This window comes from Amborella trichopoda, chromosome 12 (genome assembly GCF_054954075.1).
Source record: "Amborella trichopoda isolate Santa Cruz 75 chromosome 12, AtrichopodaSantaCruz75HAP2 v2.0, whole genome shotgun sequence".
In the NCBI taxonomy this organism is placed as follows: Eukaryota; Viridiplantae; Streptophyta; class Magnoliopsida; order Amborellales; family Amborellaceae; genus Amborella; species Amborella trichopoda.
In genome coordinates this window covers 34,389,836-34,461,924 of record NC_142347.1, presented here as the reverse complement: position 1 = coordinate 34,461,924, position 72,089 = coordinate 34,389,836, and the positions used below count along the sequence as shown (strand labels likewise).

The 72,089-nt window shown below is 38.2% G+C and overlaps 1 protein-coding gene across 21 annotated transcripts; it reads left to right on the top strand.

Annotated features, from left to right (window-relative positions):
* The first annotated feature begins 14,798 nt into the window (after positions 1-14,798).
* On the top strand, positions 14,799-65,054 carry SURF1 (Surfeit locus 1 cytochrome c oxidase biogenesis protein). Of its 21 annotated transcripts, none has more exons than XM_088854296.1 (7): positions 14,799-14,979; positions 15,261-15,370; positions 22,913-23,169; positions 27,548-27,722; positions 28,410-28,693; positions 41,523-41,605; positions 41,903-42,020. In XM_088854296.1, exons 1-6 carry the CDS (start codon positions 14,847-14,849, stop codon positions 41,590-41,592), a joined length of 1,029 nt encoding a protein of 342 aa, XP_088710422.1. In that variant the 5' UTR covers positions 14,799-14,846; the 3' UTR covers positions 41,593-41,605; positions 41,903-42,020. The 21 variants fall into 21 exon arrangements, 9 of the variants coding, with proteins under 9 accessions (XP_088710422.1, XP_020520926.1, XP_088710421.1 ...); XR_016046290.1 differs by lacking the exon at positions 41,903-42,020 and adding an exon at positions 58,072-58,379 and having other exon boundaries at positions 14,800-14,979; positions 15,258-15,370; positions 27,555-27,722; XR_016046284.1 differs by lacking the exon at positions 41,903-42,020 and adding an exon at positions 58,072-58,379 and having other exon boundaries at positions 14,800-14,979; positions 15,258-15,370; positions 27,548-27,748.
* The last annotated feature ends 7,035 nt before the right edge of the window (positions 65,055-72,089 follow it).

Genomic DNA, 72,089 nt, shown 5'->3' with positions numbered 1-72,089 from the left:
TGATGTTGTTGGAGCAAGGAATGATTACCCTTCCTGAGGCAAAGTGGCCAGATGAGGCTATACTTGCGATCAACAAGAGGTATTGCGTATACCGACGGATGTTGGGGCATCCAGTCCAAGATTGCTTCACCCTTAAGGACCACATCGAAGCACTGATTCAGAAAGCTCAAATACAATTAGATAGACTCAAGAAGGGATTTGAGACCGTTGAAGCCTCTCACATGGTCACAGTCCAGGAAGAAGAACAAGTTCGAAGGCTTCGTTTTGATGAGTTGTCGTTCGACCTTCTCCCCGCCATATTCTCCATGATGGTCAAGGAAGGAATGATCTCCCCTCGCCCATCGATACAACCAAGGCACATGTCCAAGGGACTTAGAATCTTTGGTGCCCATACCATCAGATAATAGGCCATGACATATCTCAGTGTTTTGGCTTTCGAGCTCTTGTACAAGAAAAGATGGAAAGCGGACGAATAGCAGTGAACGTCCCTGTCCTGGGCCATGAATAATCCACTCAAGAACCTGGCCCGGTGGTACAAGAAGTCATTCAAGAATAGACCCAGCATGAAGATCCACCTCCTCAGTCCCTTGACTCCGAGGAGCCTTCCACTTCACAGCCTTGGCAAACTTATCGGGGCAAAGTAGAATGAAGCCCATAAAGAGGGAGGCAATTCACCAGGCAAACATGGCAACGAAACCCTACATGCCTCACCAACCTGCTCCTGTAAGGAAGAAAGGAAAAGGTAGACGGGCCTCGAGAGCTGCTCGCCGAAGGAGAAGAATGCCCCAACCCCCTATCGAAGAAGTGTTCCTCCCACCAGTCCCTCCTTTGCCAACCTTGCAAGACTTTCTCCCCAAGTTGATATCGTTACCTGATGATAGCTATAATCGGAGTTTACAAGCCGGTCAAGAAGTCATGCCAAGGGTAACATTTACCCAAATCTCCCTTCAATCGTCCAATAAGGGTGAAGACTTAAAAAGCACCCCTCAATGGTCCACGCAGGGTAAAGACCTTAAAGATCCTCGCACACATTTGACAAGGGTTTTGACGTAAAAAGATCCTCGATCATGTCTAATGAGAGTGAAGACGTTAAAAGCATCTTTGAGTCCAATACAAGTGATGACCTCAAGAGCTATCTAGCTCGGTCCAACTTGAGTGATGACCCTAAAAGCTCTCCCTCCTCTTCTATCCCCGACTCTTTAAACCCTTCTTCTCTCTCCTTTTCTCTCGGAACTTACTCTTGAGTGCGACTTTGAGGCCCCCGACGAAGAGCTTAAGAGCTACAATACCAGTAAGCGGCACCGCAAGCAAGTGAAGAAGATGGTGGCACAAGCAGCTGGTTTTTTAACCGTTGTTGATGCTCTATCATCCAGCTCCAAGAAGAAACCCCTTCCCACTCTTGAAGACCTGATTTAGCGATACCAGAACCCGAGGCCCAGAAAGCCTCGATGGCCTCCTGAGCCTGACCCGGAACAACTATGGACAGATACAAAAGGGTAGAGTTACACTTCTTCTGAATCATGCCATGTAGTGCAAGTCGCTGAAAGGATGGTCAATGTCAGCCATATTGACTTAAGGTCAGGGAGGAAACCTCAACCACTAATATAAAAACCAAAGCAACCATGACTCTTGAAATACCCAGGTCCGCCACTAATGTCATACTCAAACACCCCATCTAATCCACCGCCCCTCCTCAAATACCTGGGACCACCCTTAGTTCCATACCCAAACTCGTCTCCAACTTTCCTTATAAATCCTCGACCCCCTCAAGTTACATCGTCCCTCGTTCTACCTACACCTACCCCCGCTACGCAATCTAGCCAGCTTGTACCCGTTCCAATCATCCAATATGGCCAACCTACACCCATCCCAGCAGTGTAGTCAAGCCAACCTATACCCCTTCTGACCATCCAATATGATCAACCGATACCAAGACCAGCTATGCAATCAAGCCAGCCCACACCCACAAATAGCCCTCCATTATCCAAACCTGCTTCACCACCTCTAGTACCACCAAGACCAGTGGCAAACCCACGAGTCCATGAGCCGAACAATGACAAAGTAAAGTATGATGTGGTTGTACATCTGAGGAGACACGTTACCCTATTGAGTGTCTATTTACCGTATGCCCTCATACAAGCTTTCTCCCATCCCGAAGTATATGAGACCAAAGTTGGGAGGATTGAAGTGGTCCCATTAATCTTTAACAACTATATGGTCATCACTTTCTCTGACGATGACCTTCAGTTGGGATGGAAGTTTCACAATCGACCCCTCTTCATGACTGACAAGTTGCATGCCCATCCCATCAGTCGAATCATGATTGATGGAGGATCTGTAGTAAGCCTCATCCCGAGAAGGATTCTCACTCGCATAGGGTGGACTTGATGATCTGACACCGATGAACCTCACGGTTCAGGGGTTCAATTAGTCAGGGGAGAAGCCAGCCGGCATGATCCGTCTCCATTTCAAAATCGGTGACTTGAACGAGTATGCTCAGTTCCATGTGATCGAGACAGACACCTCGTATAATATCTTGCTCGGTCACCTCTGGATGCATGACCAAGGGGTGGTCCCGTCCACGCTTCACCAATGCTTCAAGTATAGTTGGGAAGGGAGATTGTACACTGTCTATGCTGATAAAAGACCTTTCCCCATCGCTGAAACTCATTATACGGATGCAAAATACTACTTTGCCTATCTTGAACCACCTCAAGAGCCAGTGACACATGTAGAAGCTCATCTCATAAGGAAGGTGGCTAGGTCTTCTCATAATGATGCAGAGGATGTGGGAATAACGCTCCTCAACATGTTCTAAGAGGAGGAGAGAAATGGCAAGGTACTCCCTCTGACTTCCATCCACGCAAATGTCCCAAACTCTCCCTTGGAGATACCACTCGAATACCATGAGGGGCAATTTTTATCCCCCATTCCCCCAACTTCAGAGTCACACCTAGTGACAACCGAGCAGGAACCCACTGCAAAGTATGAGGAAGTCATGGACATTGACACTCTGTCACCAAGGGTCACTCACACGTCGGATTATCAAAAAGTCTTGCATATCCCCATTCCCCTCTTGAGGCAAAAGCATCACGCTAGACTATTGAGACTAACCAAGCCAACCACAAGGTCTCACGCTTCCCAACCTCTTTTAGAGGGGAGGATAACACTTACCTTACTCAAAGGTCAACTTACGTGTGCACTTCCCAAAGGTCTAGCACATTCCAGACTGCCTGGCAAGAGGAGATTTGATTCATCAGGTTACGAATGCCGCTCCCTCATCACCAGCCCAAGCTTCTAATAACACCCTGCCTCCTCAATTCGACCATTTGGATCAAGCCACTATTGCTGATCTAAAGAAGCAAGCTTAGGACCTTCTTGGTCAATTGGAGGTCATTAGAAAAGGGAAGGCTAAGGTAGAAGAGACTCCCTTGAGATTTACAGCTTCGAAGCCAGTGTATCAATCGCTTGGTCAACCAGTTTAGCTTTGAGTGGAAGTGTACAACCCTCGATCCAATGGTCTTGCCGAAGTCTTCAACAAGACCCTCTGTGACATCTTGCAGAAATCAGTCTCAAAGATAGAGAAACTGACATGAGAAGCTTCCTAAAGTCTTGTGGGCTTACCGCACCCCTACATGGAATGCTACTGACTCTACTCCCTACTCCTTAGTTTATGGGAGCGAACTGTCTTACCCCTCGAAGTTCAACTCCCTTCACTTCGTATTGCCATACACCATGGCATAATCAAAGATGAGCAGATTAGGCTTCGTTATCAAGAGTTGGACGCACTTTCTAAGAAGAGGATTGAAGCCTAGCAAAGTTTGGAAATCCATCGAGGCCAGATGAGATAAGCTTTCGACAAGATAGTCAGAGTACGCTCATTTACCTGCGATGAATTGGTCTTAGCAGGGTGAAGACCCATCATCATGCATGGGTGACACAAATGCAAGTTTCAATCGAAATGGGAGGGTCCATTTGTGGTTAAGAAAGCCTTCCCCAATGGAGCCTATGTACTGGCTCGTCCTAACGGAGAGGAAGCCATGCCTCCCATCAACGGTCGCTACCTGAAGAAGTATTACCCATGACTTACGGTCTCGGAGGCACAACCTTAAATATGCCCTCAGGTCTTGGTGTATGACCTTAAAACACACTACCATTACGGTCTCGAAAGCACGACATTAAAACATGCTCTTAGGTCTTGGTGTACAACCTTAAAATACACTACCATTACGGTCTCGAAGGCACGACCTTAAAACATGCCCTCAGGTCTTGGTGTATGACCCTAAAATACACTACTGTTACGATCCTGGTGGCTTGACCCTAAAGGTACCTCCCCAAAAGACGGACATGAAAAAAATCCGAAAAGGCATCATGGGCAAGAATATCAAAAGAAAATAAAAAATAATAATAATAAAGAAACGGAAAAATGACAGGGCACGATAACACCATCAGCTATTGTGAGTAAAAGATGTCAAAAAATAATAATAATAATAATTGAGCACGGTGAAAACCCGAAAGCGCATCATGAGTAAATATGAGAAAATGGCAGACATGGTGTAAGAACCATGGGCAAAAGTGCCACAAAAAAATCTCACAGGGTTTTGCAAAAACCAAAAATGGTGCACACCCTAAGGGCTTGAATGAAAACCAGAAAAGGCGTTTAAGTCGAAGACACGTGAGGGGCGAACATGTCCACAAGAGAGGCTCTCAACGGCTCACCACTCTCAAAGAGACAACGACCAAGGAAAAATCTATGCAAACCAAAATGAGAAAGGTGAATTAAAACATGAGAAAAAAGTGGTATTTCATTCCATGTATTTTGTCAAGGTCTGCATACAAGCAAGGGTAAGAAGCAGTAAAGAGGGTCGAACAGAAGAACGCCCTTGAAAATGATCAATAGCCTCACTGATCTTCACACTCCCCACCTCAAAATGCCCAATAGCCTTCTATGCACGTTTCTTAAGGTCGGTCATTACTTGAGCAACCTGTGCTACGAAAGTGGTTCCCGCCTTAATGGTGCGATTGAGTCCTGTCAGCTTATCAGATAGAACATGGCTCTCTGCTCTCCACCGTTTCACCTCTCTCTCCAGCTCGTCATGCTCATTGGTCATCTTCAGTATCTCCGCCTTCAAAGCCCTCATCTTAGTCAAGTGGGTTGTCCCTTGCTTATTGAAGTCGAAGTTTTGAGCAACCAGAGTACTCTTCCTTTGGATGCATGCATGTACTTGCCCGCAATGTTGCGCTAATGAAGCCTCCAACGAGGCCAGTTGAGCTCCCTGTAGCTCATTCGCCTCCAACTCTTCCCTCAAGGCCTCTAATCGCCAACTCTTCAACTCACACAAAAGACTGTCAAAGTACGTGAAAACTTCCTTCTCACAGCCAAGAGTGCTCAAGGTAGTAGCACAACCTTGAAGATTGACAATCTCATAACTGAGCTCCGCAAGGGGCCGCCCCTTCAATGATTGGAGACTCGAGCGCAACATGATAATGACCATGGCCAATTTTGCATTAAAAGGAAGACCGACCATCGATGAGCTAGGGGCTGAAGTTACTTCGGTCAGAGGAACGACGACAAGAGCAACAACCACCTCTAAGTGCGCGTCATGAAGGCCACACTCAAAGACCTTCAACTTCTAAAGCCAAGAAGACTAGGGTCTCAGCTACATCAGTGGTGTCAAACGAGAAGCAACCAGGGGCTACCCGAGCGTTGTATCGACACCGAGGCCCTCCTTTGGAGTACCATCCATGCCACCATCAATGGTCCCGTCGACCGCACAAACCGTTTCCATCGCTGGGGAAGGGTTGCTCTCTCTCAAACAAAAGCCCAAGTCGAAGCTAACCTATCAAGAAGGAGTAGGCACGACAGTTGTTGTCTCATGCATCGGGATCGCAATCGGGGGAAGGATTTCTAAAACAAAATCAGCGTATCCCGCGGTGGCGATGGTTGTGTCGTCAATCTTAGGCGAGGCCAGACGAGGAGGGCTAGTTGTAGGCTGGGGCCCAGAAGCTGACTTTGTCAATCAAGCACTCTTTCGACGAGCGTAAGGTTCTTGCACAAGCTCGGATTCAGAAACATCCCAGGTCATTGTCTTCTTTCTCTTCTTCTTCTCCTTTGAGGTGGCTCAGGCCTTTCTTAAACATGGCCATAGCGAAAATAGGTGTCAGGTGTTGAATGGGGACCACTACTTATAAGGGCATTATAATCCTGAACACAACGCCCTTCTCGACCACAAACTTTACGGCCCTATTTCCATTCAAAAATCAAGCAGAGGTCATCAAACAGAGTTTATGTCCTCTCTTTAAGTGCAAGCACATGTGGTGACTCCTCATTCACCGCCATTGCTCGTGGGACCCCAAGCTGCTTCCAGTCTCAGGGGTACTCCAATTCAATGGGCTTCAAGAAGGCAGGCGTCACAAAATTCCTACCTTGCTTGGTATCATGTCGCCAGGTGCTATTCTACCCCTTCCAAGGATGATCAACTTGCCAATAGCGGTTGTTGATAATTCTCCACCAACACTAGTAAGCCTCTGTAGCCTGCCGCATTCTGCCATAATGGGGAACGACAAGTTTGTTCACCTCCGTAAGGTCAAGGCAAGCTGCCAAGGCTGTTCTTGCATGTACTGCCTTTCAGCACTTCTAGCAAGTCCCCAAGTCATCCTTCTTCTTCTTTGAGCACTCTTTCCAGTACCGCTTCTCAAACATAATAGGGAATGGACACCCCTGGTCTAGCCCATGTTGCCGTGCAAAGCAGTGAGGGTAGTACGCCTCAAGTTTTGAGCCAAATGGTGTTCGACTGAGTAGAATGCACCCCCTTATGCTTAATAGAAACATCAGCTCGGGGATACCAATGGAAGCACCATCGAGCTCATGGCCCAGTTGATGGACAAAAGCGTGGTCAGTATGACCACCCATGGGAAATGAGTTTTGGCGGGTAAAGAAAGAATTCCCTCGAAAGAGGCTTCTTGCATGACCGAGGGTATGAAATTTGGCCTTCTAACCATCGATCTTCACAAGCTAGGTGCACATGGTACCAAATAAGGTGGCACTAGTTCTGTAAGTGCTCGAGAAGTAGGCTGAAAGCCAACTGAACAGGTAATGGACCGGGAATGTTGTCCTAAAATTCCCTGAGAATTACCTGAGATTCCTTGTCCATTACCTTGGACCATCTCCCCCTTTATATGGCTTGCCCCGTGAAATCGACCCAAGGCCAGAATAGATGCTACATAGCAACGGCTGTGCCAAGGCATACTGGCGTCCTTGCCCCATGTCATAGGTTGCGATGAAACAACTTGATCGGACCACAATGCTGGACCCGGGAAGGGCAAACTTACATAGAAAAAGAGCCAAGTATGCAGCAAGATAAATGTCGTCTCTGATAGATCGGCATATGAATGTCGCATAAATGATTTTCACACTATCTTTGCACTTACTGCCAAGAGCAGTATTCGGGCTCGACCAAATCTACGCACTCGCCATAGAAGAATATGATCCAGTGAGAAAAGCTCACTTGGCAATCGTTGGTCTACGAGCTGAGCAACTGATAAATCTCAAATATCTCCTGGAGGTTGGGAGGAGGTGTTTCACCCCCCAATGGTTCCCCTCCAAAGATGACTGAGTTGTATCGGACAAACTTGTCATACGTAGCCCCCATCATTGGAGGCCTCCAACAAAGTGCAGATCCAATAAGAAGTGGTCGCCCTCACCATGACCAAAAAGCCATGAATTGTTGATATGGCTCCATGTCTCTAAAAGGGCCTCATAGTGTTTGGACAACGGTCGAAGTATCTTGTAGAACTTTGTACTGCTGCTAACAAGGAAGCAAGCTTGAGGTCATCTTCATAGACCTAGAGCACCTCAAGGGTCCAAGGGCTATACCCCTTCACAAACTGATGTTCCCTTGCATTCAGAGTCCATCTGGACACCAAATTAATCCCTTCGTCTTGGCCATCCACTTCTCAAGGCTGGGAAGATCCTCGTTGGAAGCCAAATCTCCGTGCAAGAAATGGACTATCGGGATTCCCTCCTCCCGAACTATCAATTCCCCATCTTCAATCTCTCGGACATGAAAACGAGCATTGTCACTTGCAAAAGTGATCCTCAAAGGCCATTGCAAAGCGCGGGCAGGCTTTGTAAGCCATATAGGCTCCCCTCTCACAAGACTGACACCTGTGAAAGAGTCAGTCCCAAGCTCGCATAACCTAGGAAGGTTCCTGCTCGAAGGCACATCATGTGAATAAGCAAGAGAAAGGACAAAGTCCCAAATAGGTTAGCGATACACAAAAAAGCCTGTAGAAAAAGCAAAAGAGGGAAGACACAGGGCTTGACGAACATTTAGCAACACCTCCCTTATAAACCAGACATTTGACAAAAAAAGGTGTCCGACCAATCCAAGGCACCCCGAGGGATGCTCAGGGAACTGAACTGTGGGACGTACCCAAGCCAGACGAACCCCAACAAAGCTTCCTTCCATTCAGGTGAAATCCATGCAGAAGAGCTCAAAAAGCATTAAAAATAGTTAAAAGGCATTAAAAATGTTCAAAAAGTGTTAAAATTTTTCGAACACGAGAAAAAATGCCCAAAAAGCATTTAAGGCGCTTAAAAAATGCTTAAAATACTTTAGGAGCACTTAAAATTCTTAAAAGGCACTTAAAATGCTCAAAAAGTGCCAAAAATACTTAAAAAGCACAAAAAATGCTTAAAAAGCACTAAAAGTGCTAATTAAGTGTTAAAATTGCTAAAGAGAATGCTAAAGTGATTAATGAGCATAGAAAATGCTTGGCTGCTAAAAGAGAGGCATTAATGTACTAAAATAAGCATATAAAGTGTTAGGGAAGCATGGGAAGAATAAAAGAAGCATGGGATGGAGTGGGCTTGCCAAATTCCCGAGTACCAGATGCCCCTGCCATCGAACCTCTCTGCGCAATAAGAAAATCCCTTTAAAAGCCCCCTAAAAACTCCACTTTCTCTCACTACAATTTTAAAAAGAGCGAGAATGACAAAAAATGAGAACCCTTCCACTCCTACATGCCCCCATCAAAAAGGTTTTTTTTTAACCTTTTCCCCACAACCCCTCAGAGTGTCTGTATTCCAACCTAGTCCTTGACTAAATTTTGGGTCATTTCAAGGAAAAAAGAATGACACTTTGGGAAGGATTAAGCAAATGGGTCATTTCAAGGAAAAAGAATGACACTTTGGGAAGGATTAAGCAAACGGATGCATTTGCTCTTAGAAGGTCATTTTTAAATCAAAATTTGAGTAAGGGCAAAATGGTCAACAGGGGTCAAATGACGTTAGAACCGAGCGAAACCAGAGCCAAGACGTGCAAAAAAATTTTGTCCAGCAGGAAGGGTCCATTTATCACCTAAACCGAGCCTCTGGGTCGGGCCGCAGGCCTCAATTAGGGCCCGACGGACCTCTCTCTCTCTCCTCCCTCTCGCAGTTGGGCCTACCTGGGCCTTTGGCTCAAACACGAGCCCCCCTCTTTCTCTCCTCCGCGCCCGTGCATGTTCCTCCCCCCTTTGCCAGTGGGCTGGGCCAGCCGGGCCTTCGCCCAAAACCGAGCCCGACTCCTATCCTCTCTCATGCCCGTGTTCACGCGTGCGCTACCCTCTGACCCTCCTTTGCACAAGGGCCGAGTCAGGCTCCTGCCTTGAGTCCGAACCCACACGACCTACCTCTCCCCCTCTCACGCACGTGCATGTGCACGCGTGCTACTCTCTCTCACGTGCGCCTGACTCCATCTCGCACTCTCACATGCACGCACAGGCACCACTCTCTCATGTGTGCTGACTTCCTCTCTCTTCCGCTCGCACACATGCGCACCCCATTCTTGCACGCATGCTCTCACCCTTTTCACGTGTGAGATTGCGCACGGTTCTCCCCCACCTGTGTGCAACCCTGGCTCTCCCTCACGCGCATGTGCTCCCCCCACTCACGCACACCGAAATCTCTCCCCTCTCCTTTTGCTCTCTTCGCACCTCCTCACGCACTTTTCCCCCACGTGTGCCACCATCTTTCATACACGCGTGCAACCCTCCATGTGCGCACACATTAAACACCCTCTTTCTCTCCCGCCTTCGCACCCTCGCACTTGCACTTGCACGCCCAGTCTCACCCGTGCATGCATCTCACCTCTCACACATGTACATCTCTCCTTGTGTAACAACCGTCCCATGCTCCCTCCATTCATCTATCACAAAACTCACCGCACCCCATTTCCGAGTGAGTCGTACCCTACATTACCGACCCTTCATCTCGCATAAGAACTCACCCCATTCCTCAATGAAATGAGTTGAATCATCCCATGCTCACCCCAATCATCTCACAAAAACTCAGTTCATTCCACCCTTCATGGTCACCATGAGACCATCGCCCACATACAACTTCATTATTCCCTCACCCTTTACAGACCCCCATAATCCCCAATAAACCCTCACCATGTTTTGGGCCTCGGAATGAGCGCCACCACCTCGATTACCCATCTTCACCCCTAACGAGCCCTGTCAAAGGCGTCTTTGAGAGCTCCAAAGATACAACCTTCAAGGCCACCATCCACCTCCATCGTCACCCATTACCCACACCAGTTCCATTTATATATATTATAGTAGTAATAAATAAACATGAGCGGACATGGTCATGAAACCATGGGTAAAATTTTTTAAAGAAAAACGGACATAGTGAAAACCCAAAAGAGCACCATGAGTAAAAATCACAGACGAGCATGGTCATGAAACTATGAGTAAGAGTGTTTTGAAAGAAAAAGAACCGGGCATAGTGAAAACCCGAAAAGGGCACCACGAGTTAAAAAACAAAGGGAAAGAAGGCAGACGTAATCGTGAGGTCACGGGTAAAAGAGCCCGATAAAAGAAAGAAGCTGGTGAAAACCGTTCTACGGCGCCGCTTCCCCTCTATTCAAGTGAAAACCCAAAAGGGCATCTGAAGCAATAAGCGGGATGATGCAGCGCTCGCCTCCACAGGCAGCTTCAGCCGGCATTCCAAACAAGAAAACCCCGTAGTTTGGGAGTCAACACCCTCCAAAAGAGGGTACCCTACTACTGGAACCAAAAAGGAGCTTAAGAAAATTTCAACATCCTGGGTCAATCCATGAGAAGACCCCAAAAGTTAGAAGAATCAACAAGATGGCAAGTCAGAGCCCCATGCTAAAAGACCTCATTCTCAAGAAGCAATAAAGTTGTGCCGACAAGCCAAAGATGCTCCAAAAAAGCCATTGACTGACCAATACCTCCACTGACATCAAGGATAACAATCTCCCTAAGGTTCCCAATTGCCGATGGTTTAAAATTTTCAAGATGACCAACAAAAAGCCCCTGATTAAACCCGGTGAGACTGGGGGCTTCAAGCCCCAGTGAGACCGTCTCGTCAAAATCCCCACTTATCAATGGTTTAGACTTTTCAGAATGGCCAACAAAAAGCCCCTGATTGGATTCGGTAGACTGGGGCCCAAACAGGTACCCCGCTTGTCAAACAAACTCCAAACCCTGGCGTAGCAGTTCATACGCCCCATTTAAAGGGCCCTCGACTATTTATCCGAAGCACAAACGCCTCTTGAAGTGGGAAGAAAGCCCTTAAGCAAGGCCTCCACCAGAAGACTAAAAAGAAAGCCTGACCAATTGGGAAGAAAGCCCCTAAGCTGATTCTGACCAATTGGGTCTACAAGCCTTTAAGTAGGCCCCCAGTTGTTGGAACTAGAAAGAAGAACTACTGAAGTGGGAAGAAAGCCCTTAAGCAAGGCCCCCACCAGGACCTCATGTCTCTTCTCCCCCTAAAGTCTTGACGACCTTGGATCTACAAGCCCTTAAACAAGGCCCTCAATTGTCGAAACCCCTCGGTCATCCCCCAGGGAAGAAGCTTGTCACAATTCCTCCTTTGTTGGTTGTGTTATTGTTAGTGGTTGAGAAGAAAAAAAGAAAGCCGAAGGACCAATTTTGATTATGAATGTTGTCCTTCTCGCTTCTCTCGAAGCACAACATACGCGGGGGGACAAGTTGTTGTATGGTATTTTTCGACCCTTGTATCCTTGGTGTGAATAAAGAGGAAGCTAATTGCGACCTAGACCCGTGGGTACCAAAATATCTACGGACTACGGAAGCACTGTTAAAATACATCCTAATCTGGGGCAATTTTTTGAAGGGGGATGGATGGGTCTCAAAAAGCATGTGGGGGTAGCACTTGACTCCCTAAGAACACCTTCCAAGTTTCATCGCGATCTGACGAAGTTAAGATGGATCAAATGCAAAACCAGTTTTCAAATTCGGCCCTTAACATACTAACAAAGAATCTTATAACTACAACCCTATCACCGGGGCCTCAAATGAGCACCAAACTACTCCCGTTGGATTTAAAAGGTCCAAAAACCCCACAGATAGCAAATTTCTGCTCATTCGGACGCTTCTGGACCATCCTGCGGCCAACTTTACAAAAAAGGGTAGGTTACACATTATTCTGGTGCACCCACGGTGAACCAGTTTGCATTTATGGAAACTATGTTTTATGATTTCGGGATCACCTTCAAAAGCCATAGCTTCTCCATTTTAAGTCGGATCGAGCCCAAATTTCAGAGGGTTCTTCGTCTCATTGACCCTACGTTTTGACATATGGCAGGACCCGAGGCAGAGGAAATCATAGAGAGAAGTTGTCCAAGGAAACTCATGTATTGCGTATTTTTGCAAGAAGGAGATCCCTTCAATCAAATGGTCATATTACAAAGTCCCGACCTTGGATCGCGTGAAAACGGGTCCCTTGCGACCGTGACGTCGAGGACTTCGATCCAAAGTGAACATCATATGTGATAAATGATAAAAAATGTTGTATTTTGAGGTTGCAAGAAAGGATATTTTTTGGCGACCGGAATCCATATTCCGAAAACTTCCCCAATTCGGAAAGTGGTGGTCCGGTCACCAAATCGAGCCATTCTTGTCACAAAAATGATCATGGCGGCTTCCCTGTGGTTATACGATAGAAAGATCGAACCCAAAACGTTCAGGAATGGACAAAATCTAAGATTTAAGATCACAAATTTCCCATCTCTTGCTGGATTTTGTTAAGAGCTCAATACTTCGATTCGAGGATCAAGTAATATGTAAAAACGATTTCCTCGTTGAGACCATCACTTTCGCAGCATTTTTTTGTCGGAAAGGCCCAAAATGAGCCCCGAATGACCACCATAGCCGATGGCCCATTTTTGGGGAACGTATTGCCATTTCCAAGATTGTGGGTAGGGGCAAAATCTTGAAAAATGGGGATCACTTTTGGCATCATTTTGCCCCAAAAATGGCATTTAAATTTAAATCATGAAAAATGTAATTTTTAGCAATTTAGTAATTTTTAAAACGACCTTGCTTTGAAACTTAAAAATCCGAAGTTTAACATTTATAATAAAAAAACCTGGACCCCTTCTTACATTGGATCTTCAAAAACTAAAGTTCTCAAAACCAGATTGTAAAAATTTGAAGTCCTCTATGCATCTAGTAAGCCAACAGGCTTGCAGGAGGCTAGAGAGAACTTTGGATTTTCAAATTCCAAAATTATCTAAACATCAAATTGTAAAAAATTGAAGTTTTATTGTCATAAAACAAGCGTCCACGTTTGTTGAAGGCCATTGAGAACTTCAATGGAGAACTTCAGATTTTATAGAATCCTAAGTATTGGCAAGTTTGAAAAAAACAGAAAAAGATAAAAATGGGAATAAATATAATATTTAAATTTTGAGGAGGATTTTTAATGAGATTGTATATAATGAAACCACCTTTATTACAATGATGTCACAATTATTTATAACTATCCGATATGAAATTTGATAGCTTGGATGTGTCATAAAGTTAGAAAATTTTTTTTTTGAACTTTGAGCGTGGTCTATGGAATAAATGCAACCGTTCAATTTCATATTAGATAGTCAAGATTAATTGCGACTACTTTGTACTAAAGATAAATGGTCTCATTGTATATTTTTTTTTTTCAAGATTGTATACAATAAGACCATTTATTTTTGGTACAAGGAGGTTATAATTACTTATAACCCTCCAACGTAAAATCTGATGGCTTTGGTGTGTCACAAAGTTCGACAAAATTTATTTTGAACTTTGAAATTTGTCAACAAAATAAATGTAGCCACCTATTTTCACATCTAATAGTCAAGATTGATTACGACTACCTTATATAAAAAATAAATAGTATCGTTGTATACTTCTCCAAAACTTTAAAAAGACAATATTATGGGCTTGTTTGAATGCATAGGTCATTATTTCACTTTTACACACATAGAGTACCTAAAAAAAGGGAAATGTTTATATACTTTCTCTACAATATAGAAGTTCTATTATTCTTTTACCAACCAGCCATCCAATTTTGATCAACAGAGCCATTCACCGTTTGATATTAGATCCGACGTCTTAAAGTATTTTATTTTTAGTTTTTTTTTATATAAATTATATGTATGTGCCATCTTCTCATGGGGCACCTATAAAAAATGTTAAAAATAATTTTTTGATAAAATATAATAATTAAAATATTTTTTGAAACTTTCAAAGATATTTTAGTCATCTTATTTTATTGAAAAGATATTTTTTTATACTTTTTGTTAGTTCGAGTTTAATAGAGGAATGTATATCCATAATTTAGCGTTAAAATAAATTATAAAAAAAATTAAAAATAAAATAATGTAGAGACGTGACATTGTGATTAAGACAATCTTAGCCCTCCATCGAAAATGGACGGTAAGATAAGGGGAGGATAGAACTTCAGGAAGCCTTGAAAGCTGGGCCCCTAAAAAATAAATGTATAAGCAATAAAAGGCAAACCACGTGACAATAACTTCCTCTCTCTATCCATGGCGTCCGCAATTTACAGGCTGCTGAAACCCAGATCCCCTCGTTTCTCTCTTTACCCAAAACCTTCTCTCACCTCTGCCTTCATCTCCACTTCCCAACTTTCTTTGTCATCATCTTCCACTCAAACACAAGGTGAGAGAAAGCCACCCATTTCTTATTCCTGCCTTACTTCCTCAGAATAGGATTGCTTTGATTAGTGGGGGCTATTTGATATTCATATTACACATTTCTTAACTTGGGTTTTTGCGATCCTTCGCGTCCCTTTGTCCTTGAGCTTTAGGTTGCATATTGAGATTGTGATTTTTAATTTTTTTTTTGTTATAATGAAGCCAGTTCAAATGTCTCACAAATTTTTTTCGGTGTTATATTTTTTATTCATTTTTTTCCTTGTTTTGTATTTTATTGGTTAGAAGGGATCAATGGAGAAAGTGAGAGAAAGAGATGGTCGAGTTTGTTTCTTTTCTTACCTGGGGCTATCACTTTTGGCCTTGGAACTTGGCAGCTCTTCAGGCGCCAAGAGAAGGTCAGTAGTTCCCAACCTCTCTCTCTTTCTCTCACACACATACACACATGTGGCTTTCTTTTATTTTTCAATTTATCTTTTTGTTGAGATCCTATCTACTGTTGCATATGTCAACTGGGGCATGCAAAGTCATTGTATAAATTTATATGTTTTCTTTTATTGTTTGAATTAACATTCAAAAGAAGAGGCCTATTGGTGCCATTCATTTGTTGGTATACAAACATTAAGATTGGGAGTAGTAATAGTTTGTCTAGCTCTAAATATGATGGCAATGTGGTCCTATTTTTTTTCTTTTTTCTCCCTGATTTTTGTTTTCTGATGAGATTATATCCACGTTCAGTTTCTTTTCTCTTGGACATGATGATGAGTTTTTAGTTGCAATGTCGGACCTCCCATCTCTGGAAATGGTTAGTTGCAATATTGTGAGGTGGTTCGTTTTAGTTATGTTTGAAGGGTCTATAGTGTAGTGTCAGTGAATTGTAGTGTTCCAGGAGGCCTACACTCGAGAGAATTTCTGGGAAGAATTATATGAGGTAATTTCCAATAAATTTTTTTATGATGTATCAGGGGGTGGCGTTTAGTTTGTTCAGGGGGGTTTATGAGAAGTGAGGACAAACGGATTAGGAGTATGGAAGGTTTCCAGCAATTCGTTAATAGACATAATCTGGGAGACCATTATCTAGAGCTGATAGTTTGTTCACATTCATAGTGCTTTTTGAGTGCTTTCTGATTTCTGCGGGCCAGGAGACCATTTTTAATTATCTAGCTTGAAAGTTTTCCCAAAACTGACATTTAACCAATGGCCTATCGTGCTATATACAGTTTCTTTTCGGGTAGATTCGGTCTTTCACCCTTTCTGTCCAAGCTGGCATGGATGCAGGTAAGTCTTTGCCAAGATTGATTACCGAATGGTGGTCTTCTTTTAAGGTAGAGGGGTGGGCTGGGAATAAACTCTGTAAGAAATTGCAGCTACTTAAAGCAAATTTAAAGAGACGGAATGGGGAGAGTTTGGCAGCATCCAAAGCAAGGTTGAGAAGCTAATGGCTGAAATAGCCTAGATAGTTAGGCTGATGGACAAAATGCAGCTAGTGCCATATGAATGCAAAAAAAGAAATCAAGCCAGGATTTCAATAGAGGACTCCTTGTGATTAATGTAATGGCTTCCAAGAATAAATGGCTTTAAGAAGGTGATCATACTAAAAAATTATTCCATGCGCAGCTCTTGGAGTTGAGAGAGGAAGTTCAATCATTAAGGGGTGAGAATCAAACCCTTAAGTCGGACAATGACAGCTTGACTACGGCTCTGTTCGAAGTTTTTTGAGAAAAGGGCGTTTTTTAGAAGCCTTCTTCCATATGGCCCTGTTCAAAGTTATCAAGAGAGTGAGAATAGAGTGGTTTGAGAGGTCATTTGAAGAGGAAGCCATACAAAAAAAAAGTAAAATAAACAAAATCTTGTTTTCAGCCTCGGCAGAGTTCTGGGTTTCAATTAGCCTTTTTCTAGTGTATTTTGGATTTGCTTAAACCTGAAGTAATGCAAATGTTTCAGGATTTCTTTGAAAGGGAAAAGATCAGTAAGGCAATGAATTCTACATGTATTGCCAAAATCCCAAAAAGGGTACGGGTGGAAGATGTGAAGGATATCAGCCATTCAACCTATTATGCAGTGCGGATAAGCTATCAGCAGATGTGCTAGCCAGTAGATTGCAGGTGTTGCATGAAGTTATTTCATCTCCACAGGCAGCATTCTGATAAATCCTTGATTGAGCACTTCGAGCTCATCAATGCTTGCATGCGAGGCACAAAGCTAGGGTGCTGAGGATGATCTATAAATTTGATTTAGAAAGAACATGATAGAGTGGGCTTATCTCGACAAAACTATGCAACTTATGGGAATCAGCCAGAGATTGAGAAGTTAGATGAGGGATGTTCATCTGATATCTACTTCTTGGTCTTTATTAATGGATCTCCTGAACGCTACTTAGAAGCTCAAGAGGCCAGAGGCCAGAGGCAGAGCTATTTTTTGTCTCCAATCGTGTTAACAATCATACTAGAGTCTTTTAGTGGTATCTTGGAGCAAACATATGCTGCTGGAAAGTTTTTTGGATTTAGATCCTTTACTTATGGACCGATTGTAACCCATCTGAAGTATGCAGATTATACACTTCTATTTTTTGATGCATCAAAGCAAAGATGAAGAATTTGTGTTTGCTACTGAGACTGTTTGAAGTTGCTTAAGGTATAAGTGTCAATATGTTTGAAACAAAATTAATAGGGAGATCCCTATTAGATAGCCAATTATAACAACTAGCAATCTATTCTGGATGTGGAGTTGACATAATGCATAAGAGATACCTTGGGTTGCTCTGTTCTTGTGGGAAACCAACATGGAATCAGTGAGAGATGTAGCAAGGAACTGGCTGTTTGGAAGACAAAATATTTGTCCACAGCAGGACGGCTAACACTCATATAGTCATCTGCCAACCTGATAAATGTCCCTATTCACCCAGTTCATTTGCGAATAACATTGAGAAAAGGATGCGACAATTTCCATTGGGTGGATCATTGAACAAAAGAATGATGCACCTTGTTAGATGGAATGAGATATGTATTCCAAAGAGCAAATGGGGCCTGGGAGTTAGGAGAAACCAAGGAACAAATAAGGCACTGTTTTCTGAATGGTGGTGGAGGATGGGGACCCAAACAAACCACCTATGGGTACAGGTGGCAGTGAGTAAATATGACAAGGGTGATGGAGATTGCTTTGTGAAGATGCAGTCCAATAGGAACACTTTATAAGGTGCATGCAAGGGAATTAATAATTGCTGGCAGGAGTTTATGCAGAATATTAAAAATTAAGGTTAGGAATGAGAGGAAGGCAAGGTTCTGGTTGGACCCCTAGCTTGACAGCAAATTATTAGAGGAGGAATAGCCCGGCCTCTTCACGATTGCCTTGAATCCAAATGCAAAATTGTATGAAATAGTACAAGATAGGTTTTGAGTTTCATACTTCATGAACCACATTCCTAAAAACGTAATTGAAGGAAGATAATGTAGATGCGTTGTTTACTTCGCTTTCAAAGTTGCAGCAATTTTTCTTTAATCCCAAAAAAGAGGATTCTATTCCTTGGATGCTGACAGCAAGGGGGATTTCATGTAAAACCAATGTACAGAATACTCAATTGAGGTTTACTACTGTGGATAGCAAGTTGTGGCATATTCCTGCTCCCAAAAAATATAGTGCCTCACTTTGCTAGCCACAATCGATAAGGTGGTAACAGTTGATCACTTAAGGAAGAAAGGTATGGTTATCCCTAAATTTTGTGTAATATGCAAACAAGGGCCGGAAATTGTAAACCATCTATTCTTACACTGTCCACGACAAGCCCTATATGGTCTTATGCCTTAAACATATAACCTTAGCTGGGCATTACCAGCCTCATTTGAGGCAGTATTGCTGTAGTGGTATTCACTGCCATTTCCAAAAGCAGGTGTTATCCTGTGGGGGCTGACTTGACTTACAGTATTGTGGCTGACATGGATCAAGCACAATGATAAACGCTTCTATGGTCGAAACCAAGAACAGGATAGAAGAGAGAGCAAGTTAATGCCTTGGTTACAGCAAGGATGAAAACCAAAACCACAATTTGTGATTAGACTACCAACAATTTCAAGAATGGAAATTGTGAATGGCATATGCAAGAGAGAAGGAAAGTCTAGTTGCTATAGCTGACTGCCACGACCCAATAGGTCGGTCAGGCTAAATTTTGACGGAAGTTAGAATTACAAAAGGCAACCTAGGCGGGTGTCAGGAGGGTTTTGAGAGATGACCGTGGCAGAACATTGCTAACTTACTTTGGCCCCATTGCATTGGTACAATTCGGTAGAGGCTGAGGCTTGGGCTCTGTTAGTGGGTCTTTGAAAGTGAACTCCTGATTGGAGTAGAGTCATTTGTGAAGGGGATTTTGCCTTTTCTATTTGCTAGGATGAGTGGAAAGGAGAATGCCCTAGGGGACTAGTTGATATATTTGAAGAAATTGCTGATCTTTCGACTAGGACACATAAAGTTCCAACATACTAGGAGGGAGTCTAATGAGTTGGCAGACTCTTTGGTTAAAGTGGGGGTTTCGAAGTCTCCTATCCTGAAGACCGGTGTTAAAAAACACAGAGGCGGCCACCTAGAAACAACTTTGGGGGAGGGGGGGGCAGATTGTTTGGTGGGCATCTGTTTGTGTGAGTGCGCGCGAGAGAGTATATGGGCCTGTGTATGAGAGAGAGGTCCCACATCGAACTACATCGAACACTTGGAGGACATGTTCTTCTTTTTCTTCTTTTATATTGTAGAGAGAGAGAGAATATGAGTTCGTGAGAGAGAGGGGGCCTCACATTGAACACTTGGATGTCATCTTCTTCTTTTTCTTCTTCTTATATGTAGAGAGCGAGCATATGGGTCCATGTGTATGTTTGTGTATGGCTGTGTGTGAGACACAAGCTTCACATCGAACAATTGGAGGTCATCTTCTTTTTCCTCTTCTTCTTATTCGTAGAGACAGAGCAAATGGGCTTGTAAGCGAGAGAGTAGGGCCTTGGGTGCTTAGTCATTTTTTTAGGCCTTAACTATATTTTTTAAAGGGGATTTACACTTTTTTTTTTGTGAACTAGGAGCATAGGGTTTTTTTTTTTTTTGGGGGGGGAGGGGGGGGGGGGGCTTAGATATGCCCCCCCCCCAAAAAACGTTTCCCCCCATTTTCAGGGCGAGAATTACTTGGCCTCCCCGCCGCCTAGAATTTTCGAACTATGCTGATATGCAAATTTTGTTAATAGTGAACAATTTTGTTAATAGACACAAGATGCAAATCATAGATTGAGTTGAAGTTTATGCTCATTATTGATCCGAGGTGATGTCAATCTTGTGCATAAATATCTTTTTAGTATGGATAATTGTGAAGGAGTTTTTGAGTATACATGACATATAAAGTCGGAAAATTTTCTAAATCAATGATATTTAAATGTTCCACATGGGGACATAAGCGGTAGGGGATATAATAGAGAAAAACTGGAAAACATCAAATTGGTGGAGGATTTGGCTCGAAAAAGGTCCCTTCTTCAACTGTCCATGTGAGCTAATGAGTTAATGAAGGTAATTTGTTTTTTTGTGGTGAAGCATCCTAAGCTTTTCTTTTCTCTTTGGAATTATTTTTTGGGGTGCTATTGGAGGTATTAGAAGACTGTGAGGTGATTAGTCGATGTTATTATAGCATATGGAGAGTTGGAGACTATTACTAATACATATCCTATTAGACTTTTTAACTTTTTTAAATTTGTATGATTTGAATTGTGAAATTTTGAACAAGTTTATTCTTAACATGCGATATGTCATATATTTATATATAAAAAGGTTTGTTACAATAATACAAATGCTATAAATTGATGTCATATATTTATATATAAAAAGGTTTGTTACAATAATACATATGCTATAAATTACAAAATTGACACAAATATATACATATATGTGCATTTGGGCAGCACATATATGTATATATCTAAAGAATTTCTACTACAGGGCGCCTTAGGTTCTGGGCACCCGCATAGGCATTTGGTGTGGGTGCTAGGCTGGCCGCTTAGCGTTTTTTGAAACCTTGGTCTTCATAGGTCTTGAAACACTCCTAAATCACTACAAATCCAGTTTGAGCGTGGATTCATGAATTTGGAGCTCCAAAACAATGCAGATCTGATTATCTTTAAAGAATTGTAATGAAATCCAGAAAATGGAATACAAGATTGAATATTTTAGGGCTCAAATCAATTTTCTTTTTTTAGATTCATGATTGTGGTGGTCGAGATGGTAGACCTGTAGAGTTTTGCTTCCAAGATGGATCTTGGAATGGTGGACTTACTACAATAGGTGCATCCTTGGACGTACCTAAACCCGTCTTTTGGGCTTTGTTAATTTCTCTTTGTTGTGTCTTGTGTATTTTGGATATTGGAAATTTAGCTTGCACATCTTTATGGAATCCAAGTAAATGGCACTTATCCTTGCAAAGGAAGGGGAGGAATTGATTTCCTTACACGCACATATGGCCTCTCTTCATAGACTTGGTGATTTTATCATTGATATACCTGTCCTATTCCCATTTTCTCTTCTCTATTTGACGGATAGGTTTTGATTTGTATGTACTCTTTTGACTGATCCCTCATTAGTACATTGCTATTTATTAAAAAGGAAAAGAAAAGGACTGCGCATTGGATTTTTTTTGACCAAATTTTGGTTTTCTATGCAAAAGGAATGATGGGTAAATTTTGCTAAGGGGATAAAGTCATAATTTTAACATTTATTTTCTGGAAGAAATTGACTCTTTGTATTAAGTGTCTATGTATAGATTACATGAATGGAGTCAAATCCCAAAGAAACCAGGCATGAGTGCAGTTATTACGAAAACTAAATCCCTCTTAGTCAAAACTAAGAGGAATTAATTACAAAATTTTGGCTGGATACCCCCCTTTAGCTAAGGCATCTGCTGCTGCATTTGCCTTGCGCCATATATGCTTAAACGAAACTTGCAATGGTCCTCAACTCGAAGATTTGGTCAAAAACTGGCTCAGTTTCTAGGGGCATGGATATGATTTTGCTTCCCAAATAATAATGTTCTTTAAATCCTTTTCAACTAAGAAGTGAATGACCCCAATTGGTATCAAGCCGTTTAGGCCCACGAGGGGAGACTGTACCTTGGCTATCATGGAGCTTGTTGTACCAATCGAGTGGAATTGGTTTTAAAATTACAACCTATATCCCCTAATTCTTGTATCACCTAGAGAGCAGCCATCAAAGTTGACTTTGATGACCCCTAGACTCGGATGGCATCTTGTGCTTCATCTTGGGATAGACAATACTCTAGATGTTAGAATGTGCCTCCAATTGCTTGGAAAATCCTCCAGTGAGAAATCCTGGATTCTTCACAACTACAGAATTAAAAAACCTGATGCGGTCCCTTATTGTTTCTATTCGAGCTTTTTGACTCTCAAAAATAGTGCTCGTGTACTCCATCTTGAGGGCCCATATTGTGGTTAGATCTGAGGCTTGCCATAGGAAGAGTCCTAAAGAAGGGTAAGGGCGGGATAAAATTGCCGTGAAGAGCTGTTGCATGGAGTGTTGTGTTTCTCAAACCCAATGGGAGTTTTAAATCATGGAAGACCAACTTTGGTTTTTCACATTCTTACTATATTGATTTCTTTCCTCTAGTTGTGTATGTGTGTGGGTGGTTGTGTTTGTCTGTGTGAGTATACATTCGCAACCACATGCACTCATACGCTGCTAATTATATTTTTCAGTTCTTTTTATTTTCCTGTTTTTTATTTTTTCTACTCCATAGTGTGATGAGATAATGTGCTTCATTTTATTTTAGAATACTTGGTTTTTAGTTGTATTTTAAGTTTGACATGGTTTCCTGTCCTTTAAACGGGCGAACCAGTGGGTGTGGAAATTGTATGCAGACGTTTTGGCGTTTCGAATTTATGCTTATTTTATATATTCTTGCGAAACAGATAGAAATGTTAGAGTACAGGAGGGGGAGGTTGGCTTTGGAGCCTCTCACGTGGACTAGCATCTCATCTCAATTCAATGGCTCTAGATCAGATGGAGAAATGGATTCTTTGGAATTCAGGAGGGTCTTATGTGAAGGTGTTTTCGATGAGAGTAAATCGGTTTATATAGGTCCTCGCTCTAGGAGCATTTCTGGAGTAACAGAAAATGGCTATTATGTGGTGACACCTCTAATGCCCGTTAAGAACAAGTCCGACAGGTAACTGCTGTGGTGTTTTAGGCATTCATATACATACTTTGATGAATTTTTATAGTTATGAAGTATATTCTTATACACAGCAACACATGCCTGTATGTCAATGTTTGTGGTTATATTGAATCTTTTAATCATCATTTTCTGTTATAGTTAGGGCTCAGTTTGGATGTCAAAGAAAAAAATATGCACATTGAAAAAAAATGCAGTTTTTTTCCTCCTCAATTGAGAAACATTATCGTTTTATTTTATTATGTTGGTAGACTGTTTGGATGTCTGTTAAAATATGAGAAGAAAATTTTATTTGCCAGATATATCTGTTTGGATGCGTTGCAATACATTCTAAATTCGTATTTTTTCTTTATTTTTCTCATTACATAAAAAAGTTTTGACCAACCTTACATAGCATGCATTTTGTATGCCTTTGACTCTGGACATGGAATCACATGCCTTTAGGCATTATAAAACAGTGAAATAATATGCTTGAGATCTCATGGTTTCAACATGTAAGACTTCGGAATTACATGTTTTAATTGTGATCAACCTTTTCTTTTATTGTACTATAAAAACCTTCCAAATATATTTTCACATAACTTCGAATAAATATCAAATTTGGAAACCAATTTCAAAAACTGAAAAAAAGTTGGGAGAAACCCCTGAAAAAAATATATTAGGCTATTGGAGGAGATTGAAGAGGTATATTAATTCAATCATTATTTTTATTAGTCTACTATTGTGGTTACGTTGTGTAATTTTTATTGTTTAAAAATTATTATTTTTTGGATTTTATACTACATTTTTTGTGATAGTTGGATTGTGTTTCTTTACAACTAATGTAGTCATATTTTAAATTTGTATATAGTTTTTGCTAAAACATGTTTACACACATGGGAGATAAAAAAAAAAATACACTCATATAACAAATGACTCGGGCTTAAATAGTTTAAACTAGCATGGCAAGTCTATGCACGAAAGTACTGATAGGCAATTTGAAAAACATCTCTTTCAGGGGCGATATAAGGGTTGTTAAATGTTAAATTTGATTTTCGAGGTGTGTTGTTATTTAGAAATAAATTTTGTAAATACCAACAGACAAAAATGAATTTTGTAAAGTTCAATTCTGAATTTTGGAAAAGTATAAAAATCAATGGTTTATAATTTTTTTCTAAGGAATATTATTTCGATTTTTTAAAATTTTTCTTTTTATTTTTTTTGCGTATTCTTGAACTCCATAGAGTAGCTGAAAATGGCAGAAAAGTAACTTGAAATATGAAATTTTAAAGAAATTGATAAGAAATCCCAAACCCAATTTACACAATTTCAGTCTCTCTAGATCTGTAGTTTATTCCGATAAATGTACAACATAGAGAGAATGAGAAGAACCCTGAAAAGAACCCAGAAAGCACGAGCAGGGAGAAGTTCAATATTATTATTAGAGCGAGAGTAACTGGGCAAAAGAGGTGAGACGTCCTTTACAAACCTTCCTCTGCAAATGTTTTGAGGTTGTAAAACATCTCCCTATGCATACTCAGAAAACCACTCCATTAAATTTAGATAGACAAACTCTATGTTACAGAGAAAAATTCCACTCCCAAGACCCGAAGAATCACGGTTCCTACAGATATCGAGCAAAACCCTAAACTTCTAGAGAGAGGAAGAGAAGGGAATCTAGGAGTATAACCGCTCGAAATGCTGGGGAGAGCTCCGTGAAATTACAGGTGCGGCTTTCTAGAGAAAGAAAGATGGAAAGGTTCATTTTTTAGAGAGAAAAAGTCGAACTCCTACTGGGAGAAGGAAAGAGCTGAAGATGAGAGAAGGAAAGAGCTGATGATGAGAGAAGGAAAGAGCTGCGAGATGTGCTTGAGAGTGGGAGTGAGGCTTTTGTAAATACAACTCAGAGCGGGCGGGAAGGTTTAGGGGAAAGGCACGAAGACGGAAGCAAAAAAAAATCAGCATAGTTGAAGTTGAGAGAAGGAAAGAGCTGTGAGACGTGCTGGAGAGTGGGAGAGAGTCTTTTGTAAGTGCGACTCAGAGCGGGAAGGTTTGGGGAAAAGGTGTGAAGATAGAAGCGAAAAAAAATTTGAGCGTAACTCAAAATTTTTTTGCTCACATTTTTGGGCAATTTTTTTGGGCAAATTTGGCTTAGCGTCATAATCTGTTTTGTTGGGGAATAAAATCTAATGGGGTTATCCAAACGGTTACCAGTTGCTATCTCAATATTTTTTTCTTGTCATTTGAAAATATTACAATTTTGGATACATCCAAACTGGCCCTAGTGTATATTAGCATTTTGTATGTAGAGGCTCATGGAATCGATGTTTGTCTACTGCTGTTGATTTGGGATTTTTTATGATTGGTGGTATCTGATGGTGAAAATTTTACATAATCGAGACATGAAAGTTCCATTGGAGCATCATGGAGCACATACAACACCAGTAGATTTTGAGTACAAATGAAAGTGAATTAAACATGCTTGTCTATTTAATAATGAAAAACCTTAATTGTTTTTCCATCAAACACACTCTTTTCCTTCTTTCCTCTTAAATTGTAACTTGACACATTCCATATATCACATTGCACTTTATGGTGCCCTCTGCTGCCATCAGCACCAAGTAATTGTAGTCTCTCCTAAAGTTCGTTAGCTCTTCCTTTCTCAATATTTGCAGTTGGCTGTTTATGTCCATTGCCCATTGGTGGAGAATGCAACTCTAACATTATCAAGGGTTTGTTTGGATGACAACTATATTGGGATAATTCGACAATATGGGCAACTGCAACCTTAAGAAAGGAAATGATTGAGTTGACCTTTCAGCTTGCTTTCCGGACCTTCCGAGCAAATAGTTTGAGCCACAAGAAAAAAAAACCAGAATTCGAGAGCAGTTGGAATGAGCTCCAGTCTCATTGCAAATGAAAACCAATTTTTTTTTTGCCCCCTTTTCCACAGTCCTCTCCATATTTCTCTTTTTGCTTCTCAAAGTCCTCTATTCGCCTCTCAAATTCCTCTTAGTCTAGCTCCGCCCATTCACAAGGACTCGTTTCTATGTCCAAACATCACATGCCAGCAGATGTGGTCACCATCATTGGTACTCAAGATATAGTGTCTGGAGAAGTAGATAGATAGGACTAGTAGTTGCTCGATGAGGACCTAGCTTTATTGCAAGCCAAAAACCTCACTAAACAACATGTGATTTTCAACAATCGTTGATTAAGTGATACCCTAATTCCCAGCCCAATCTACTCTCCTCTTTCATTTGTCATGTCGGCCCTTTCTCGCAGCTTTCCTCGTGCCAATGATTAGGTGGTAGTCAATCACTGTACACTCCTTTAGCAACTCACAACTATCCAACTGTTCCATTTCAGAAAAGAAAATAAGCAGAAGGAAGAAATAAAGCCCCACCAAGGAGGTGCCTATGATTCGGGATCTTGCACTCATTTTTGTTAAGCCCAGATTTTTTTCACCAGATTGTGGGTGGATTGTTTAATGGCACCTAAGATAGAATCCCTCAATGAGCGAAGTTATTGCTCAGAAATTGTTGCCGCCATTGCCTATGCAATAATAATGACTGTAGTAATCTCAGGATCTCTAGATTGATGGAATTTATTTGATCGATATGACAAGCTTAACCAGCCGCACATACCTCAAAAATCTATGACTGAGAGATGACTGGAATTTCTTCTGAGAACTTAACCAAGTTTTCACTATCAAACCACCAGAAAATAAAAAAAACAAAAAGCAAAAAAAGAAAAAGAAAGAAATTTTCACGTATCTAATTATATGTTTATGATTGAGATGGCCACTTGTGGACCTTAAACTTGCTAACTGTGGTTTGATCTTGATTTTCCATGGTAGCTTCTGGTTGATGAACTATTGTAATTGGGTGCTTTATGCTGAGATGTGGTACCTGTGGTTTGATCTTAATTTTCCATGGTATCAAGTGAAATTATTGAATTATATAGTTAGTAGATGCAATGTTTTGGGTGAATTAGTAGCTGCAGAGTTATTCTTTTATTTTCTGCACTGTGGTTTCATTAGTCTGGATACCATGATTTATCATTGTAAGTTAAGATCTAGAGTTGATTTTGTTATGTTAGAACTGTTTTGGCAGAAACTTTGTTATTGGTTTTGGCATCACATAATCATTACAGAGGTAAACCTGTTTGTTATGTAAAGCACAACCCACTCTAGAATGAGAGAGGTTTGGTGTTTCTCGTACATGTGTGACAAAATATATATGCGAATTCTGGATTAACTCTTGTAAGAGATTGAAAAAGTGCATTGAGTATAAATCAAATAAATCAATCTATTAATCGAGTAGTACCTTCCATACTAATTTGTCAAGCTTCTTTTGCTTTTGTGAAGTCTATTGAGAAAGCATCTTGTCAGTGTGCAGCTACCTATTCTGGTTAATAGAGGATGGGTTCCTCGCAGCTGGCGAAACAAATTTGTTGAAGCTGCAGAGGAAGCCAAGCAGCCTTCACATACGACACTATCTGGGATAGAGGAGAGCAAAGGAAGCTTTTGGTCAAAGTTTTGGCCTAAAAAATCTGAAGTTGTTGAGGTCATTGCAAGACATCTTATTTTGCAGTATGGTTATTTATCTTTACCTTTTTAGAATATTAAAAAGATAATTAAGATTGCCCGAAGTCAGTCACTATCAATGGATATTTAATACCTTTTCTTTCAGTTTTTCTTTAATAAACATTTTCTGTTCTTAGCGTTGTTGAAGCCCAATATTTGTATGTTACTCTGAACAAATTTGGAGATTCAGCTAATATATCCCAGTTTTAAAATAAAAAACCATTTTATTTTAAATAACAAATTTAGCTAACCTTCAATTTAGCCAAAACTTGGAGATTCGATCCATTGTTTCCAAACCACAGATGAAATGATTTGGCTGAATTTCTGGCATCCATTCCATTTTCATTTTATAGTTAAAAGACTGTTATTTTTTTAGTGAATAAAATCTTGTGGAACTCATAATGACGACCATCGGGTGGGTAATCTGGCCTGTTCGGGCCATGGGCCCTTAAATTTGAGATTTTGGACGCCCGAACAGGCCAGATTACCCACCCGACGGTCCTCAGGCCAAATTTAGTGGCCCCGGAGGCTAGGCCTTCCGACCCATTGCCTTCCTTAATTTTAAATGCAGTTTTTGGCATTAAAACATTGTGGGTTTCTTGCTAATTGCTGGTAAAGCTTTGCTAAGGACGACAAGTTCTTAAATCATTTAGTTTTTCTCTTGCAGGTTCAAGAACCTAAAGTTGATGCGGTAAAAGTTATAGGGGTTGTGCGTGGAAGTGAGAAACCAAGCATTTTTGTTCCCGAAAATGATCCTGGTTCTGGTCAGTGGTTCTATGTTGATGTCCCGGCAATTGCTCGTGCTTGTGGGATTCCCGAGAACACAGTTTATGTGGAAGATATCAACGAAAACGTGAATCCGAGTTATCCATATCCAGTACCCAAGGGTGTCAATTCTTTGATCCATCATTCTGTCATGCCCCAGGACCATCTGAACTATACCTTGACCTGGTATGTTCTTCTCTTGCCATTGGTAGTTTTTCCTTTTTCTTTCTTTGGAAAGAAGTTCACTGGCTTAAAATTTTTTTGTGCAAAGACAGTAGGCCAATAGACAATTATTAGAAACTATTAGGAGTGCCTAATGCCAAAGGGGAGTCCCTTTAGCCCATATTAGCCAAATTAATGGCCAAGGATTTCTGATGCAGCTATACCCATGCAAATCCTCTATCCCCCAACGTCCAGGCAAGTCCTCTTGGCCACAAAATAATAGTCATACTTATACAATCTTTTAAAACTGAGGGCAATGCATAAGGCTTTGTACCCTTGTGAACTTGATAACAACCAATGAGCTTAGGAAACTTTAAAGGAACTCCACAACAGCCTTTAGAAGTATCTATCTGTAACAATGTTTAAAAACTTGGAACTCAATGTCCAACTTAAACCGAGTCAGCTTGCCGAGTCTAATGGTTAACTGGGGAAACTATACAAATTTCTCAAACTTTCATGGTGAATAGAAATTCTTTTATTTTTTCGGGTAATTCAGTGGGTAAAGGATCCCCTACCCATGGTAAGAATGGAACTCAAGATGTCATGTTGTTGCAACCACCAACTTGACCACCTGTGCCTTGAGTCCATTCCTATTGAAATAAAATTTCTTGTTGAAGGAATAGCTTCTTTGTATTGGATGTACGGATTTCATGTATTAAACTTAAACCACCTTTTAAAACTGAGGGCAATGCGTAAGGCTTTGTACCCTTGTCAACTTGATAACAACCAATGAGCTTAGAAAACTTGAAAGGGACCCCTCAACAGCCTGTAGAAGTATCTATCTGTAACAATGTTTAAAAACTTGAAATTCAATGTCCAACTTGGTCGGTGCAAAAACCGATTCAGCTTGCCGAGCCTAATGGTTAACCCGGGAAGCTATACAAATTTGTCAAACTTTCATTGTGAATAGAATTTCTTTTTAATTTTTTTGGGTAGTTCAGTGGGTAAAGGATCTCGTACTTATGCTAAGAATGGAACTCAAGACATCATGTTGTTGTACCCACCAGCTTGACCACCTATGTTTTGAGTCCATTCCTAGTGAAATAAAATTTCTATTTGAAGGAATAGCTTCTTTGTATTGGGATGTACAGATTTCATGTATTAGTGGGTGATAAAAAATTGTGGTATGTATAAATTTAATTTGTAATAAATTGTATCAAATTACTCCTGAGGATAGAAGTCTTGTGGTATGTACGATGTAATTTGTAAGAAATTGTATCAAATTGCTCTTGAGGATAGAAGTCCTGTAATCAATCAGAAAATTTGGTCTTGAGGTACCATCTTTGGTAAGGGAGTCCACAAGTGCATTTGCCTCTCACGATGAACATTTGAAGTACCACTTGTAGTGATCGAGAAATCTCGAGAATCTGGTAGAAGATTGATTATGATCTCCAAAGACGGGGGAAGTACCTCTTTTGCCCAATTTGTAATTCTGAGAACCCCTTCGAACAATAATGAGGAACCCCAGGTTTTTTTGAAGAGTTTCACTCAGACCAGCAAAGCCCCAGGCTTAGTGAGAGTAGAATTTGTGAACCCAATCGGACCTTGGTAAGTCTATATAGTTTCAGCCTATTTGCATATCCACTTTGCAAGTGGTTGAATAAGTGATCCTGGTCTCCTCATTGCTGTTGCACACACTAAGTAGGTAATGGTTGCCTCTCCTTTGAATTTGATCAAGAGTGAGGGCATGGTTGGAAGGAAATAAGCAGCCATGTGCAGGCCTGGACATTGGATGGTGCTGGTGTGAGCCAGGTTCTCATGGGAATGATGAGGCTGTAGCCGTTGGGGTTAAGGGCATCATAGAAAGAGGATATTGCAAACGTACCTGAGAGAGCAAGGTAGCTTCCCACTACCCCTTTCCAGGCATTTGAGGTTTGGCCGTTTGGGCATTGACTGATCCTTTAGATAGCATTGAGCATACTTGAGTCACTTTTTGAGCTCCTGTTGCCACAAGTGGCCTTCTTGGATGGCATAGCGCCACCACCACTTGTCAAAGTGTGCCTTTTTCCTGATGCCCAGGCCTCCCGCTTTTTTGGGTTTGCAGACAGTATTCCATCCAACAAGATGGAGTTTATGGGCTCCTCCAGCTCCACTCCAGAGGAAGCCCCTCTTGAGCTGTTTGAGCCTGTTAGCAATGGCATCTGGTATCCTAAATAACGACATCTGAAGCACAAGAATGTTTGGATGGTGGATTTGATAGAGTGATCCTACCTCCAAGATAGGAATCTACACTTCCACGCAGCCAGTCTGCATTTGAGCCTCTCAACTACATTGTCCTATTGGGATGTTTTAGGTTTACCTGTGCACAAAGGGAGGTGTAAACTTTTGTTAGGTATTGTATTCATGCCACAACCCATTTTTTTGGCCATCTCTTGGGCTCTGCTGAGGGTGACCTTACCCCCGTGAATTTAGCTTGCCTTTTTTTTGTGTATGGTGAACTCAAAACACATGAGGAATAACCCAAGATTGTCTACTTGCTGAGGGTTGCATCGCAAAAGATGAGTGGGGAAATAAAGGGTCCCCTCCGATATATGGAGAAGCCCTGGACCTATTTTGTTTATACAAATTGGTGATGGACCCACTGAAGATTTATGCCATTATAGGAAAGTAGAAGGAGCACATAGGTTCTCCTTGGCAGAGCTCCCTCAAAGAACAAGAAAATCCCTTAATGCGTGTTTGTTTGGCTCAAAGATATCTTCTGGAAAGCTGAATGTTTTTAAATCTTCTGGAAAGTTGAATGTTTTGTTCTGAAAGGTTTAAATAAGTTCTGGGTACTGTGTTTGATAACTTACTGGAACGTTACAAAAGTTTGGGGTTTTATGTTTGATTATCTGTTGAAATGTTGAAGAAGTTCTTATTATCTGCTGAAATGTTGAAGAAGTTCTGGGTAGCTTTGTTTGATTCACCCTAAAACTTTTGAATTGGAAACCTGTCAACCCAGCTTGAACCGTTTATTCATTTTTAAAGTGATATGGGGAAGATTGATGAAGGAAATTTATGACATTTCTAATCGCCTAATTGCATTCCAAAGTTCATATTATTATTATTACCATTATTATCAACTTTGTTTCATATTTTGAAATACCACCATAACAAAAGACTTAATATTGTTTCTTCATAATATGTCTCAAAACTTGTAATTGAAAACCAAGTCACAAGTTTCCTAATTTAAGGACTTAAAATAGAAATCAATATATTTTCGTGACAATTGTGGGTATACAATTTGTTGAGTCTTTTTACAATTATGCAGTGGAATAGATGTTTAAATCTCATAAGTAGGTAGTTGATGCCTTTCTTCCTTATCCAAATAGAAACTCTCTCTCTCTCTCTCTCTCTCTCTCACACACACACACACACAAACACACACACACATGCACACTTATATCTTTTGGTGGTCGTGGCAATTATGGATATGTTTTCATGTATTCTATTGGACTGTGCTATTGTTTGCCCAATAATTTGGCAAATTTCCACAGAAGCCTAATAATTTGGTAAATAATAGTATAGGAGCCAACCACCAAATAGTAGTAAAGGAACCAACCACCACGACATTACTTGGGTACGTCAAACCAATAAGCCATCCAATAATTTGCACACAACTTAGTGATATACATTCACCACTCATGCATCCATATCCCCTCTAAAAAAAATCTCATTCAACAATAACCTGTAATAGCTTGAGCACAACATACAAACCCACATTCATAGTTCCTGCATCCATATACAACCAGTAAGAAACCAGCCCATTCAACAATAACCTGTAATAGCTTGAACACACCACTCATGCATCCATATCCCAACCTAAAAAAAAAATTTCCATTCAACAATAACCTGTAATAGCTTGAGCAAAACATACAAACACACATTCACAATTCATGCATCCATATACAGCTAGTAAGAAACCAGCTATTCAACAATAACCTGTAATAGCTTGAACACAACTTAGTGACATGCATCCATATACAACCTTGAAGAAACCAGCATTGGTGCTTGTCCCATATTGTTCCCAATTTTAAAAAGAAAAAAGACAACAATTACAACTATTGAGTTAGCCCATCCCAGCCAAAACTTGGTTGTCTCATGAGTTGTTTTACTTCCATGTACATTGAACCAAACTGTTTGAACTTACTCTTCAGCCATTCCAAGTCATAAAAGTTCCCAGAATTGCTTACCATGTACTGTATCATCCGGTTCCATGCGTCTTTCTTGAGGCCCTCCCTTTCTTGACCTCTTTCAACAAGAGATCAATGAATTGGGCCTCCTCTATAGGGTTCCACTGGCTCATATTGTGGTGGTAATCTTTGGCAGTTATAATAAAGCCTCGATCCTTTCTTTAGTAGGTCAACTGGTATTAAGGTGATGCATATCAACCAACACTGGTTGAACTAAAGCAGGAAGCCAAACAACACCCTTCAAATCTCAAGCCACAATCATGCCTTAGAACTATAAATTATAAAAAAGTACTATGTGCATTGACAGAACAATGCACTCCTCAATAAGGACAGCCATATACAATGAGTAAGAAACATCTATGATATATCCTGATCATAGTTGAGTTGCTTGCAATGCTTGACAAAATCACCTTACCAAACAACAATAACCTGTAATAGCTCAAGCGAAACCTGCAACCACACATTCACAATTCATGCATCCATATACAACCGTATACGAAACCAGCCCATTCAAAACTATCTTGTAATAGCTTGAACACAACTTAATGACATACATTCACCACTCATGGATCTATATCCCAACCTCAAAACAATATCTCATTCAATAATAACCTGTAATAGCTTGTGCGAAACATACAACCACACATTCACAATTCATGCATCCAAATACATCAATATACAAAACCAGCCCATTCAACATTAACATGTAATAGCTTGAGCAATGGAATGAACACAACTTATTGACATACATTCACCACTCATGCATCCATATACAATCAGTGAGAAACCAGCCCATTCAAAATTAACCTATAATAGCTTGAACACAACTTCGTGACATACATTCACTACTCATGTATCGATATCTCAACCTTTAAAAAAACATATCATTCAACATTAACCTGTAATAGTGGATAACATCCTTGGAATGGTTCCAAAGTTCGCTAATATGTTCTCATCTTAAATCTTAAAAAGAAAAAGGCAGCAATTAGAACTATAATGAAAGCAAAGATTTTGCACATGTTATAGTTATCGTGATTAACTACTGCATTGGAGCTTGGCCCAAATTGGTCCCTGTTGTAGCCATGGAAATGTTGCTGGGTAATGCAATCACATGTGCTTGATCTTTGTGGCATATTACGAAGTTTATTAGCTGCTTCTGCTTCCTCCCTTGTTCCGAAACCTTTGAACTCCGGGTTTTTTAAATATTTAACTTGATTATCGCCCTCAGCTCAAGAGTCATATACCCCCTGGCTGCCTGCCCTTAAAGACGATGTAGTAATTTTTGCGGCCCATTTCCTAGATAGATGAATAGACAAGAGTGACAAACGAAATATGAAACTGCATATACTTGAATTGCATGATATAGCCTATTGATATTAAAGCATCAAACCATCTGAAAAAGCCATAAACCCATCTAAAAACCACATATACTTAAATATATGGATAACTCATATAAATGTAGTTAAAATATCTGCCATTTGCATATCTCATAGAATAGTGGAGATGTCTGAAAATTGTAATACATAGTGGAAACATGCACATAAACTTGAATAGAGATGGTTTTGAAGTGGGAAAGCTGCCATAACATACAGTTCATATAAAAAAAGAACATACATGGTCAAATAACTGAATTCCAAAACTATAGAAACATACAGGGTCAAATAATTGCATTTCGGCAAAGCTTCACTATTACAAATCTATAGAAACAAAGAAACCTAGCGATTCACATTTGCTTGCCACAGCAGAGATGCAATTGCATTTCGAAGTTCAATGCCGTCATCATGATCGTTTTGTCCTTGAGTTGCTTGTGTATACTCATGTTCTGACCCTTTTGCATGTTCTCTCTCGGAATCTCATTTCTCGTCTAGTATTCGATCCTCGTGAGAACATGATGTTCGTATGCAAAATCGACGTCGCGATAAGAATGCTAACTTGTGTGCTAAACGGGTACCGCATTTGGTTCCTCAAAATAGGAAATCTAGCCTTCCACAGCTCGAATGTCCTTCCACCATGTTCTTTAGAGTTAAATGTGTGTCGTTTGTTGAACAACTCCTTATTTTGAGGAGATTGGGGTCCATTGCGAATTCACTCAAATGGTAACAGACTCTCTGATAGGATCCCAAGAAGCCATGTATTGTAGGGTAGCCCCCATCCATGAGGTAATAATTTACGATTCCATATTTGGGAAATGAGCGAGATAATGTGAAAAGAGAATAACATTGTTTCAATGGGCAATAAACATATCTTCACCTTCAGGAAGGGCCAACTGACCATCTTGCCTACTAATCGCATTATACAAGACTTTAGAGTCTGACGAAGAACCCTCCCATCCAGCAAGTACGTACTAGACCCGCATGTCAAACCCAACTGCAGCCATAACATTTTGGCTTAGGAAACCTTCCTATTTTGAAAGCGTTTATGCAAGATACTCCTACGCGCCAGGATATACGTCTCGCCAATAGCTCCTACACAATCCTGTTAGAAATCCAATGACAAGTACTATTATAGGAAGCATTCTATATATTTGTACCTACTTATAAATGACTCAATATTAGATTACCTTGAAATATGGATGAAATCTCTCCTTGTCATTTGCAATGTGCGTAAGCGTTTCATTGTTTGCAGGTTGTAGGAACAGGATTCCACTTGATTGACTGTCAATAATACTTTGTGGAAATAGAAACTTGTAGTTTGACTAGAGTGTTGGAAGCGTTCTTGGATCACCCTATTGCGCTGATCATGTTTTAGGGTGCTTAAGAATACTGCTACTTGTTCCTCAACCAACAAGTGTCCGTTTTGGCTGCAATTGGGTTTGACATGTGATTCTAGTACGTACTTGCTGGATGGGAATGTTATGTGTCAGACTTTAAAGTCTTGTATAATGCGATTAGTAGGCAAGATGGTCGGTTGGCCCTTCTTAAAGGTGAGGTTATGTTTATTGAAACAATGTTATTCTCTTTCCACATTAACTTACATTTCCCAAATATGGAAGAGGAAAATATTACCTCGTAGATGGGGGTACCCTACAACAAAGGTACATAGTATGCTAGTGTGAGCAAGCCCTTAAAAGACACTGATTAGAAGACGATGGATTTGGAAGCACATGCTTAAAGGGTAAGCAAACCATCGTTGCATGTCCCTCTTGTCACAATCAATTTGAGGCATGACATTCGGGGGGGTTGGGGGGGGGGGTGGGGGGGGTGGCAATTTGTGGGTGTATTTAGGTATCAAAACCCCTGATCGGATGTCAAACCAATTTTATTAAACAATAGAGTACATAACTGGACTACACTGTAGCTGTCTTACCCTGACAACATGGGATCAAAACCCAGGGACAGCATCAGAATCCCGTATTACCCGACATACCATTGAAAGGTAAGGGGTACAATGGTATCCAAGTGGCTAACTATGGAAGCATAGTGTTGACTAGTCAAATATGTAGATGGTACTAATATACACTGGAACTGCTAGAATCTTCAGTAGACCATCAAAATGGTCTCAAACCGAGGTCAAATTTGGAGGATGCTCTCCTGAGCAAAAACATGAGTTTGGGATCCCGACGCGACACTGAACTCTCACACAGATGGCCGATAAGGAAACAATCATACCCCGACCTGATGGGCTTGTAAGGTCTCCAAAATGGGGGGCAAAGTTTAATATAAGAAGTTCTTAAGATGCGCTCCAAAAATTAGGATATTCTGATATCGGATGCATGAGATATGGTGTTTGTAAGTTGGAGTTCACTTAACAGTGATCTATTCACGAGCGATTTACAAAGCAACCCATGGCAAATGGTCGCCAATGAAGCTGAAATTTGGTAGAATAGTGGATTGACCCCTAAAAGCTTGTACTCAAAATTTCAGGTCAATATGATGCTGTTTTGATACCATTTTCAAAGTGATCTATGAAAGGCTCATTGATGACTATTCATGCCATTGCTGGTGGAATCGTGTTCCGCAAAAAATGGAAACGTGATTCCTTTATTTTAGAATCAACCTTCGCCTAGGGAAACGCCGAATCGAGATTTTGAAACAGAATCGCTTTTGTCATAGGCGATTCGGGTAACTATAGTTTTAACCCCGTGTAGCATTTTGGCTTCTGTGAAGGACACGCTCCCATCCCAAGCTCATATCCTTAGAGCCAAAGCAGGAGACTCAAATTCGTCATCTCCTACAGTGATCTCTTCGCTTCATCGCTTTAATTTACGTTTTGGAGTGTGATTAAGGCATCCTGTTAGCAACATATATGCCGGGGGTCTAAGAGGATCTGCCATATCCAGAACCTGGGGATTTGTTAAACCCTCATTTGTAATATTTGATATATATTCAGGCTGTTGCCTCTTTTGTGTTGCTTTCTCTGGTTGTTTGGAGTCATATATCAACACAAACACACACGTGGCATTAAAGGCATGCGTACATCAAACTCCCCATCTCCTTGTAACTGTCAGTCATTCTCTAGAAAGATCTACAAGTAGTCTGCATATTAAAGTATCCTCTTCACATCCTGACCATGTTCGACTTATATTGCTCAGGTGGTGACTAACAAGTCCAACATGGTCGCATATCACATCATATATATGACTGCTTTTTATAATCGCATAGGTCACACATATCTTTTCTTTGTTAACTTTTCTCTATGGACAAAGATTAAGCATGTAACCCTTCTTGACAGAAGTGTTGTTGGACTCGCCATCATGCATCCTAAGTCGTTCCAAGATTTTCCTAATGTAAATATCTCAAGACAAACAAAGGAGTATCTTTATAATGATCATGTTTGATCTCAACCTAAAGCACATAATGCACCTTGCACATGTTCTTCAAAACCAAATTGGAGGACAACCTCTCTTAAGTAAGATCGATTATCTGTTTGTCATCTTTCGCCATTTGGATGTTGCTGACTTAGAATGGCATAATCATGAAACTCCCACTATTCTTGACAATAAAATCCTTGTCAAGGAATGTCGTCTTAACATCTATTTGATTGAGTTTCAGAGATAAATGCGCTACAATGGCAAGTCTAAGGTGAAATGAGAACATCCTCAACAACGGGGAATCCGAGACATTACAATTCACGCCCTCAATTAGGTGAAGCCTTTCGCCACCTATTGGGCATTGTGCTTATCATTTAGTTCCATTGGTCTTTCTCTTTCTTTTAAATACCTACTTGTTCTTGTTGGCCTTTACCACTTGGAGTAAGATTACGAGTTCCTAGACTCGCTTGTTCTCGATGGAACCAATCTCTTTGCTCACTGTTGCAATCTAATTGCCTGTAACCGATTATCTTAGTGCTTCCTGAAGTGAACCCGGTTCATCCTCATCAATAGATATGTATGTCAAACTTTCCTCTTCAATCTCATAATGCCTCTAAGGAATTTTGCCATGTGCACTCCTGTAAGGCTCATGGATGAATTGTGACAGAATCCCATTGTCCTCTATGACCATGTGAATACTGCCAGTATCATCCTCTAGTGGAGGATTCTCCTCACTATTCTCTTGTCTTAGACCCAATCATCTTGTAGAGGTCTAAAGTCATGCTAGACTACCTCCTACTTGGGAACTTCGACTCATGAAGTCCACATTACATGATTCAACTTTCCTCAGGCCACCCTCTTCAGAGGTGGAACATATGACATACTAATTATAGTTCTCAAAGACATCTAGTGAGGGCACATGCTATGGACATCTAATCCAGCTTATTGATCAGCTGAGATGACAAGAACAACTTACATCAAAGGACTCAAATGGGATGGTTTGAGCTTTCTACTGGTCTATAGCTTGTAAGGGGCTTTAGGCACAGATTTTGAAGGCTATTCAAGATTTATAAAGCAGTCAATAGAGCATCTCCCTAGAAATTCTCAGCGACATCTGTATATGCCATCATGGACCTCATCTTGTTCATTAGGGTATGGTTCCTTCTTCTCTACATCACAATATTGCTTGGGGGTAAAGTACATTATTTCATGCGAACAAATCCCATGATCCTTATAGAACATTACAAAAGTTCATAGATGTACTTGCGCTTTCTGTCAGTTCTAAACTCAACCTTCAACTTAAAACTCTTGAAGCAATAAATTGTCTCAGATTTGTGAGATTGAGTTTACAAAACCATAGTGTGATTAGTCATACTGGGATCTGTCATGGGCCTTCATGTCGAAGAGACACGTGAATGAATGATATATAGTTTTTTCGATATTTGTTCCTTGGAAAAGGATGGAGGTCAGCAATCACATCCTTTGATGCCCTAGTAGTCTATGTCCATGAATATAAAAAGGAAATAACAGGAAATTACATGGATTTCGAGGTTTATTCTCACTGCTATTCGCACATGTCTCATTGGATTTAGGTACTCTCTTGATCTTCAAGTTTCAAGACAATCGAATATCCAAAATAGCTCAAAGCAAAAATTTCGCATAGCGAGAAGGGACCAGTGGTAGTAATGAGTAACAAATCATATTTGGAAGCTAGACTCCCCAAGTGTGTTTGCATCGCTGATGCAAAAATCCCACTAGTTTGTGTAATATGATAATGGTCACTACCCATAGTGACTTCCAAAATCAGATTGCCTACATTCTTCGAATATGTAAACACATTATATGAAACAAATCCAAACATTCGGGGCAAAAAGGGGTCCAGAGAGCTTGATAAGCAAGTGGGACCCTACTGGTTGCATTCTGTGTCTCGGGCTACCCCCTGAAACTTGTATTATATGTCCAATCATGGCGCTTGAATGCTAGGTTATGCCATCTAGAAAACTCGTGTCTAAATAGTAAAATTCCATCCTACCTTGAGGCTGCAACTATCCCTCTGTAAGGCTGAGGCCACACTTGTTCTATGCGGCTACTCAACAGACCATGAGTCTACATCTGCTCTATTTAGTGGGATCTTTGTGGCTGTACAATTAGGGCCTCACTTGGTTCATGCAATCACGTATGTATGACTTCAGAATGCAGGGGCATACTCACATGCCTTTTATGCATCCCTGGTCGCACCTAGCAACTGTATGGCTTTAGGACAAGTGTGGCTACACATATAACTAGCACACCTACAATTGCACATAGCAGTGTGCGGCGTCAGGCCAGAATCCACACAATGCTACAAATACATGTTCACAAAACTACAGGCGTGGAATCCTCACATGCGAATGCACGGCTCTCGCATATACGGGTGCTGCCCAAGTGGTGTGCAACCACCTCTTGGGTGCACCCTTGGTACCACATTGTGTGTCCGCCATTTGGGACCGACCTTGTGCTGCCTGGTGGTCCTCCAACCCTCATTTACAGCTTGCATGGACCCCGTAGGACCTCTGCACTGGTTCAGCACACTGGATCAGTGCACATGGATGCGCTACGCTCGCCCAACGCGCATCTAGTGCTCCACTGTGGTCCTGCCAGGGTCCACTGTGGGTGCACCACGAGCTTGTGTGCTTCTAGCACTAGTCCAGCAACTCATGCTGGCCCCCCCAATGATCATGTGCGCTTCTCGTGCGTGTCTAGCAATTGCTGCAACAAGACAACCCATCTTTTTTTTCCCCTTGCTCAAGCAGACCACATGGGCCGTCAGATCTAAGAGGTGAACCTCTATCAAGGGGCTCTGATATCAATGTTCGACTTAGTGGGCGAGTCGCCAAACAGCAGAAATGCAAACAAATATACGCATAACCCCATGGATCTGATAGAGGTTACATACATTTTCCGACGCTGATTGCCCTTACGATTGGTGTGGATGAGTGGATGTCTCCTTTTCTCCATGCGCTCAGTTACTTAAGGTTGAAAGTTTGTTGCCTGTATCCTTAGGTCTGCTTTATGATTACTAAAACTAGAAGACAAATCCGGAGCCTTTTATGGACGGCTCGAGAGTTCCTGAATTGCTAATGGGGTTTACATTTTCCTAGGGTTTCTAGACAGAAAAAACTAGAAGAGAGAGGAAGAGGGGCCATGGGTCTAGAGAGTGGAGACCCTTTTCTGAGAGGCATGTCGTTTCCCATCCTTTAATAGTTCTCTCTCTCTCTCTTAACCTCTATATACAGAAATATCTAATGAAGTAATCTTATCCAAAAATGGAGTCATCTTTCCTATTTTAGAAAAGATTCCTTCCAATCAATTTTATCCCCAGTTGAGAATTGATGTCTCATATGATTCCCTTTCCTTAATTTGATGATATGGATATCCTCCTCTCTATTAACCGCTAAAAATACTGAAAATACCATGGAGATCCTTGTACCCAAAAGTTGGCAGAATACAAATCCAACAAAACATAAATATGTATACACTAGCTCGTATCTTCTACTAATTCACATCTTATCACATGCCAAAAAAATTCATCTCCTTGTACCCATTGTTCTGCAGTGAGATTATCAACTGAGGACTGAATATGTTCGTGTGTTTGATTGACATTTGTTGACATTGTTCAAAGGAGGAAAACAATTTCTGCTTCACTTTCTAAACGTATCTTATTTAGCTGGCACATGGGATGGCTTTGATATGTGAGCAAAGGATTACTTGTTGATTTTGCTGTGGCAGTGACCTCCATATGAACTGCTCTCTCTCTTTCTGCCTGCTCTCTTTGTTCAAGGATGAGTAGGGTTTTTAACTTTTGCATTGTGGGTGCACTTTAACTTTATAGGTATTCGCTCTCAGCTGCTGTGACTTTCATGGCTGCAAAGGGGATATTGCCAAAAAAGAATCGGAGATAGCAAAGTATTGGGTGTGAGTTATTTATCTCAATTTCTTGGGTTTTTCTTTTTCTTTCATTTCCTTGTTCATTTCTTTTGGGGCAGCGTCAAATATTTAACAACATCCATTCTTTCTCAAATCAAGAACTAGACTTCTAACATCAAAGCTGCTGGCACACCGTTTTTTAAGGAAAAGTATACCATTACTGTGTTAGGCTTATTGTGCTGTGGTGTATGGTAATACTCCTTTGTTGTTGACTTGGGCGTGTTTTTGGTATTTGGAAATATTTTGGGGCATGTTTGGAATCTAAAGTAGTGGTTGATGGACCAGGAGGCTCATGTTGTATAAGTTTTAGGAGGATGTTTCAAGGGTTCCTTGGGAGTATTTTGTACCTAGTGAGAGGTACATGAATAAAGTGAAGGAGGTAGAAAGTTTGCTCTGTAGTAAATTATGTGAAATGATTTTTTGCTGAGGTGGGAGAATTCATTTTTTCCCTTGTGTAAACCCCAAGCTTGAAGTATTTACAGGAACCACTATTATTCAGGAAAAATATACAAAGAGACCATTTACTTTTGGTATCAATAGGTCATAATTGCTCGTCTATCAGATTTCAAAACGGATGGTTGACTGTTCATTGACTAGGTTCAAAGTTTAAAGACATTTTTTTCAAATTTTATGACACATCCCAAGTTGTCAAATTTAAAATAGGATGGCTAGAGTTTTTTGTAACCTTGTAACAAAGATAAATGTCTCATAGTAGACAATCCCTATTATTGATGCACAGCTGGCCAATCTCAAAAAACAAATGTTCTGAAATCTTACTCTTACCAGAAAAAGAAAAAAGGTGATTGTCCAATTTTTGGATAGTAAGATCTACTAGTTGAAGAACTCAATATTCATTTCTTTTTCAAATAATTATATGGTGATTCATCGGCGGATACTAAAATTTTAGGGAAAATTGCAGATATCCCCTGAACTTGAACTTTCTTAGCAACCTTCCCCCAACCAACGTTTTTATCCCAAAAGTTAATATATCCCAAATATATATATTTTTTTAACCCAAAAACATAATTTTCTAGCAAATACCGTAGTCAAAAGTCATAGTTATTTGAACCAAAATGCCCTTGTTCGTATAAGCTCGTGTCACATCCCCGTAGCATGTGCAATAATGACCAAAGGTTAACTGTCGGATCGATACATAATAAAACCATTGCCGGACACCTATGCGTAGCTGTCGGACCGCATGAACAATATGCTGGACTGCAGTAAAAATTGTGATAAAAAAGTTGTTTGTGGGGAGTATGTTTTAGGGTAAAAATTGTGATAAAAAAGTTGGTTGTGGGGAGGTTGCTAAGAAAGTTCAAGCTGGGGGTATATGCAATTTTCCCAAAATTTTATATAAACAAATCCTTCGCTCTTTTACTTGAGATAGTAAGCATATAGTATATGCTCCACAGGAGCATTAAATATGCACTAGTGAGTCATTTATTAGCAGAAAATTGTTTCATGCAGCGGGGATTGCATTTCTGCATATGTGGTCCTCGAGGTATAAAGCATCCATCTTAAAGATAGATGCAAATAGGTAGTCTATTTAAAAACAATTGAAACTAACAGTCCAAATATTTTCTTAATAGAATTTTTATTTTTAATTTTTAAAATTAATTTATTTTTTCATATTCATGATCTTCATGTTAGAAATTACTTGTCCTTAAAAATTAAGTAAAAAATCCATCTCAAAAAGTTATTTTTAAGAGGTGACTCATTTCTACATGGACTCATAGAAACTGTCTTGGCCCTTTTTTTTTTAGTTTTATTAGTGTTAACTTAAACTGTCATTAATAAGGAGAAAATACTCAAAAGTTTGAGAACAGGACGAGAGGGAAGAGGGAGAGATTAAGGGGGAAGCTTAGAGCATCTGCCTCGTCATTTTTCTCTTGATTGACATGACAAAAGATAACCTCTTTGCCAGTAGTGCCTGACTGAATTTCATCTAATAGCGATGTCCATTGCCAAGGAGTCGAATGTGGATGGGTGCACCAATTGATCACATTAGCGGTGTCATCCTCAACAATAAGATTTAGATGGTTGTGATTGAGTCTGAGCACACCTTCCTTAACCGTTCAAAGTTCAGCTTCATTAATGTCACAAAAAGGTAAATGACCATTGTAAGTGAAAATAGTCTCTCTAAGGTTATTTCTCGAGATACCACCGAAGTTAGCCGCACGAGGCAGAAGTCTGACACTACCATCAAAATTCAATTTAAGCCAACCTATTGGGGGTGGAGGCTAGCAGGCTGGCTTAATAACCTTTTTAGGACTAAGCATCAGAAGTTCAGAGAATTGAGAATAGAAAACCTCTTTGGGATGGCAGCTAAGATTCAAGAGAGTCTGAGCCCATTGAATCATCCCTTATAGGATCTGTTGCTCGATGTACTCAGCATCTTGTGATTTCCCTACAAAGATTTTGGAGTTCCTCTTCTTCCAAAGGAACCATAGAGTAGCAGCAACAAGAGCAGCCCAATTCCAGAATGGACTGACAAAACGGCAATGGAGAAAGAGATGGCTACAGTCCTCAACATCCATTTTACAGAAAATGCAAGCATTGATCAGTATCTTGTTCCTCTTCCTTAATTGATCCCCAGTTAAAACTCTTTCTTGCTCCAAAATCGATAAGAATGCCCTAACTCTCTTGGGAGTCTTGACAGACTACACTTTAGTGAGGTGGTTTCAATTGTTGAAAATTCTATTGTTACTCACCTCTTTATAAAGTTATTTGACAAAGAAGGAGCCATCTGAAGTGATCTCCCAAATGAGTCTGTCCTTTCTTCCAGGGAATACCACAAAGGTATCAAGCATTTGTAACAATGATAGAAACTGTTGCTCAGTATTGTGATCAATTCTTCTGTTCCTCAAAGCAATGTTACAAAAACAGCTGGTGCCCTCTCCTTCCACCACTTTCGAAATTGTCACTTGTTTCGACACCATCAATTTGAAAACTTCTGGGAAAGTAAACTTCAGAGGTTCATATCCAATCCATTTCATGAACCATAATTTCTTAGAGTGTACATCCCCCACTTTTATTCTAACGTAGGTCAAGAAAATGTTCCTCACTTAATCGATGCCTTTCCAAATTGGGGATGAAGATCTGCCAACTGCTAATCTCTTGGGGAAAAGTCCTGTTTGGTCCACTCCATATTTTGCAAGGATGATCCTTTGCCATTCCATTTTTGGTTTAGAATTCATCCTCCACCACCACTTAGTAAGCAGAGCATCACTGAAATGCTTCAATCTCTGGATCCCAGACCCCCTTCATGTTTAGGTCGACATACCTTCTCCCACTTAACCAAATTATATTTGTGCTTCTCCGAGGTACCACTCCACAAAAAGATTCTCACAAGAAGTTCCAATTTCTTAAGCATTGAAGTAGGAGCTCGGTAAAGAGAGGAAATAGACTGAACTACTGAAGTATTATCTATCGTTGAATTGGTAATCCTCCCCCCAAAAGAAAGATACCTACCATCTATCCAGTTTATATTTTGCTCTCAGAATAATGGGGTCCCAAGTAGATATGGGCAGTCTACCATCTGCAAGTGGAACCCCTAGGAACCTTGAAGGTAGATCTTCTATTCCGCATCCTAGCCAAGCAGCCCAAATTCTCAGGTCCTTTGGTTTGCAATTGATCCCCCATTAATTTGGACTTTGAAAGGTTAATCTTAGGTCCCGATAGTCCCACTCTACATGATCATATGCCTTCTCAAAGTCCAATTTGCACTGAATACCAGAATTAGCTAGGCTTCTGGTTGAATGGATCACTTCTTGAGATATCAAAATTCCATCTGTGATTTATCTTTCTTTAATAAATGGCAGATTGAGGTTCTTGTATGACTTGGGAAATGACTTTCTTCAGTCTATTAGCAAGAACCTTCGCTAGGATTTTGTACACAAAAGTCAGGAGACTGATTGGCCTTATGTCTTGGAGAGACACCACCTACTGCTTTTAAGGGATATGTGTTATAAAAGGGGAATTAAGGGCGTTATTGACTGTTGCATCTGTATAGAAGTCATCAAAGAAAGTCTTCAAATCCTTTATAATATCCCAAAATTCATTCATAATAGCTTTGGGTGTTTGATCTTTGATCGAATAACTCACTGTGTATATTTGATTTTTGATGTTTGTCTTAAATAACTTTGACATGAAACTTGAGCATTCTCACTTCTCAGAAATGCGTTAATAAAAGTTAGAAAAAATCTTTTTGGTATAGAAATGCCCAAAATACCTTATGGGGTACTTTGGTCATTTTATTTTATTAGAAATGTTGGGGTGCCTCAGTGGAAACATGCCAAATTAGAATTGAAATAGTAGTATTAGATGTGAGATTAGGACTTAAGCTATCTCAATTAGATCAGACGGTTGGAGATACAAGTAACATATGTTTTTGTTGTAGATTGTGACACAAAGTTTTCCCATAAATATTCTTTGATTTCTAACTGTTTTTAACACTTTGCCGGTTCTTTAAGCCAAGCACATATCTTAATCATTCTAAAAATAAAATAAAGATGCATATTTTTTTAGAAGAAAAAAAAAATAAAGATGCATATTCCGTAAGGTTTAGAGAATAGTTTAGGAAATGTCTAGGAAATGGCAGTTACAGTGCAACTGAATTCGGCTTTTGAGGATATAGGATTGTATTATATGGGATTATTTACTTTTACTACAAGGTGGTCATAATCATTTTTGGCCATTAGATATGAGTTCCAATAGATTGAAGTATGTTGCACCATTTGAGAAATTTTGTTCTGAACTTTGTGCCTAATCAATGACCAATCCTCGGCTGCACGATGTCAAATTTAACAGTTAGACAGTGATTGTGAGCTCTTTGTATAAAAAATAAATGGTCTCATTACACATACTTCCTAAAGAAAGCCTCATTCTATACATTTCCTAATGAAATAGACCTTGTTGGCAAGGAGTAACTGCATCGGTGTGTTGGTAACGGCATCGATGTGATGCTTACTATTTCACCATTATGTCTCAACCATTGTTTGCAAAACCATCCGGTTAGATTGGAATCGCCATGGTTCCGACTCCGGTTATAGCCGGTTTAGGGGTACTAGTAGCTTAGGGTATAATCCCAAAAATTTTTCGGCCCAAAACCGGTCGGTTAGAGGTCGAACCGGCAATATTTAGGTGAAACTGGTTGGTTTTTTGCTAACCGGACCGGTTAGACGATATAACATACCCGGTATGGCCATTATTTCAAAATTGAGGCCGTTATTTGTAGCAGGCATTCTTGAATCCAAATTTTCACTTTTTTTTTATCCATTTTCGTGCCTTTTTTTTTTTTTTTTGTCCTTTTTCGTGATTTATTTCTGTAAATCATTATCTATAATCTATAAAACAAGAAATTTGGATTGAAACATCAAAGAAAAGAGAGTTTCTTAGATTGCAATGGCAGATTTTTTCGGTTTTTGAAAATTTCCGCCTTTATTTCAATAATTTTTTCACTACCTAATGGTTCTTGAAGAAATTTGGTGGTTTTGATAGATAATTGAATTATTCATCAGATTTATGTTTCAATTTGTTCAGAAAACCAAATATTATGGGTTGATTTTAGTCTGAAATGCTGATGCTCAAAGAACTTGTATTCAATAAAAAAACACAGATTCTTGGTCTATTTATTTGTCGTTTGTTATTAAATTGAGTTGTGGATTTTTATGATCAATGCTTGATCTCTCAGATAAAATAGGTATGTCTATTTATGATTGATTAAATGTTTTTATATGAATTTTTTCGTTGCACCATATCATGAAAATTTCATAGATCTGAAATTTCTGCCTTTTTTTCAATTAAATTAAAAATACTGAATATTTTTTGATGAGATTTGGTGCATTTGAAAGATGATCGAAGCCTTTACAATGCATATATGTTTATTTGTTTGATTTTACAAACATTGAGGTTCGTTTCTTGTTCGAAATGTTGCTTGATTTTTTGGGTTTTTGAAAAATCGGTTTTTCTAAAAAAAATATGTTGTTTAATAAAATTATGTTTTCTGATGAATATGGGACGTGTTTTCTGTTTTGCTTAATAAGTTTTTAATAGAATTATGATTTTTTAATACAATTACATTTTTTGATGAATATGGGAAGTGTTTTTCTATTTTGCTCAATAATTTGATTCTTTTTGATAAAATTATTTTTTTATGAAATTGATTCTTCTTTTTGATAAGTGCATGATAATGTCCCTTGATTTTTTTTAATTATGTTTTTTTTAAGTGCATGATATAGTTATACTTGTAATGATGGAAATGAAACATTTTGTTTTTTTAAGTTCATGTTAAATTTTTGGTTGTCTTACGCTCAATGAAACACTTCACCATTCTTGGTTCTTCTCTTTTACCTCTTTTTTTTTTTGTCATTTCTATCAAGGTTTTTGGAATGTTATGGAAAGAGCCTTTAAAAGATTAGCCGATTTTTTTAAAATCGACCTGACTAACTCGGGATCGTTCATTGGCCGATCCCGATCTGGCCCGATGAGAGAGAGAGAGAGAGAGAGAGAGAGAGAGAGAGAGAGAGAGAGTTTTACAAAGGTGATCTTGAAGTGAGAGAGAGAGAGAGAGAGAGAGAGAGAGAGAGAGTTTTACAAAGGTGATCTTGAAGTGAGAGAGAGAGAGAGAGAGAGAGTTTTACAAAGGTGATCTTGAAGTGAGAGAGAGAGAGTGTTTTACAAATGTGATTTTAATTTCAAATCATCCCTCACATTTTGAGAAATTGATTTTTCTAAAAAAAATTTATTTTGCTTAGTAAAAGTATGTTTTTTTTATCAATATGAGAAATATTTTTGTATATTGCTTAATAAAAGTATATTTTAAATAAAATTATATTTTTTAATAAAAGTTTATGTTTTTTGATGAGTTTGGGAATTGTTTTTCTATTTTGCTTAACAAAATTATTTTTTTGATAAAATTATAGTTTTTTTAATAAAATTATGTTTTATGAAGAATATGGGAAGTGGTTTTCCATTTTGCTTAGTAAAAATATTTTTTTTTTATAAAATTATGGTTTTTTAATGAAATTATGTTTTATGATAGATGTGGGAAGTTTTTCTATTTTGCTTAATAAAATTACTTTTTATAAAATATTTGTTCGCCTGTTCTTATTTTTTGATAAAATCAATGCGCAACACACTGATATGGATATGGGAGATACATATAAGAACATCTGTGCTTTGATTTTTCGTTTTGTTGCATATCATGAGATTTACTTTTTGTGAAGTATGCCTAATTTAGCTTCATTGAAAAAGTATTGTATGAATTATGTTTTATTTAACTATATGGAAGAAATCCTTTCTATTTTTTGTCTTAATTAGTTGGTGTTTTTATTTGATTTAATAGCATCAAGCTACTTTTGTTATTTGCAAAAAAAATGCCTTGATTCCTAATGTGAGCGATTTTGTATAAAAGAAACTAGAAAGTTTTTCATGTAAGGTTTGGAATGAGTATGTTAATTCTTGGAAGAAGATGTTACATGAAAAAAATATCTTCATAAAATATCCTAAGATATTTTCATGTACAGGACTATAGTATTCAAATATTAATTTATAAAAAGTTGTTTTTAATTTTTTTTTTTGTAAGATAAATATACGTAATAAGATATTATACACTTAATCTGAAATATTTTTATTTTTTTTTTAATTTCTTTGGGAGTTTTTGACCCATTTATTTTTTTAAAATTTACTTGACCGGTTAGTTCGGTTAAACGCCCCGGTTAGGCCAGTTCCGGTTCAAACCGCTCCCAGTCCCATGTCTGGTTAACTGTTTCGGTTCGATTTTGCGAACACTAGTCTCAACCATGACTGGAAAAAATACAAATTTTGGGATTTGTTCAATAGCTTTTAAAAAAGAGAGTATAGAATGCGACCATTTACCTTTGATACAATGTGCTAACATTAATCTTGACCATTGGATGTGAAATTGGGCGGTTGCAATTATTCCATTGACTTAGTTCAAACTTCAAAAGAAATTTTCTTGAACTTTGTGACATATCCAAGCTATCAAATTTCACATCAAATGGTTATGGAATTGTGATCACCTTGTATAAAAAGTAAATGGTATCAATGTATACAATCCCTGTAAGAAAACCTATGGAAGAGTCTTTTTTTTTTTTTTTTTTCTTATGAAAAAGATTATTGAATTTATTAATAATAGAGCAAGATAATACAAAAAGGGTGTGGTTTGTATGGAGCCGAGTTTCTAAACAAAATAAAGCGCACCTTCAATTACTGTCGAGAAATGTGGTTTCAATATTAAAATTTTTTTTAATAGCTTTAAAATATATTTTGATCTTTAATTATAAAATTTAAAGCTTAAAAAAAGTGTAGATTGAGCATATCTATGAAAATTTAAAAATATTGAAAATTGACGGTCCAAAAATGCGTTACAAGATGCATTATTTATAAAACTTGAAATCTATTTTTTTTCATATGTCCATGCAGCTTGATGTCGAGATGATCAATTTAAGGATATTTGGGCATCAAAACAACATCTTCTAGTGAAATTTTTGATGTGGACTCTAATTTGATTGTTTAAAGCTTTGGTTCTATATAAACTTTTTCCATACAAAAATAAGTAAGGGAATATAACTTATCCAGGGAGAAGTGAACACCAAATTTGAAATAGAAAATCCTTTGATTAATTGATCAGCTTTTGAATTGGCTTCTCCAAATCAATCTTTAGCTTCTAAGGCACGACACAGAGTTTCCTTCCCCAAGTAACACTCGCATTTTGAGAGTTTCGTTCCACGAGTAACACATTCTCCGATCTAAACTCAACAAAAAAATCTCGCCTCCTTGTAACGAAGCCTTCAACTTTGCCAGACATGGATCTACAAGGCCCTGAGAAAGATAGCATTATGGCCTTTGAAGAGACCACCCACACCAGCAGGCCCAGGATTTCGCATTAACTGTAAATTGCCCGCACCTTGGAGGAAACCATGTACAACACCTAGCCGATCATGCCGCCGAAATTCAGTGGAAGATCGACCTTTGAAATCCCAAAGCATTCTTTGTGCGCTCCCACCCATTTGAAAAGAGTATCCTGAATTTTATTAATTATAACCTCCACAGATTAACACTTGCTCCTCAAACACTCATATATTCCTGTTCTTCCTCGCAGCCTTTAAACTCTTCCAAATAATCTTGCTATTTTTTAAAAATTAGGCAAATTCAGGTGGTTCATAATATCTTGATGTCTACTTGGTAATTGAATACTAACCCCCATCTTATGTCCAAATATGACAAATAAAAATGCAGAGACGGTCCCCATCATCTTCATCGCTCTCGTACACATGTAAATGTTCACCATTATGCGCCCTCTTTTCTGAAGTTGATCCACTGTTAACTCCTTTTCCAAATTGAGGATCCATAGGAAAGCTCAATTTTTTTGAGGAACTGACCACTTTTGCTACTCTATAACCACACGACCTAACTCTTAAAGAAGCATATATAAAGATTTAACCGTGAGCACTGTCGCGTTCCCATATAATTTCATTCTCCATATATGGTATAAGTAGAACATAGCTTAACTCGTTCCAACCACATTTGGAACTCGGTTATATCTACATCAAATATCCCAAGGCATATGAAAACCATTTGCACCAACTCCCTTACCTTGACAAAACCGATTACTATAAATGCTATAAAGATCGGGAAATTGGATTATAAGAGGCACATCATCAATCCATGGCTCCAAAACATAGTTTTCTCTCCTCTACCCACCATCCACCTAGAAGTCCTTACAAAAACTTCCTTGCAAGTAGGTCTGCCAACGGGCCATGCCTGGTCCGAGGCTTAGTAAGGCCTCGAATTGTTCAGGCCCGGCCCAAAAATACCTCAAAATGCCCAGACCTGCCAAAAGCCCGTTAACAACCCGTTAAGACTATTGGTCTGGGCAGGGCCTATTGTTGGGTGTGTTTTTAGCCACATACAAGGACCGAATGCATTTTGATAATGACATGTTAGCTAAGCTTCATACGAGGCTCAGTGAAGATCAAATGCCCCATGTAATATAAAATGTACTCCCTCATATGAAAGGCTTGATATGCCTAAAGGAATCTTGACTCGTCGATTAGTTTTTAAAAATTATAACTCACGTCTAATAATGCCAAGAGCCCGTCAGCTAAACCTATTTAAGGTTGATGTAAATTGAAGCCATCTCATCTTGAGACAAGTTCTAGAACACATATACTCCTAAGGCCTATGTACATCTTTCTATGTGATATATAGAGGAACAAATACGGCTTAATATTGACATTCACCGTTAGTTATACACATGTGTTATAACTTACGGTCTATGATGAGAGATCATGAAGCCGTTTCTATTTGAGACAGAAGTCCGTAATGCATATATTCCTTGGCATATAAATGTCTCTCCATTGGATACATGAGGAGTTCTGGGTGAGATGTAATATGACTCTTTAAAATATCTATCATATGTTGAAATAATGGGGCTTTAACTGACGGAGCTTAAGGGGAGCCTCGTCATATGTTGATATATTGAGGTGAATTCTTAAAATGTACATGTTAAGGCCTCATGTGCCTTAAAGTCCAACGGTGATATGACTTGGGCAATATTTGGACCTGACTTAACCCATGTCTGTATCCATTGTCGGTTCGAATGTACCTTAACTGACACCCCGAAGCTTGATGCCTTCGGAATTAAGTTGAGACTCTCAAGAAACCATGTTCGAGACATTGTAACCCTCTCCCTGAACTTTCATATTAGTCGGAGGTGGGATAACTCATTGTCTATATAGCTTGATGGTTGGAGCTTTAAAAAGGCCCCATGCCGCATGCGTTTCAGACAAAATAACATTCGACTACTGATATTGTAATTTCTCCTTTAATGTAAGGAATTTTCCAAGAAATCAAGACCATTGGATCCTCATTTCAAAATCTTATCATCTTTAAAAGGTGTGGAAATGTCTTTAAAAGGTGTGGAAATGTTATATACAAATGAAGAAAGCATATATCTAGTTGGATGAGCAGAAAAGTGAACTAACGAGCAGTGAAGAGGGACAGTGTCCTAGTTTTTCTCACCAGACAGCTCGATTGACTTACAAGACTGCACATTCAAAATTCAAAGATGGATGGTTGACTGCATGAGATAAGCATGAATGAAATCTACATATGGTTGATAGTTGACCGCATATGATAAACATTAATTCAAGTTTGTGTATGGTTGAGATTGGGCTCAAAAGATTTACCTGTGGATTCAAATTCGCGTGAAGCCTTGAGTTCGAATTCAAAACGTACATGAGATCCGCTCGCAGATTCAAATTCGTATAAAGGATAAATACAAAAGTGAGAATTCAACGTGAAGGTTAAAAAATGATAAGCATCATCAAGAGATCAACGATGGAGATGAAAAGATGATATTTGGTGGTTATCAAAAGGAGATTGAAGTTTATCACCTAGAGAAGATTATAAAATCCTAGTGAGCAGTCAGGAAAGGGGTTCGCATATCTTTATTTGAGATAGGCACTCCCTGCGAGGACATATCTCATTACCATATGTTGCTCAAATATTGATTGCAGTGCTAAGATAGAGTGAAAAACAAAACAAAAAGAGAAAGAGATTGATTCCATGCTCTGAAATAAAAAAAAGAGAAAGAGAAAGAGATTGAATCCATGCTCTGAAATATCCGCTTGAGGTTCGTTCTCTAAAAAAGAAAGAAGCCATAGGATTAGCATCATTGTCGTAGATTAGGTATACAGGTTGATATCCCATTTGATGTTATCTCCTTTTTTTAATATGTCTGTATATATTTCTTATTAAAAATGAATTTATAGGTTTGGCCCCGAGTGTGATGTTCTTTGGTAAAGAAATTAATTGTAGTCTCTACATGTTTTAAATTATACTGTACTTAAAACATAAATATCCCTTCTTACGACATTCACATTTTTTTAGCATCCACAGGCCAATTAAAAAACCTTTTTTTTATTTTTTTATTAATTTTTATATTTTATTTTATCTCTTTTCAAAAGGGTCGTTACTTGGTGTGATGGTAAAAAGCTCGGATAGCTAGCAAAAGAGCACAGGTTCGAGTCATAAGGGCAACCGCGTTTTATATAAGCCAAAGGTTAGGACTGTTTCCGGTCCACCCCTCCTAGGGCCTTGCTCCCAGGACCCTACTTAGGTGGGGCCAGTATCGGGTTACGACCCTTTTTATCTTTCTTCCAACTTTTTTTTAGAGACATATTCAGTTTTAAGAGAGAGAAAGAGAGATTGGGTATTTTGAGAGAATGAAATATTGAGTTTCTAGAGGGAGAGAGCATGAGTTTTTAGAGAGATAGAGATTGGATTTCTAAAGAAAATGAGTTCTAGAAAAAAAAAGAAATTGGGTTTATATAGAGAGAGACAATGGATTTCTAAGGATAGGAAGGCAAAGTTTCGTTATGTATTTCCAAATATCCCCCTCTGATATATTGAATGAATTTCTTATTAACTTGCAAAGTAGCTTTAACTTGGAGAGAGGGTCTTGGAGACTTCTTATGAGAGAGAGCATGATGAATAAGCCCCAAATTTACATACTGTTCAAGAACTTCTATATACGAGCCTTTTGCATCAGGCTGCAAACACTGGGAATCATTAACGTCAACTCTTCCATGAGCTCTTGTGATAGATGGTCAGCGCCTTTCTTTATTTAGAGAGAGACATGATAAGAGTTGATAAGAAAATCTATAAGTGCACTGACGCCTTTCTTTATTAAAGAGAGAGATAATAGGAGTCGATATAGAAAGAGATAAATGCATTGGCACCTTTTTTTTTATTTAGAGAGAGATAATATGAGTCGATAAAGAAAGGGATAAGTGCATTGGTGCCTTTCTTTATTATGAGAGAGAGCATAGGAGTCGATAAAGAAATGGATAAGTGCACTGTAGCCAAATCAAGAATTTTTGATTTTCAGAATGAAAGAAATTTGATTTAGTTACGTGATTAATGTTGGCGGTTTTTTGAAGGCTCCCATTATGTTAGTTTTTGGAGAATCAATATACATTCATTGACCCAAAATGAGATAATTATACATGGCAAATGAGATCCCTCGATTGTAGGGATTTACAAAAACAATCTAACAAATAATAAAACTGTCTAACACTCCCCCTCAAGTTGGAGGGTGAATATCGAGAATACCCAACTTGTGAATCAAAAAATTGAATTGGTCGTGGTCAAGAGCTTTAGTGAATACATCAGTATGCTGTCATGTTGTTCGAATGTAGGAGGTCCGAAGAACTCCATTTTAAATCTTTTCTCGAATGTAGTGACAATCAAGCTTGATGTGTTTTGTCCGTTCATGAAACACATGATTGACAACAATGTATAATGCAACTTGATTGTCACAATAGAGAACGACATGTGGTGACTGAGGAACTCTTAAGTCATACAGCAGATAGCGTAACCAGGTGATCTCATAGCTGGCAGTTGCCATAGCTAGGTATTTAGCCTCGGCGGAAGACCGACTAACGGTATGTTGCTTCTTGGTTTTCCAAGATATAAGAGAATGACCCAGAAGAGCACAATAACCAGCGGTAGAGCGGTGGGTATCAGGGCAACTTGCGAAGAGGGTTATCTGAGGGAAAAATAAACCTTGTCTCGGTGCTAGTTTTACGTATCGAACAAGGCGTAGGGCTGCTTCATAATACGGCCGTCGCGGTTGACTCATATACTGACTAAGGATATAAACAACATAAATGCTATCTGGTCAAATGAGAGTCAAATAAATGAGATGACCCACAAGTCGACGGTACATGGTGGGGTCAGAAAAGAATATGTCATGATCATGTCGTAGTTTGAGATTTTGCTCTATGGGGAGGTGAACAGGTCGGACACCAAGGAGACCCATTTTTTCAATGATCTCAAGGGTATATTTGTATTGTGAGATACATAAACCTTGTTTAGATCGAGCTACTTCAAGACCAAGAAATATGTGAGAGGGCCAAGATCTTTATTTGGAAGCGGCGATCTAAGAAGGATTTGAGAGACTGTATGGCATGTAAATTAGTGGCTGTAACAATCATATCATCGACATAAACCAAAATTATAAAAAAACCATCACGACGATTTCGAGTAAAGGAATAATCCGCTTTAGATTGGGTAAAGCCAGCATTAAGAAGGGCTGAGGAAAACTTGGCACTCTACTGACATGAGGCCTGCTTGAGGCTATATATTGATTTGTGTAACCGGCAAACCCTTGTCGCCCCCTGTCAAGAAAATCTCGGAGGAAGACTCATGTATATCTCTTCATCCAAGTCACCGTGAAGAAATGTATTTTGCACATCTAATTGGTGCAAAGTCCAGTTACGAACTGAAACATTTGCTAATAAACAACAAACATTGACTAACTTTGCAACTAGTGCAAAGGTCTCATGGTAGTCCAATCCTTCACGTTGGGTGTAGCCCTTAGCAACAAGGCGGGCTTTGTAACTTTCAATGGTACCATCTGATCGGTACTTGACTTTATATACCCACTTACATTCAATAGGAGTTTGCCCAGGAGGTAATGCTGTAAGGGTCTAGATATAATTATTCTCAAGTACCTGAAGGTCACATTGCATTGCTTCTTGCTACTTAGGGTTTCGCACAGCCTGAAAATAGGAGGTAGGCTCCTGAATAGAAGAGATAGCTAAAACAAAATGTTGATGAGAGGGAGACAACTTTTGATAAGAAATGAAATGGGACAGAGGATGATGCGTACCTTTGGTGGAACCAATGTTAGAAGAAGATGTGAAAGCAGCTCCAAGCTTAGCGTGAGAGCAGTGAAAATCTTTCAAATAAGAAGGTGGTTGAGAAGCGCGCTGAGAACGGTGAACGGGTGGTATAAAGATTGGTGGTGGGACAAAAGTGGGTGGGTCATGAGATTGGTCTTGATGAGGATAAATAGGGGAATTACGTAGGGAGGTGATGTGATCCGTAGTGTTTGAGGCATCATGTGAATCAAGGAGTGGGGAGTCATCAGGTATCGGTATTGGTAAAATGACAGAGGAATCGTTGGAAGGGAGTTTTTTATAAGGAAAAATGTTCTCATGAAATATTATATCACGAGAAGTGAAAATAGTATTGGTGGAAAGGTCAAGAAGACGATCGCCCTTTTGAGCATGGGGATAACCAAAGAAAACATATTTGCGTGCACGAGGGTCGAACTTATCCTGATTTGAAGCAATGGTAGAAGTGTAACAGAGGCAACAAAAAACTCACAAATGGGAATAAGATGACTGCTTGTTAAATAATACTTCAAATGATGATTTATTTGATAATAAAGGTGTTGGTAACCGGTTTATTAAATATGTGGCAGTAAGAATACAATCTCCCCAAAACTTAAAAGGAAGATTACTTTGAAAACGCAAAGCACGTGCGATGTTTGCGTTCAGCAACACCATTTTGTTGCACCAACCAGGCAAAGGGACAACTTCTAAGCCCACAAATTTTTTTCTTTGTAGAAATAAGAGAGAGCCAAACAGAGTAGTAGAAAATATCAACCTTTCTATGTTGTCTGTAAGTGCTCCATCCCTCTCTACGAAAGTGTTTCATTCTCTAGAACGGACTTTTGTGTAAAAAACCTATACCCAAGTAGTATAAATCTGAATTGACGCAAAAGTCATCAAGAGTATTACCACAACTAAGATGGCCGCTGCTATTGAGTTAGCAATGAGCCAAGAGAGGATAACTGCACGGTAGGTTTGTGAGCTTAGAGAAGCAAATGTGGAAATTGATAGCATTATCAGAGGGAAGGATTAGCAAAGGAGGGAGAAACCCATTTGCAGGAGAGAGAGACGCACCCATTTACAGTTTTAGAGAAACCCAATTTCAGCTTTCGAGAGAGAAAACTCATCGTCACAGCATATACAGGTGTAGATGACCATAGCGATTAGGATCAAAATCACGAGAGGAACAATGGCTCCCCATATTCCTCTGCAACTAATGGAGCCAAGCTTCACCTTGATACCATGGAGAGCAGAAAGAGCCTAGTTAAAAAGAGGAGGAGGAGAGAGAAAGAGGTGGTGTATGCTCCTAAAGAGAAAGGAAGTGAGGAGAGAGAAAGGAGTTCTTCGTCAAGAGCAGCAAGTGGCGCACATGAGGAAATGAGAGCACAGAGGAAGAGGAAGGTTATGGCTTCAACAAAGGCGGAGGAAGAGGAAGAGGCGGTGGCTGATCTAATACCATGTTAGTTTTTGGAAAATCAATATACATTCATTGATCCAAAAAGAGATAATTATACATACCAAATGAGATCCCTTGATTGTAGGGATTTACAAAAACAATCTAACAAATAATAAAACCGTTTAACACATTATCCTCTCTCTTGATTTAGTTATGTGATTAATGTTTGATTCAGTTATGTGATTAATGTTGGGGGTTTTACGAAGGCTCTCATTTTTTGCAAAGGCAGAGGCACAACCCCATCATCCTTTCTTTTCTCTCTCTAACCCCATTATCCTCTGTCTCTACAGTCTATACCCATATATATAGTCATGAGGCCCAAGCTAATGGCAAAGTTGAGGAGTCTATTATTATTATTTCATCAGAGATAAGATTTGTTGAAGTTTTGGATTCTATCATTGGAGGTGAAGAGTTTCGCAAAGGAAGACAGGTAGTAAGTACTACGCAAAGCAAGGAAGAAGCGACCGGTCATCTTTTGACACCAAACAAAACATTAATTCTTTTTATGGAAAAAGTTTATATAAGGATGCTACCTTATAATGTACAACTACAGATGCCCTAAAAAATCCATCGGAAAGGTAGTTTTAATGTTGAAAAACCTTTTGATTGATCATCTTGACTTCGAGATGTATGACTATGAAAAATAAAAAAATTTTAAGTCTTAGAAATAGTGCATTTTACAACATATTATCTACATCGTCCATTTTCAAGATTTTCATATGTTTATAAATCTACTTGATTTTAGCTATTTTTGAAATTCAAAATTTTATAATTAGTTATAAAAATAGATTTTGAGATAATACTAAAAACATTTTATATCAAAATTATATACCATAATAAAATTTGAAGGTGCACCTTACCTCTACACCTACGGATGCATCCGTATTTATTCCTAAGTTATATTTTAGAGAGAGAGAGAGAGGAAGAGCTAGAGAGAGATATTTGAGTTGCAAAAAAGTGCAGTACCCCAAAAGTAAAAGACAAGCATTTGTGCCATGTATCCATCCCACAAGGGCAGCCACTTTTCTAAATTTTTCCTTTTTATTTATGTATTATTATCATCCTTTTGAATTTCAAAAGAAGAAAATTTTGAAATAGTGAAGAAAAAAAAAAGGGCATGTTAAATGGACCGGGTTGGGCCTTATTTTGGGCCGGGCTTTATTTGGGCCGAGTAGGGGCATTTTTGGGCTTATCGAGCTAGCTTGGCCTGTTGGGAAAAATTCCGGGCCATCCCAGGCCTGAGCGTTAAAAGCCCGTCCCGATAACTAATATTGTCCATACGGGCCTGTCCCAGAGCCCATTTGTGGCTCGTTAATAGGAACAGCCCAGAAGCCCGAGGCCCGGGCCTATCCATTAACGGCCCTACTTGCAACATGAGATCCCTTTCTAAATTGAAGAGTCCTCCCTTCTTCTATTTCCATCTCCAATCAGCATGAAGTCTTTGTCAACATCATATTTTGCTATAAGGATATTCCTCCAAAGTTGCCTCTCCCTTTGAGTACTCTGCCACCATCATTTGGTTAACAGAGCTTTATTCATGATTCACAATCATTTTATACCTAAACGTCCATCTCCTTTTGGTACACAAGCTTTTTACCAAACTCACCAAATGGTATTTCCTCATATTTTCATTTCCACTCAAAAGGAATTTCTTCATCATCTAGTAAAGTTTTTTTTGCTACATTAGAACTTAAAGAGAAATGAGAGATGGGTAGGTTGGATCAAGGTAATCCGTTCCCTCCAAAAAGAGATATTTCGCCTACCAAAGGTCCCACTTAACTATGAACCGCTATACAATCAGATCCCACAATATAGAATCTGATATTGACATGCCCAAATATTTATTTGGGAACCTTTTCACCTGGCAACTTAGTTGCCTCGCTAAACTTTTAGCAATATCATTAGAGCTCAAAATACCCACCCACCATAATTGTTTTCCCTACTTTACAACATTTCAAATGCCTTCTAGGGCAATTAACTTAGTTTTGCTTTGCATTACAAAAAATCAAGGTGCCATCCGCATACTGTAAATGGGAAATTGATAGGTCTTCTCTTGCTACCTTGAACCCCTTTATTAGACCTCGATCCTCCACCCCACTCAACATTATGCTAAAGGCTTAGGCTATGAGAGTGAATACAAAAGGGGGCAATGGTCACCCTGTCTAAGATCTCTACTCGCCTTGAAGAAATCTTTTAGGCGGCCTTTAATATGAATGGAATAAATAGGTGCTAGACAAACAATCCTTGATCCAACTCCTCTATTTAATCCCAAAACCCATAACTCGTATATTTTTTTGTAAAATATTTCAACCTACTCTATCATATGCTTTCTTTATGTCTAATTTCGAAAGAATACTAGTCATTTTCAAAATTTTCCTTGAGTGGCACATTCATGTGCAATCAATATACTATCCATAATAAGACTATCCTGATTAAAGGCTGATTGAGTCCTGCTAATCGCAAAAGGAAGCACCTTCTTCAACTTGATGGCCAAATTTTTTACAATAGTCATGTTAGGCTAGTGACTAGTGAGACGGTTAATCAGTTGAGCATCACTTGGGCTTTCCATGTTAGTTCGTTTGGGGATTAAGGCAATGCAAGTTGAGTTCATGACTTTGCTAATGACTTCCTTTACAAAAAAAAAAAAAACTCCTCTCCATTAAGATAACATCATTTTTAAGCAATTCCAAGAGTTTTTGAAAAACAACAAAGGAAATCCATAGGGACTACGCGCTTTATCACCTAACAATCCAAATATTGATTCTTTTATTTCATTGTTTGAGACATCCATCTCTAATAAATCAACCGATTCTACATAAAGTATTGGCTAATATCCAAACCTGGGCTAGAGTTAACGGCTTTCTCGAAATGATATATCATAGCTTCCTCCTATCCACCCAAATCACCTTCCTGAACATTTTGGTTTTGGACTTCATCATTATTATTAACTAACTCTTCTTGTAGAATGGAAAAGATTATGTATTTAGATTACCTTCTTTAAGCTATTTAACCTTTGATCTTTGTTTCTAATAAATTTCCCTTAGTCTTTAATAGTCACTCAATTTCTTCCTAATCCCCATTCTCTTAGGCTTTTATTCCAATATGGGGCCCAAATATTCTTACTCTACCTCATCTAGCACTTGAAGGTTTTGCAAAGTATCATCCATCAACCTTCTGATATTATAGTGGAAATTTTCTTCCATGCAATGAGCTGGTGTTTACCCTTAAGCAGCTTCTTAAAATTCTATAACTGTGACATCCATAAACAATAGTGTTGGCCCAAGTTTGCTTGATTAATTCAATTACTTCCTTTTTCTACCCAACCAATTTCCATTCTAAAAGGTTGCAGAAGTATTATGATTCCTTTTTCTACCCAACCAATTTCTATTCTAAAAAGTTGCAGAAGTGAAATAATATCCCCCACACACCAAGAATCTGTCCAACTTAAACAATACCAAATTTGATTCACAATTAAAGGTCCATGTAAACTTGGCGCCACTTATTGGAATATCAATTAATTCATCAAACTGAATGAAATCATTAAAATACTGCATACATGCAAAAGAAAAGCTCCAGTCTTAATTTTTTTGTTGAGGAGAAAATGGAACCTGGCCCCTTTTAAATATAACTTAATCGTAGCAACGCGGACGGCCGTTGATGCATGCTCTCGTCCGCACGCAGTGCATTGATATCAATGTTCTACATGTAGATGTCACTTTTTCTTTATAAGAAAAAGAAAAAAAGAAAAAAGAAAAAAAAAAAGAAGTGAAAATAAACAAAAATTATAAAATAGTAGTTATAATAAATAAAGTAGATGGGACAACAACAATAATAGTAGCATCTAGCCGTTTGATTTCATATACAACAACAATAATCGTAGCATCTAGCCGTTTGATTTCGGCCAAAAGCGATTGTGACCTACTCTTGTGAAAGATAAGTAATAGCCTTCATGTATAAAATATCTCTATAAGAAGACCATGTACTTATTGTTCACTTCGAAAAAAAAAGATATTAGCCTTCTCCGGTTTGTATTGGAATACATGAAAAATCTTTAAGAATACAAAGGATAAAAAAACAGTTATTTTACCAGTATATAACATAGCCTTCTATAAAATAGTAAAAAATGAGAATGGGGTTGGGGTCATGGTGATGACACTAATTGCACTTTAATTAAAGTCTAGACTTCTATTCTCACCTAATGTTTTAAAAAAACCACTAATAATTTAAAAAACGGGTAAAGGCTGATCACTCCATTGAATTACCCAAAACATAAAATAAAATAAAAATAAAAAACATTGTACTTGGGAATGCGCTCCCGGTAAATCCTATCTAACCTACAGCTATTTTTCCAAGGTGTAACTTCATCGATCTAGTTAGCAACAAAAAGAGATGAGATTAATAAGCGCTTTGTCTGTGCCAGTAAAACCAACTTCCTAAATTTGAATTGAGACCGTCCAATTTTGGACAATCAGTGTTTACGATTTAATCTAATTTTGCTTTCCTGAAAATACTCATCTCGTGATTCTAAGGTATGTTCTAAACAAAATCTCAAACTTTTCGTATCAAATTAATACTCCTAAGTAATAGTAGTAATAATGATAATAACGATATAATAATAGTAGGTAAATGATATCATGTCACCATGACATTATAATTTAATGAAACCACACTTCTAGAAAACTATATTCGTGGTATTTGTATGATCCAAAATTTTACACACACACTCTCTTCATCTCAATAATCAATGTTTAAAAAAAAATTAATATGCACCTTATATATGGTCGAAATGAGTCGTCTTCAACAATGGTGAATTTCAAGATCTAGGCCTTTATGAAATCAAATCAATTTTTTCTTTTTGAATATTGTTAATCTAATGATAATAAAGTTATTTAAAAAATTTGGAAGGACAAAAGATCCTTCTAAGGCATAGATCTAAGTATCTCACCAAAATAGTGGCCTATGTTAATTGGGTTAAACAATACTTTTTAGGTTGTGTTTTCAATTTTTTTTTGGTGACTGCTCATTAGAATGAAAAGAATATATATTTTAAAATTTGAGCCAAACAAATGACCTTAACATGGTTTTTGAAGATTGTTTTATTATATTACTATACAACAACAACAAAAAAAATAGGAATGAACTAAAAGCCATGTGGTTAGAGTGGCCAGTGCTATAAAATAACATCTTGAATTTCATTTTAATCATGGAAAGAGGATCCTTCAACATAATAATAATAATAATAATAATAATAATAATAATAATAATAATAATAATAATAATAATAATAATAATAATAATAATGATGGTGATGATGGTGATACTAATACTAATACTAATACTAATACTAATAATAATAATAATAATAATAATAATAATAATAATAATAATAATAATAATAATAATAATAATAATAATAATAATAATAATAATAATAATAATAATAATAATAATAATAGTACGACTATTAATAATAATAATACTAATGATGATGATGATGATGATGATGATGATGATGATAATAATAATGATAATAATGATAATAATAATAATAATAATAATAATAATAATAATAATAATAATAATAATAATAATAATAATAATAATAATAATAATAATAATAATAATAATAATAAATTACGTAAATATATGTTTTATTTTCTATTATTACAAAAATACCGAATACTTTTTGTTACAAAAATACCTAATGCTTTCTGTTATTACACGTACATAACAATTTTTTTTTTTTAAAAAAAACGAAACTGTCTATTTTCGATTTTTCAAATATCCAAATTGAAAAAATTTCTGTTTCTGGAAAGCAGAATTTTTAGCTCGTATTTCTCTCATTTCTCTTTATCCAAAGACCTTGAAGAGCCGTAGTGCTTACTCTTTGGTCTCTGACTTTCACTCATAGCTGATTCTGAGTCTCCCTTGTAGGGTGTCTTTCTTGATGGAGTTGGAAGAGCGTTGCTTGTTCGTTATTTGCTCATATCTGATTCATGGGGTTGCTACATTTCTTTTTTTTTTCATGTCACGAGACTTGTGTCCTTTGTACTAAAAAAGATGGATCTTGTATCAAGAGGCAATGCAAGATCAAGTAACAATTTTCTTCATTTGATGAGTTCAATTTTTCCAGTTTTATTGACATAGTTAGGAATTAAAAATAAATAGAAAAGTGGAAAAAATTAAAGAAATGTTTTAATTTTTTCCCTTTATTACTTTTAATCAAAATCCTGCATTCTTCAATGTGGAACTTTGAATGATATACGAAAGGGGTTGGGTCGTGGTGGTAGCATCCTCACACCCAGTTACCAGATCGTGGTATCCATTCCTACCGCTGACATCCCTAATTAACAGCTTCAAAATGTAACTCCCCTCCCTAATCTATTAAAAAATTAACGGCTACAAAATGTAACTCTCTAATCTATTAAAAAAACACCCCTCCGTAATCTATTTAAAAATTAACAACTTCAAAATGTAACTTCCTAATCTATTAAAAAAAACAGGCAGGGGCCTGCCTTTCCTCCATATGTCATTTGGAGAGTGCGGCCTTTCCTCCGTATGTCATTTGGAGAGTGCGGCTTGCCTGCAAACAGAGCCCTTGGAGCAGATTCTTGTTGTTGAAATAATCAACATACATAAAATAATAATAATAATGATGATAATAATTATAATTATAATGACGATGATGATGGCCATTAATAATAGGGAAGAGAAGGCTCCATTCCAAATAAGTCCAGAAAAACAAAAACTAAACCACAGGTTCTGAGCATGACTTTATTTCTAGGAGTATGAGTCAGACCAATGACTCATACTCTTCAGGGAAAGGAGTATGAGTCATTGGTCTGGACTATTGTTTTGCCACCGAAGCTGTAAGGTGAGAAACTTCTGGACTATTGTCTTGCCTCTTCTGTCCACTTGGAGTAACCTCAAAAATCTTTTCAGACATGGGAGTTGCCTGTAAATAAAGTGTATAACCATGTGTCTTTGTGTAACCTTGTGATAGGGACCTCTATAGATGCCAGCAACGATGGTTGGGACTATGGTGATTGATATTTGGGCCTTGCCAAGAAGTGAAGATGGGAGAAGGGCCTTGCCAAGAAGTGAAGGTGGGAGAAAGAAGTGATGCAGGGATATTTGTTTTTCCCGTAAGAAAAAGTACTGGTCAGCGCTTGACGATTTGCATCGCGAAGCTCCGTTGTATATGCTTTGGTCTGATTCGGCCCTTTCGACCGAAGCACATAATTGGTTTATTATTATTATTATTATTATGTTTTATTTTTTGAATTTTTATTTTAAATTTTTTTGTAATTGTAATATTTTTATATATAAATATATACCTTGTTATATTATTTTTTTAAAAATTTCAAAGTTTTCCTCCAACTTGGTCTGAGGCATTGAATTGCTTCGTTTTCCTAACAAAAGGCTCCAAAAGTGAATCTGACAACATCGTTCTAGAACAACCCACTCAATCTTTGGGTGGTAGCGGGTGCTTAATTGCTTTAAACCAGAAATTCAAGTTATTTTCTCTAGGTTTGGTGTACTCTCACCTCAGGGAGAAAAAAACGTGTTTGTTCTCCGATTAAATCTTTCTGTGAGTGCTTCTCTTAAGTTACAATTTACATGAGAATTATCCATGCTTAAAATTCCAGTCATGCACAATCTGCTTAAAACAAATAATAACTATGGCTATTCCAGAAGCATTGGAAAATCATGCTCTAACCCATGAAGGAGTGAGGGGGAAATTGCTGCAACCTTTGAGCTTTCTCAGCAGACAAAATAAATGTTGAAATATGATTTTGAAGGCATTTCACCCATCATGGATGAAATAATCAGAGCTTGTGCTTGATCCTTAAGACTCTCAACTCTTTTTTGGCAAATTAGCATGGAACTTGCTGGTGTTATATCGGTTTTGTTGGTTGGTCATTTAGTCTAGCTCTCATCTCGAAGATCCACCAGTGATATGTTATGAGTTTAGGCAATTTCAGATGGATTATGCGTTTGAACTAATGCAATTTCAGCAAGATTATGTCTATAAATGTATTATGTCACCATACAATGACCTTTTTTCTCGAGGGTTTTTCAAAAGTATTTATGGATATATCAACTGAGTACAAAGACTCAATTTCAATGAACAATCATTGTGTTTTGATTAGTACAAAGATCGTGTTTACAATATTCGGGTGAAGAAAGTTACTAGACTAGTGCAAATTTCATTAGTACACTTTAAAACTTTGATGACAGGGAAAATAATCAAGCCAAGATGGCTCTTATTTTTGAATTTTTCTTATTGAATTTTAAGGATATATTTTTGAAATTTTCTAGGGTTATTTTTTTATGTACTATTCACTTGGTACTATTTACAGGTACTATTTATGGGATATTGTTTATAAGGTTAAAATTGTCATTAAAAATTTTATATATAAATAAGGATTTTTGGGTCATTTTAATTATTGTATTGATATTTAATGTCTTTGACCATTGAACTATAATATATAAAAATTGTATGGGGCCTTGAAGGGAAATATATATATCATTCGCGATTTCCAAACATTGAAAGAGAATTAGGAGATTAGATTTTTCGAATGCTAGCCTGTGAGGAAACCTTAGGTTTCTTACCGTTTGTTTATGTTTGGTTTAAAAATCTTATTGCTTTTGCTTTTCTTCAAATTTTCCGTACATCAAATTTCCATCTTCTAAAGATTGGAGAGCAATCTTCAGTTTGTTTTCTTGGAACAAAAATCTTAAGTAATAATATTTTTAGAATTAAGATATTTAACTATTCTTTTGTGTTACTTTTGGAAACTGTAGTTTTTCTCTTTAAAATCATAACACAAGATTTGTGCCTAGTCTTCTTCAAACGAATTCACTTCCGTATAAAATATTTTCTTCAAAAAAAAGATTTTCTAAAACGAAGGAGTTGTATCAGCTGCCTTCTATTTGATAAAATGTATTACTCAAAATATGTAGACAAACTACCCATAGCCTAACCTTGAAGAGATTTTTTATTTTGAAATTGAAAGGATAGTTTCCCCAACAACTTGTTAGCCCAAGCCTATTTGATGACTAGAAAAGCTTCAGAAATATAAAGCATCGAGATGTTTAGTTAGCCAAAGTTCTCAATCTCTTCACTTTGTTCAATTTTGAAACTCTAAGTCGATGGCTTGTTGAAGCCTCAAAATGGGTCAAGTGATGCCCAACAGTCGGTGTTCGTAAAATCTGCCGATCTAACAAGTAATTGCCAGATTAGATCAGAACTGGCCAGTAGCTGGTTTCGATTTTGGGCAGTTTTGATGATTAATCGATATTTTTAAATTTTACATACAATACTACTTCAAATTTATATCACTTATATTAGGATGGTTTATTGGTTAGTTGTGACGGTTAAGTTGCATGTGATCATGGTTGTTATTGTTGATTCAAAAAAATTATTGCCTACCAGAATCAAACTTGAAACAAGTCTTCTATTATTAGACCCACTAACCAATACACCATTTACTGCGTAGATGATAAAAAGAAGGGCCTATATTATATATAACTTAATTTTTTTCTTCATTTTCTTTTAAAAAAAAAGAGTTTGTCAAGTTGATTTTTTTAACATTATTTTAATATTTTTTATATTATGGTAAAGATTAAATTTTTTTTTGGTTAATGGTACTTTTATATTTTTCCATCTTTTTCAGAAAATTTAAAAACTATCCTTAGGCACAAATCGATTCGCTAAACTCCATTTTTTTTATTAATTTTCAACTTCATTTGAGTGTGTTTGTTTTAATCACATTCTTTATGTACTTTTCATATTTTAATAGAATTTTTTTGGTATCTTTATTATATTTTTTAACACTTTTTTGATCGTACGAGACTTGTCCGGTTAGAGCGGTTGAATTGACCGGTTTATTGGTTAGGCCGGATAAATCGCTTCCAGACCCATGTCTGGTTAACCGTTCCAGTTCGATTTTGTGAACACTGGTTAACACCCTTTGAGCATTTGACAATAAGAATCTAAGTAATTCAAACCCATTATTGATGATACATGGTAGAACTTGATGCGGGTGGAACAATGGTTTAAAAAACGGATCGATGACCCGGATCGGGTACCTCAAAAACCGATCCGGATCGGGAATTGGCTGAATCGGTCGGATTAAAGCTTCAAAAAAATCCGAAAAAATTATTAAAATTCATTATAAATGTTGTTTATTAGGAATCCAATAAAAAATGAGGATCCTACATTATTAACTTTCATTTTTTTTATCAATTTGTGAATATTGAGATGCTCTTTCCCTGTATAAACTTATTTTAACTATTAAATTTGCATCACATAAAAGAAAAATCATAGAATTATCATGGATAAAATATATAATTATATATGGACTATTATAAAGAGTAGACTAATCAATGAAAGAATGGCCATTAAAATCTAGTTTTGGCAAAAAACCCTAATCCGCTAAAAAAACCCAAACTATTACAGCCTAACTAACTATAATCCAAAATTATTTCAACCTCACTAATTATAATATTATATACTGAAGTTATAATTATTGCTTTACATTTTATAAATATTTTATTAGACAAATAATAACAAATTAAAAATAGTTTATAATATTGTCTAATTTAAAATGTATTATTGACAACTGTAAGAAAAATAGTACATTACATGATTTATAATGTAAAAATTCATAAATAAAATAAAATATTTGGTTATCAATGTAAAAATTAATAAAATGCATACAAATTTTAGAAATAACACTTCAATTTTTTAAAAATTTATTTTTTTAGGTTTCTATAATAAATTTAGTAAAAGAGATTGTTAGTAGAAAGATGGAGATTTCAAATAGAATAAACTTTTTATTTTTATTTTCTTTATACCTTTTATATTATTTACAAAAATAATTATACCACTATATACAACAAAAATTAACTGTTATATAAAAAATTAATTTTTTTATTTTTCATTTTTTTATGTCTTTTATATTATTTACAAAAATATTTATATTTATACCAACCACTATATACACAACAAAAATACAACACATGCCCAAGGGAATTCGAATGCAACACATGCCCAAGGGGATTCTACCTTGGGACATCAAGTAAAAAAACAAAAGTCATAACCACTAAGCCATCTAACTACATGCGATTATAAATTGTTGATTAATAGACTATATTTACATTTCATTTTCATTTAATGATATTTGAGAATTATCCCACATCGAAAGATGGGTATTCAACTTTGGTATATAAATACCTATGCAATATGAACTATAATATGTGTGCAAAAATATTAGGGCAACCTCACACGTGCGCTTGGACACACGTGTGCACGCATGATTGTGCGTGGGGCACGCTCGCACGTGCGCTTGGACACACGTGTGCACGTGTGAGTGTGCCTAGGGGCATGCTCGCACGTGCGCTCGGACACACGTGTGCACGTGTGAGTGTGCCTAGGGGCATGCTCGCACGTGCGCTCGGACACACGTGTGCACGTGTGAGTGTGCGTGGGGCACGCTCGCAGGTGCGTGTCATGCGTTACGTGTGTGAACCGGATGGGAACCGACGATTCTACTCTAGAACTGGGCCGTTCCCGATTTTGTGCTGGTGCCGGCACGGGCTGTGCCTGTTCTCGAGTCGAACCGGGCGAGTCCAGTTCGACTCGCCGTTTTTTAAAACACCGGGGGTGATGCTTTAGCTTCTTGATGATGATAATGAAAATAAAAGAGAGTTTTGATTTCTTTTGGGTTACATTTTCATCCTTTTTTTTTTTTGTTTTATAGGGGTATTTTAGGAATTTTTTTTGTAATGGACTTTTTGGAATTTATATAAAGTTGGGGGTTTTTTTAAAGTTGGGGGTTTTTTTAAAGTTGGGCATGAGAAAAATTAGGAGGGAAATATTTGAATTTGAAATCTTACTTGGGAAGTGGTATTATACATGGCTTGGTAAAGTGTATTTTGCATGGCTTAGGAAGGGGTAGGGTTCATTTAATGTGTCTAGCAAAGTTAGGAGAGCTTTTGAATTTCGAAGGCAAACCAATCTATTACAAGGGGAGACCTTACCCTGCTGGAAATAAAAATGTTTTTGTTGTAAATATTAGAAAATCAGAAACTTAGTTCCCATTGGGAGTGTCTTTGGACCCCCATACACGTTATTGAAGCTAGGCTTTGTTAGCTTCAACCTATTGTCTTAGAATCATAGTTAAGTTCTCTTATTTTCTACATGATTTTGAATTATTCATGTATCTTCTCTCTCACATTCCTATATCAAGTGGTAACATAGCAGGAATCCTCTCTTTTGGACCTTGGATTATAGCCAATAGAGGAGGACGTGGAGGTTGAGGAGGTGTTGGTCCAAGGGCAAAATATGAGGACTTGCTAAGGAGATTTAATGAGATGAAGCAATGAGTAGGTCGTCTTGCCTACATTGAGCGAGAGTCGGTCACATAAGTGAGGAATCGAGTTACGAAAGTATAGATCCTTTCCACAACCAAAGGGAGAACCCTTCATAGGAGGATAGGTCGGTTCGTGCCCTAGCTGCATTAGATCAAGAAGTGAGATTGGATGTCCCTGAATTTTTTGGAAAACTTAAGCCGGATGAGTTGTGGAGGCCTTCATTGAGTGGAAAGATTTCTTGAAAGAAGGGAAGGTCAACTTTGTGACTACCCAACTCAAGAGGCATGCTCAAATATGATGGCAGCAAGCGCAAGCCAATCAAGTGCAAAAGGGAAAGATAGCAACTTAGAGAAAAATAAAGTTGTCTCCAGGAGAAATTCGTACCATCTGGTTATGCGCAATAATTTTATCAATGATTCCATCATTTGTAAGAAAATGAGGGTGTCTAGGAATATATAGATGAGTTCTTCCTTCTTATGAGCCGGAATGAAGTCAATAAAAGCGATGACTAGCTCGTTGCAAGGTATGTGAGTGAACTGAAACCTCAAATTCAAAACATACTAGTTATACACCAGATTTTCAGTCTTGATTGAGGCTTTTCAAATGGCCTTATGTTAAGACTAAGCTTGATTATGTAAGGGACATTTTGGAAAAGTTAAGTTAAGGGTAATTTTGGAATGATGTAAATGAATTGTGTAGAGCTCCAAGGTTACAATTCCAAGATTGAGAGAAAAATCCCAAGATTGAGAGAGAGGAAGTCCCAAGATTGAGAGAGAGGAGTCCAAAGCATGCAACTTTGAATTGGGAATGCGTGAAGTTTAAAATTTTCTTCAATAATCTTGTAATTTCGTTCATGCATATAGGTTGTAAGATTTAGAGGCTGTGAGTATTGATCAACTCATGGGTTCCTTGAAAACTCATGAACAAAGATTGCAAAAAAGGACTCAAAACTCTTTGGAACATGCACTACAAACAAAGCTTATAATGAAGGAAGAGAATGAAGAATCTCGTGGAGGAAGAGACCAAAGAGGTTGTGGAAATGGAATGAGAGGATGTGGAAGAGGCAACTTTAACTATGGAAGTGTGAGAGATCAAAACCACCCACAAGCTCAAAGAGGATGAGAAAGAGGTAATTTTTCAAGGCCATACAATCATTCAAAGTATGGAAAATCTACTATTCAATGTTATAATTACAAAAATTATAGTTCCGAGTGTAGATACCGTTTCCAAAATGATGTATTTGAAAAACGCTAATTTTGTTGAAAGAAAAATGATGAAGAAGAACCAACTTTGTTATTAGCTTATAATGATAATAATGATAATCAAGTGGATGCTTGGTATCTTGACACCGGTGCAAGCAATCACGTGTGTGGTAGAGAGGAATTGTTTGTGGAATTGAATGATTTAAGTCATGGGCATTTTGGAGACTTATCCAAAAGACCCTTAAAAGGCAAAGGTAAAATTTTGATAAAAATGAAAAATAGTGATCATCAATTTATTTCCGATGTATATTATGTGCCGGACATGAAAAATAACATTTTGAGTGTGGGGCAATTATTAGAAAAAGGCTATAATATTTTTATGAAGAATTGTAGCCTTTACTTGAGGGACCAAAGAAACAATTTGATTGCCAACGTGATTATGACTAAGAATAAAATGTTTCCAATGAATATCAAAAGTGAAAATGTGAAATGCCTCAAATCTATTTTGAATGATGATTCATGGTTATGGCATTTTCGTTTTGGGCATCTTAATTTTGGTGGTTTGAAATTATTGTCCAAAGAATAAATGGAGAATGGGTTCCCATGGATAAAGCAACCTGATGGAGGATGTGAAGGGTGCATTGTAGGAAAACAACATAAAAAAACCTTCAAGAGTGGAACACCAAGGAAAGCACAAAAACCTCTACAACTCGTGCATACGGATG

Excerpts from the sequence above, each read along its gene's own strand:
- SURF1 (XM_088854295.1), top strand. The coding sequence starts at position 14,847 with ATGGCGTCCGCAATTTACAGGCTGCTGAAACCCAGATCCCCTCGTTTC. Across the intron at positions 14,980-15,257 it reads ATCTTCCACTCAAACACAAG|AAGGGATCAATGGAGAAAGT; the intron begins GTGAGAGAAAGC and ends TTTATTGGTTAG. Across the intron at positions 23,170-27,547 it reads GTTAAGAACAAGTCCGACAG|TGTGCAGCTACCTATTCTGG; the intron begins GTAACTGCTGTG and ends GCATCTTGTCAG.